Below are 63,174 nucleotides of genomic sequence, written 5' to 3' on the forward strand. Positions count from 1 at the left end.
AACACATATATACATATATACATACATTCACCTATGTATATATTCATTATATATATGCATGCACGTATATCCGTGTATATATACATGTATATGTATCTGTACATACATATTTATACATATTCTCCATCTCCCAGAAGTTTTGTCATAGACTAACTCTCCATTGAGGGTTTATCTAGGAGCTGTCAATTCTAATCCATTGGTCAGACTCTCCTTATTCCTGTAACATGCCATTTTGATAACTATAGCTTTATAGAATATAAATATATTCAGATAGTCGCTATATTCACACACATACATACCAAATATTGGTCCTTTATCTGATGTATTGTATAAAAACATCTCTTCATTTCATTATGGTTTTTAATTTTATCTCAAGTTTCTTTTGCTAACCTTTTTAATTTATGCATTTCCATTTCTTTATTTTTGTTTCTGTTTTCGATGCCAATGGAATCACATCACAAAAGGCATCACTGAGGTGAAAATCCTGGAAGCATTTTGCCTATATTTTCCTCAATGTATTTTATGGATTCTTATAAACATCAACACCTAAAAAACCTAATCCCAAGGTTTAAGAATCTAACTTTTGATAGAGAAGGGAGCACCAAATAAAGGGTGTTTGGAGGATCCTCCCAGGAGGGGAGATACATGTTGAAAGTAGACTATGGACTGAACATGATTGCCACTCAATGCCTCTTTTGCAGACCACAAGACCCAAAAGGAGAGATAGAACAAAAGGGAATGCCCTGCCACAGAAGAAGGGTGGGATGGGGGGATGGGTGTTGGAGGGATACTGAGATCCGTGGTGATGGAAAATGGGCACTGGTGGAGGGATGGGTGCTTGATCATTGTATAATCGAAACCCAAGCACAAAAATTTGTAAATCTACAACTGTGCCTCATGGTGTTTCACTAATAAAAATTAAAAAAAAAGAATATAACTTTTAGTTAGATTTTTGTATATAACATGAGACACAGTTTCAGTTTCAAACGGTTTGCATTTAGTTATCCAGTTTCCCTACACCGTTTGTTGAAGAAGCTTTCTTTGCTTTACTTCATGTACCCAGATCCTCTGTTATGTTTTGTTTTGTTTGTTTTGGGGCCACACCGAATGGTTCTCAGAACAAGGTTTTGGGCTTAGGTATTATTCCTGGCAGGGCTCAGGGTGCTGTGGATCAAACCCAAATTGGGGTTGCCCACATGCAAAATAATTGACTTACTCACTGTAATATCGCTTTAGCCCCCAGCTCCTTCGTCATAGATTAAGTGTCTGTACATCAAAGGGTTTATTTCTGGGCTTTCAATTCTAATCCAATGGTTAGACTATCTTTATTTTGGTAGCATGCTGCTTTGATAAATACAGCTTTACAGTGTAATTTAAAGTTGGGAAATGTGGTGCTTCTCAACTTATTTTTCAGCATGGCTTTGACTATTTTGGTTCTTTTATGATTCCGAACAAATTTTATAGTTATTGATTGCTCTAAGTCTTTGAATAATGACACTGGAATTTTGATGCGATTGCATTGGATCTGTATAAGGAGCTAGTCATTTTGACAATGTTGCTTCTTTCAACTAATAAATATGGAATGTTTTTTATTTCTTATTTTCTATTTACTTCATAAGTTATATAGTTTACAAGGTATAGATATTTCACATCCTTTTTAAAGGTTTTTTCCCCCAGCTATCTGGTATTTTGGGACACTATTTTAATGGAGTAGTTATTTTGATCTTCTCTTCTAGTTGATTATTTGCATATATATGACTAATTTTTCTACATTGCTTTTGTAACCTACAACTTTGTGGTATAGATTTATTGTTTCTCAGAACTTTTTATTGTAGACTAGAGTCTTTGGTGACATTTAGAAACATTTCTGATATGAAGAAATGTGTCACCATTTTTCAAGAGAATTTTGGTTACTTTTGTCTATTGGTTTGTTTCTTCAGAAGATCATTCATAATGTTTTTTCAGAGTTTCTTTAGAAGCTGTTCTGTTTTCAGCTGTTGTTTTTCTGAGAATGTTTTTAACCTCTCAAAATCCAAATGACAGCTTAGAGGGGTATAGGAAGTTTTGAAGTTTCTTTTGGTTGAAGTTTCTTTATATTCAGTACCTAGGATGTGCTATTCAATTTATTTCTTACTTGTAGAGCTTCATTTGAGAGAGATGATGTGAATTTTGGGCTGATGCAATAGCACAGTGAGTAGAGCACGTCTTGCACGTGGCTGACCCGGGTTCCATTCCTCCACCCCTCTCGGAGAGCCTGGAAGGCTACCTAGAGTATCTTGCCCACAGCAAAGCCTGGCAAACTACCAGTAACGTATTCGATATGCCAAACACAGTAACAAGTCTCACAATGAAGATGTTAGTGGGCCCGCTAAAGCAAATCGATGAACAACGGGAAGACAGTGACAGTGACAGTGATATGAATTTTATGCTATTTTCTTGTATAGGCAAGAGAAGCTTTCCTCATCTCTAAGCAATTTGTTTTTCCTTGTTGGTTCTTTCCATTTTTATTATGAGGTGGCTTGTTGCTCTGTTTAGGTGTTTTATTTGACATACTGATCCTCCTGAATCTGTGCACTAATGTTCCTTCTCACATAGGGCAATCTCTGAGTTATTATCTCTCCCAACAGTTATTCTTCCCTTTTCCCTTTTTTTCCTCCCAATATCCCTAAGATTTTGAGAATAGTCCTCTTGCTGTTGTTCATTAAATATCCTTTTTTTTCTCAAAATACGCTTTCTATTGCCTTTTTTTTTTATTTTGATGATACCTTCTGTTTCATCTTTGAGCTCAGTGACTGGGTTTTTGGTTAACTCCATTCTGCTGCTGTGACCTGCTACTGTATTTTCTTAGCTTTCTCAATTCTAATTTAATAATTATTAAAATATACATAATTATTTATAATTATTTATTTATAACACATATAAATTATTTATAGTGATAGCACAATGGTAGGGCATTTGCCTTGTGCACGGCTAGCCCGGCTGAGCTTGGTTGGATTCCTCCACCCCTCTTGGAGAGCCCAGCAAGCTACCAAGAGTATTTCGCCCACACAGCAAGACCAGGCAAGCTACATGTGACGTATTCGATATGCCAAACACAGTAACACATCTCACAATGGAGACGTTACTGGGCAAGCTTGAGCAAATCGATGAACAATGGGAGGACAGATGCAGTGAAATATGATTTTATATGTACTTAAATATAAATTTATATTTATATAAATTTCTCATCAATTTTTTTCATGATAAGTGAATCTTTCATCCAATTATTCCTACATTTCAGAATTTGTTTCAAGAACACTTGTTCTGAGGTATTCTTCAATCACTATCAAGAGTTTTAGTAAACTTTAGGACTTAACTGGATTTCTGTCCTTATCTGTGGAAGCTACTAAATCCTTATTTTTCTTTAGTCCTGGGGTTTCAAGGATGATGACTGTGGACTTTTGAATTCCAAATGGTTTGAGCAGCAATCTGATGTTCTATTCACTATATCTGGATGTTATTTGATATTAGATTTCTCACTACTATGACTGCCTTGTCCTCGTGAGCAGGATGGGTGGATGAAGGTAGGTGCAGGACTAAGAGCATCAGAACAAAGAAGAACCTATGGTTCAAGCAGGAGGTATGAATGTGTGAGAAATGGAGTTGGAGGCTACAAAGCTTATCTTACAAATGGCAATTAAAGGATAAAACACAAAACAATTCATGCATTTCTTAAAAAGCTAAGAAATGAGCATCCCTATGACCCCAAAATTCCAGTTTTTACACCTATCCCAAGGCCCCGAATGCACTATTTTGAAAAGACATTTGTGCCCCTATGATAATTGTAGCATTATTCATAATAGCCAAGATCTAGAAACAACCCAAGATTTCAAGATCAGATGACTGGATAAAGATATTATGGGATACCTGCACAATGGAATACAACTCAGCTATAAGAAAAAAAAAATAAAATCATACAATTTGCAGTTATGTGGATAGAACTACAGGTCATAATGATAAGTGATGTCAATCAGAAGGAGACAGACAGATATAGAATGATCACTGTTGACTTATATTCCGTATATATAATCTTATATACACATAACCCCATAATATACATATATGGGATAAAAATAAACTTAGTAAGGGAGCAACACAGTAAGTAAATAAGGAACCAAAGATAACAGTACTGAAGAAGAGTTGGTCTACATAACTGAAAATACTTGATGCATGGGAAATGGGAGAGGTCCTTGGAGCATCTGTGACAGGAAGTAGGCATTCTGGTGGTACTGGAATGATGTATGCATGAAACTATTGCAAACAGTTATATAAATGACAGTACCTCAATAAAAATGAGAGGAAATAAGTAAAATATATGAACTTCAATAATTTGAATTTTTGCTAGAGATATTGAGGTATGAAGTGTCTAATTCTCTAAGAAATCCTATGTCTGCTTAACATTAATAACTAGTTATTGCTTTGAATCAATTTCCCTGGTAACTTCATCAGTTAAAACTTTTAACTATAATGCAAAAAAATATTCTGACTTTGCTGGTTAGAGACTTCATTGACAAAAGAAATTCGTTTGGTATAATGATAGAAAATTTTGCCTATCTAGTTATTTGTCATATATTTTATTTGTACCTTAAAGAAGTTAGCTCATGCTCCAAAAATATTTGCTTTCCTTTACTGTAAAATTTTTCACTTTCTCATTATTAGTGTACTATGGGAAGACTTTTATTTCAAATATAAAAGCACATAGACATATCTTGAGTCAGATTCCCCAATTGTGGAAATCAGAATCAAGAATAATCAAGAAATGTTAGACACTAATTAACTCTTCCAGATCAATCTTCTGTTCCTTTTGGTAAATTGCTACTTAGGTTCCTTGGGTTCAGGACAGAAGCTGACTCACCCAAATTTGTCAGCTGGAGAAAGGGTGAGTAAGGACATGTCACTAATCAAGAGGCAAATGGGAACATTCTAACTCTTTTCCCTGTTGCAAGAGTGATGAGGTCATACTTTCCCTGCTGAGTCTGTGAAGAAAGAAGATTATTTATTTGATTTTTTTTTTGGTAAAGGTCAAGGAATAGTCTCCCAAAAGAGGAGTGTTCTCACAAAGATACCAGAATCTGAAACACTGGTGATATCATTTCCCAAGTCACAAATAGACTTGGTGTTCAGTATTAGGTTTACCAGAGGTCAAACCAAGGACATTCCATCGTGTCCTCACTTGTGGACTAATTTACAGCTACACTGTCAGTGTTTGAGAGTTGGTGGAAAGAAAATCCATCTTTAATTCCTAAATGATTCACTAAATCAAAACAAAGTTCAGAAATAAGGCAAGAGCCAGGTTCTTTGGACAGTTTCTCTTTGACTCTCTGATGAAGCTCACAGCAGCAAAAAAATCACTTGGACATTTGTGTCACTTTTAGGTCCCAGAATCAACCTTAGTTTATTCGTGGCTGTTTCTAGATATAGATGTATAATTAGGATGCCCCTAACTAACTGAGCCTTGGAATTTGTCAGTGCAGAGTGAAAAAGACTTTAAACCACTTTGTTTCATGGAGATTATTTGTTAAATGGCATTTTTGGAATCATTGAAAGATCCCTGTCAAATCAGAATGGGTTTGAGATTTCAAATACTGCCAGATTTGATTTAGGATAAAAGAATGAAAAATACATTTTTCCAGTGACATAAATTCCAAAAGTATCTGGGATGGAAGATTATCAAGTTGTCTGACTGTGTATATGTGAGTAAAGGAGCTGAAAATGGCTGGTACTTGTGCTCTGTTCATTTCTCTCAATTGCTTTATGCCTTAGGCTTGCCTTATCCAATTGTAGCTAATTGGAATGACCTAACATTTCTGTGGCAGTTGCTTTTGTTGCAGATTAATTCTCCCAGAGACCATACCATACAAGGAAATGTATAAATGTATAAATCTATAAATATCACAATGTCTTAAAGATACACCACTTAAAAAAGAAAGGCTATTCAGATACAGTGCAGCTCTTCTATGGGAACTGATTACCCTCTTCAGCAATGTATATACAAATTGACTGAAAATTCAAGTTAATTTCTAGATTTTTGTTAACTGTCAACGAGTGATATGTAGAGGGTGTGAACAAGGTTGAAATTTGTTAAAAATTCTCTACTCTAGAGACCTGTGTAAGAGAGAAACACCAGATATTAGGATTGAAAAGAACATTGACAATTTGGGGGGTTCATTGCTGATTTTCACAGATGAAAAATCATATGCAGAGTCATGACTTACCAAAGACTACACTATGAATTGGCTAAGTGGGAATTAGAATTCAAGTCTAAACGCCCAATGTTGTATTTTATTCGTTGTATGGCAGTTTTCACTGCCCAGTAGGAATAATAGGTATAAAGTGTGCATCATTGATGCTGATGATGCTTCACTTGCTGTGTACTGAGGGATTATTAGCTGTGAAATTTTATATAAGTATATGTAAATTGTTAAATTATATACAATTCCATATATGATTACATATGACAGCTAGGATAGACCCAGGTTCACTTTACCATTCAGGAAGCCAGGAGGAGTAAGGAGACAATTTGGCCATACAAGATAGACACAATAAGGCTTCTTTCAATATTTTGTTAAGATTTTTGTTTAATAAGAGCTGAAGAACAAGTAACTCCCCTGGATAAAAAGCAAAAGGCTAAACAATGTTTTCCCTCAAGAAGTTATTATTGTATTTTATCCACTTCCTTGTCATCTAATTGAGTAACTAAAATGTGAACACACTACTAATAAAAGAATGAAAACTGAAATAATATCTCAAAAAAGAGATGTTCATTTAAGTATAGTGGTTTACTAAATGAATAATCTGCCTTCCCCAATGGTACAGGGTGGGAGAAACTGGGTTGATCTGTGTACAGTTTTGCATTGGAGGTATTTGGCCTGGACTTTCTTGTATGGTATGAGTTTCTATATAACATCCTCTATTTTTAACCTTAATATTACCAAGGAGTTGAGAGTCAGCTGTCACAGACTAATTGCTTTGTGAGAGTATCCAGTACAAACAAAAGAAAACACATGTTCAATAAAGGGATAGGAGGGTTTCTGAGGAAGAAGTTTTCATATCCAACTATGTAATTCTATGACTGATATGTAATCATATGTAATTTAACAAGAAACGTATAATTATATAAAATTTCATAGCATTTCAAAATCCCTCGCTACACAGCAAAACCTAAACAATCATTCTTCATTTACTAAGCCCTGACTAACCAGAAGGGAAAAGTCCTTTGATTAATGTGTTTTATTTCTATACCGGATTATTATTCATGTTCTCCTAGATGATTCTAACCCTTCCAGATAATTTTCCACGTTTGTAAAAAATAGACATTGTTTGTAACACTTATAATAAACAGAACTCTTTGGAACTTTTGCACTTTTCTATTAGAAAAATTAAGAATTCTATGAATTCTCTATTCTATGAATTCTCTATGAATTGAGAGAATTCGCAATAACCTTCCCAAATTTACATAAATTCCCTTATTTGTCCTTCCATTTAATAGTATTTATGAGCACCAGCCATATGTCAGCTTAACACTATGTTAGGTACAGAGGATTAAACAAAAATCAGTAGAATGCATACTTAAGTGAAGGATAAAATTAAAGAAGCTGTGAAGATACTAAATCTGTTCAGTGTCTCTGACTTAGGAAGTAAGGAACCTATGTAGAAAAGGTGATTTCAAAGCTGATGCAGAGTAAATAAGAGCCAGTCAAACAGGATAGACAGAGGGGAGAGACTTCTGATGTGGCGGAACTAAATGTGAAAAAGCCAGGAGGCTGATGAGTGGTGTGTTACCAAAGCTCCAATGTTTTAGAGGTCTGAGCAAAAGATGAAGCCAAGGCAACCAGTAGGGTGCTTTGTAAGGCTTTGTTAGGATGCTACAAGATTTGACTCCATCAAAAGGGCAATAAGCAGCAAATGAAGAGTTTTGAGTTCTTGTGCATGACAGACAAGTCAAAGGGGATGCCATTTAACACTCATTGGGAAATTTTTAATCTCTCTCAGCATTTTAAAGAAATGATTACACCCTAGTGAAGCCATAAGAAGAAAGTGGGAAAAGACGAGGTTTTTCTCATTTTACAGGTGAGGAAACTTGACACTCATGGAGATTACAGGGCTTTCCAAGGTCACTGGGAACCAAAAGTAGAAGCTGAACAATCAGCAAAGTTCCATGTAGGAGAAAGTGATAAGGGCATAATGAATTTATTACACAAGTAGAACTGGGCTCAGATATAGTATAAAAGGCCCTCCCGTTGTTCATCTATTTGCTCGAGCGGGCCCAGTAACGTTTCCATTGGAGATTTTGTTGTTACTGTGTTTGGCATATCGAATACATCACGGGTGGCTTGCCAGGCTCTGCCGTGTGGGCGAGATACTCTCGGTAGCTTGCCTGGCTCTCCGAGAGGGGCAGAGGAATCGAACTTGGGTTGGCCATGTTGGCTGTGTGCAAGGCAAACGCCCTACCACTGTGCTATCGCTCCAGATACAGATACAGATACAGGGGCTGAGCGATAGCCTTACTAATTAACTAATTAAACGCCAAAAGGGCGTTTGCCTTGCACGCTGATTTTAATTATAGGAGTATAGTTTTGTAAACCATGAGGTACTTTATCAAAGTCCTTCAGTTTTCTAAAAAAGTGATTTATACTCACATAACATATACAATGTTAGAAACTGAAATCCACAGACTACTGGAGCATTTCAAACCTGGCACCAAGGAAAATTAAGTCATACAAATATGGAAAGGAGAATTTGAGAGTCATTACCTCATCTAAGAAATAACTCAGAAATTAAGATTTATTGTGTTTATTTTGGGCATATTTCTTATAATTAAAGTGATTTTTAAAAGTCATTTGGGATGAGTGAAGAAAACTATTTCTGAACCCTGATATTAGTCTGTGACTCTTCTTCCTCCTTTGCATGCCTTACATATACAAATGGATTTCCTAAATATACCCAATAGCACCCTATGCCCTGGAGATAAGATTCACGGTCACGGTCACGGTCCTCCCGTTGTTCATCGATTTGCTCGAGCGGGCCCAGTAACGTCTCCATTGTGATACTTGTTACTGTGTTTGGCATATTGAATACGTCACGGGGGGGTTTGCCAGGTCTTGCCGTGCGGGCGAGATACTCTCGGTAGCTTGCCAGGCTCTCTGAGAGGGAGAAGATAAGATTAACGATAAAAATCATTGAACTTTAAGTAAACAGATTACTCTCTACAGGATTGTTCAGCCTCTTCTGATCAATTGAAACCTTGACAGAACAATAACTGAGGTCTTTTAATCAGGATGGAACTGCTCAGCCTTGAAGTTGAGGTTAAGAACTGTGATTGGGGAGGTGAGCGTTTTGGAGGAAGAAACCTTAGGCGGAGGGATCACAGCACTCTCATGGTGGGCAGGGGTAGCAGTAATGCAAGTCTAAACCAGTAAGAAATTGGGGCTAAAATAATAGGACAGTGGGTTGGGCATTTGCCTTGCATGCTGCCTATCCAGGTTCAATCCCTGGCATCCCATATGGTCCCCCAAGCACCAGCAGAAGTAATTTCTGAATGTAGAGCCAGGAGATAGCCGAGTATGAACAAAATAGCCAAATAAATAAATAAGAATAAAAAAAGAAATTGTCTATCCTGATGGACTTTGGTGTTGAGCTTCAATATTGCCTCCTCCCTATGTCTCTTTCCTATGCCAGTCTACTAAGGAGATCTTGCATTTGCCGACCTTCAAATAATATGGGACACTTCCTAAAAATAATCGAAATATATTCTATTGTGCGAGTTTTAAGTGTGGGGGTGTGCAACGTGTGCATTTAGTGGCTGAGAACCTCCTCCCCAACAGATGAACAAAGAGACGGGGGTGGGGGAGGGCAATAGACTCAGGATAAAATGACCCATTTAACGTAGAGCTGTTAGCATACATATAGAACATCTGAATGGGTGTGAGGTATAGTGTATAAAACCTGCCATAGTCTCACACTGCCCCTCATTCCCGCCACCTCCTGTCTCTCCTGCTCATTTCTCCGTGCTCCATCTCTCAGCCTAGGCTCTCTTTTATCTCCACGTGCCTGCTCCTGTATTCTTCTTCTACATCCTTCTCTCTCTGCCCCTCTCTAGTCTCCCCGTGGTCCATCTTGCTGCCCTGCTCTCTCTCTCTCTTCCTCTCTCTTCCTTCCTACAGCTCTCTTGTCTCCCCAACACCCCAGCACTCTGGGCAGACACTGCACACAGTCAGCTAGCAAATTCAACTTAAGAAAGCCCTTCCTTAGAGCCCACCAGGTTCAAAGGAAACACCACCCAAGAGGTATTCCAAAAGTCCTTCCTCTGACTGCCCAAGGGCAAAATACCTGTTACAGTGTTTTTCTCCTTTCCTCAGTCCAATAACTCTATCAACATCTTAATACTAGTTATTTTTGTATGGACACATTAAGAGATACATTGAGGCTTGTAGAGCAGCTTTCCTGGGAACATTTTGCCACAGACTCAAACAACAGTGTTCAGGTCAGACTAATCATTCCTAACCCTAGCAGGGTCTGAATCTAGTTATTACTTTTCGGGTCATGATAGCATTTGTCTATCACCAAGCTCTTAACTTATAGTTAAGCATTATGGCACTTTGGCCAGGCCTGTCTCAATGCCAGGGTAGCACGTAGCTTAACACTTGCCCTGGTTCCATCCAGTCCCTCGTCGGGACCCTGCTTTGGGGGCACTAGGAAGTAAGGGCAGCTGAGGCTTAGGTGAGAGAACAGATGCCCAGAAGAAAAATATCACTGAGTCATGTTACAAAAGCATAGCATATACTGTCTTCTTGTGTCCATACAAAAAGGACATTGCTCTGAATAAACTATGCAAAGGACTTAGGGAAAAGGGAAAAACAATATTTACAAGTCAACAGAGCACAAATAAAGAAGTAACAAACAAACAAAGAGGAACAAGAACACTGTGATAGGAGCAAAGCAATAAACCTAAACTACCTGAGGCTATGCAGGAAGGACAAAAACAGTGTTATCCTACAGTATAGGATGGCACATAGGTGTGATTGAGCATTTTCAGAGATAAAGCACTTCAGCAGAGGCAATTCTCTTGGTGGATTAACTCACGAAGTTGCTGTGTCTCCCAGGCACATCTGTATTGCTTTTCTCTTTCCCTTCAGTTGTACATATCAAACAATTATGTTTACTTCTTATTTATTGGGGCTGGAGAGATATTCTTGCCTTGTGCACAGTGTAGCACTGTAGCACTGTCCTCCCATTGTTCATCAATTTGCTTGAGCAGGCCCAGGAACGTCTCCATTGTGAGACTTGTTGTTACTGTGTTGGCATATCGAATACTTCACGGGTAGCTTGCCAGACTTTTCCGAGCAGGCAAGGTACCCTTGGTAGCTTGCTGGGCTCTTGGAGAGGGGGCAGAAGAATCAAACCCTGCTCTGCCAAGCCGGTCTCTCGCAAGGCAAACACCCTACTGCTGTGCTATTGCAGTTATTTGGATAAATACAGTAAGAGATATAGATTCTAAAACTTAGTTCTCTGGGCTCTGAGGGCAGCAGGGCTTTTACCATAAATCCCAGACTAAATCCTCAGGTCACTTCTGCTTGTCCTTCCCCATGAGGGTCCTGTCTCTTAAGAGACAGGACCATGCCTTTATGCCTTCCAGACTGACCCATTTCGATGCTGAGGTAGCTTTGCTTCTTGCCCCAGGTCCATCCCAGTCCCATGGCAGGACCTCCCTTTGTGGGGTGTTAGGAACTACAGTAACAAAAGCCTGAGTCAAATCATTATGACAGATGCCCAGGAGTAGATATATTTCAAAGTCAATCAACTCTTAAATACTAGGCACACAACATTAATGGCCTGTTTAAGCAAAGAACATTGCTCTATAGTAAAATAGGAAAAGGCTACAGGGGAAATAGAAAATCAGGTAATTCACTACAAATACAAAGTCCAGGTTTTTTTTTTTTAATGTAGGAGTACTGCTATTTATTCAGCCTGAGTACTAATTAGCTGATTAAATTGTGCATGAACTCCACCTTACTTTTTTTTTCATTTTTTATAATTTTATTTATTGAATCACCATGAGAGCAGTTACAAAGCTTTCGGGTCTAAGTCTCGGTCATACAATGAAACACCTGTCCCTTCACCAGTGCCCATTCTCCACCACCAAAAACCCCAGTATATCCCCATCCCACACCCTCCCCCTACCTGTGGGGCAGATATTTTCCACATTACTCTCTCTCTCCTTTGATCACATTCAATATTTCGACACCAGATCCACCATAATTATTTGAGATTTTACCCCAACACTCAGATCTGCTGAAAAGGCAACAGTAGAAATTTGTATTCTATTGCTGGTTATGAATAACATATGATGTCGTGTGGCTGCAGTAGGGCCATGTGATTTTGAAATTCTGCAATTTTAACACCTAAATCTGGAGGGATTTCTGCCAAAAGCCACTGGGTTTCGAGATTTGCTCCTGAGTCTCTGGGATCATGGCCGTTGAGCTGCTTAATCAGGAGCCAGAGAGGCCATTAGTGGGTGATGACTGGTGTCTCGTTGGGACAGGGAGACCAGGACCTGCTCCACCTCCATCCTGTGAGGCCTATCAAGTTTCATCACTGTGGGCCCAAGCCTGATTGTCCAATGGCCTCTGGAGGATGATGGCCACTGAGCCGCCAGGGGGAAGCAGGCGGAGGGACAGCATCCTTTCCCCCTGGAGTGGCCCAGCGACAGTAACCTACTGCGGGGTCTGGACACTTTTCTGCCAAAAGCCGCTGGGTTTCGAGATTTGTTTCTGAATCTCTGAGATCATGGCCATTAAGCAGCTTGATCAGGAGCCAGAGAGGCGGTTCATGGGCAAAGACTTGAGGTCTCGTTGGGGTGGGTAGGACAAGCCCGGCTCTACCCCCATACCTTGAGGCCCAACAAGTTTCGTCACTGCAGGTCCAAGCCTGGCTGTCCAATGGTCTCTGGAGGATGACGACCACCGAGCTGCCAGGGGGAAGCAGGCGGAGGGACAACACCCTTTCCCCCCTGGGGTAGCCCGGCGACAGTAACCTACTGCGGGGTCCGGACGCTTTTCTGCCAAAAGCCGCTGGGTTTCGAGATTTGTTTCCGAGTCTCTGGGATCGTGGCCGTTAAGCAGTTCAATCAGGAACCAGAGAGGCCGTGCCTCCAGTTATATAGCTGAGCTGGAGGTGGTTTGTGGGTGTGTTTCCCACATACTTAACTTTTGGCCATTTACTTTCTTGGTAAACTTTGCCCCAAGTTTTTGGGGTCTGAACAAAGGCACAGCAGCAATTTTGGGGTATCTGGAAGTCTGAAGGCGCCATGAGGCTGCTGATGCACTTGCCTCACAGGTACAGATTGACCTGCTGGCTGCACCATACCCCCAAAGTCCAGGGTTTTACCAGAAGATTTTGGCTTATATGTAACCAAGACTGGCTTAGGGAACTATGATAATGAAAACATAAAGGAGAGGTTTAAGATAAACTCCAAGAGTTATGGGTGCTCGAAAGAGGACTGCTTCTCTGGGGGAAGGAAAAGGGGGCAATTCATTGATAAAGCCTTAAGCACTTAGGGTTAATATCCAACACTACGGTTCTATTTCTCTGGGAAACTCTGATTTAGTGAACTACGAGCTCCCACATAGTGAAATTAATTTTTTGAGTAATTATTATAATTATGAAAAATGACTATATTACATAGCATTCCTATTTTAAATTATAATTTCTAAAAGCAAAGTTTCTGTTTGAATTATAGTATTTTATAGTCTTTTATCTACTGCTTATCCTCCAACTTACTCAATTCCAACCATACTAGTGTCCATATTTTTCAAATGTTTCTCATCCTTATATTTCAAATGTGTCTCAAAGGCATTGCATTTGCTCTTTCTCATGCCCTTGTTTCCTGCAAAACTTGCTCCCTTGCTTTCTTTGGATTTTTATTAAAATCCCTCATTAAAGAGGTTTTTCCTACCCTCCACTCATAAATTTACAAGCCTGCTCTTAAAAACTGACTGGGTATTAGCTAAATACAGATACACAGAAGGCCAATTGCTGCTTTAGACTTTATTTTCAGAGATTAAAAAATGACAGGAAGATGGAGTGATCATGAGATTTTCTCCCTAATAACCAAAAAAAGAAGTAATTGTGACAAATTGAAGATTTGTATCAAATAACTGCATTTCCAGTCCTCAATCTTATTTCATAGTTGTCATTTTAGGGTTTGAAGGGCACTAAAATTATAATAATTGGTTTATATACTTAATATTATAATAATTGGTTTATACTTAAACACTTTTTTTGTTTGTTTTGGGGCCACACCCGGTGATGCTAAGGGGTTACTTCTAACCGTACTGATCCAGCAATCACTGAACTCAGGGAAGTGCTTGGGGACCACATGCGATGCTGGGGATTGAACCTGAGTTCATATGCATGCAAGTGCCCTGCCTGCTGTACTATCTCTCCAGCCCTATACTTACACACATTTTATTTCTTGTCAAAGAGTTCTTTTATATAAGGCTACTAGTTTTTGATTAGAAAAGAGAAATATAAATATATTAAAATATAAAATTATAAATATTAAACCTATAAATTTACATTATACTGTTTTATATATACTATGTTGTAAAACATTAATATATATTATAATAAATTATATTAATATTATACTATCTGGAAATAATACTGAGGTTTTAAACATACTTCTATACCTGTATAATGTATATTTTAAAACAAATTTTGTATTGTCTTCATTTATCTTTTTATTTATTTATTTATTCTTTTTGGGTCACACCCGGCAATGCACAGGGGTTACTCCTGGCTCATGCACTCAGGAATGACTCCTGGTGGTGCTTGGGGGACCATATGGGATGCTGGGAATCGAACCCAGGTCGGCTGCATGCAAGGTAAATGCCCTCCTCACTGTGCTATCGCTCCAGTCCCCATTTATCTTTTTAAAAATTAAAATATTTTCCTATGCTCATTTAAATTCTTTGTAAGTATATTTTTCTTTCTGGCTACAAAAAATAATATTCAATAGCATGATTGAACCATAATTTATAGTCATGCATTTTGAGATATTGCCATTTTTACCATAATTACTAAAACTAAAGCAAAAGTATTTGCTCATAAACATATGATATGAGCTCCATTAAATATTTTATTTTTTTATTTTTTCCCTTAAATATTTTAATACCAGCTTTGTCTTCAGACTTTTAGCTAAATCTACAAATATTTAAATTGCTGTCCAAAAGAAGAAAAATTATAATCTCCTCAGTCTGATGCTGTAAAAATGTTGGCTACATTTCCTGCCATTTATATCCATTTTTCTTTTTCTTTTTAAAGCTTTAGTAGATAGTCCAAGTGTTCCTTCTCATGACTGAATCTCAGAAACAAAAGTTTAAACTCCTTAGAGGCCTTCTGTTCAATTTCCCCATACTGCTGATGATACTGATGGAAAAGACAAGATGGGGCACAGTAGTGATGGGTTCTCTTAGAGTTGCCAAATCCATTCACTGATAATAATGTAGCACTGTAGCACTGTCCTCCCCTTGTTCATCAATGCTTGAGCGGCCGAGTAATGTTTCCATTGTGAGACTTGTTATTACTGTGTTTGGCATGTCAAATACATCGGGGAGCTTGCCAGGCTTTGCCATGCAGGCGAGATACTCTCGGTAGCTTGCTGTACTCTCCGAGAGGTATGGAGGAATCGAACCCGGGTTGGCCGGATTGGCCGCGTGCAAGGCAAAGGCCCTACCCGCTGTGCTATTGCTCCAGCTCACTGATAATAATAACAATAATAAAACTACTTTATGTGAGTTTCAGATAAGAGATGATCATTTTAATCTATGTTCCAAATGTTTAGTGGTTAAGGAAAAATAAAAGTAAGTTCTGTCTGTATCTGTATTTCTCTAAGCAAAGTTAAACACACTTCAAACCTAGGTTTTTTTGCCACCTCAAACAACAATTCATTGCCCAAAACTGCACAGGGCCCACATGTCACTTCTTTATTCTCTAGTCCTTTACCCCAGTTCTGGGTCTCTATTCCCCAAATTCCTAGAGGTTCTACAGAAAGCATGCATTCATAACATGGGTCAAGGGACACCCAATTTCCGTGTTTTCCCATATCTGATATGACAAAGTAGCTTCCAGTATTTGTTCTATCTAATTCGCTCTTGAGGGTGTAGTGGAGGTGCTTTTCAGCTCCTGAGGGTGTAATCCAGAAAGTGTTGCCGGGGCAGGGGCTCTAGACAGGAGAAGCAACAGTTTCCCCAGGTAACCCTGTGGCCAAGAGAAAAGGTACCACTCTTGAGAGTAGCAGTTGTAGCAGTAGAGTTTTCAAGGAGATGATGTCTATGTGTGCTCATAAATTCACATAAGTGGGGTTTTCTCATCTCATCTCTGTGTGCATTGCATCTCTCTTTTTTTTAAAGACATTTTATTGGATCACTGTAAGATACATTTACAATCTTGCAGTTTTGGGCAATGAATTGTTGTTTGAGGTGGCAAAATGATTACATTTCACATAATACTTGAGCATCCATCCTTCCACCAGTGCACATTTTCCACCCTCATTTTTCCCAGTGTCCCCTCTTCCACCCCCAACCCACCCCCACTCACTGTCTCTGTGGCAGACACCATCCTTCTTACTCTCTAATTTGAGAGCATTATGGTTTGCAATCCAGATACCAAGAGGCCATTGTGTTTGGTCTTTGGTCTACTTTCAGCATATATCTCCTAACCCGGGTGATCCTTCCAATTTACTTAGTGGTTCCTTCTCTATCCCAACTGCCTTTTCCCCCAGCATGTGGGGCTGTCTTTCAAACCATGGTATGACCCTCCTGGCCCTTATCTCTACTGTCTTTAGGTGTTAGTCTCATATTATGCTACTTTAGCATTGCATCTCTTGTATTCTGTGCAGACTCTGTTGCAGCAGCAGAGTTTTCAAGGAGATGATATCTGTGTGTGCTCATAAATTCACATAAGAGGGGTTTTCTCATCTCCTCATCTCTGAGTGCATTGCATCTCTTGTATTCTGTGCAGACTTAGAGCTTTTTTCTGGGTCACTGCACAGAGTCCATTTTAAAGGGTTATGGCAATGCCAAACATTTGTAATAGCTATTTTCAGAACAATTACTGAGCACTGTAAGTAATGGATTTAAACACACTACAATACATTTGTAATTTAACAAAGCCCTCAGTAAAATAAACCAAATCATCAAGTTATGCATTAGAAGGAACCAGATAATGTTCTTTTGCCTGATGTACATTTGTGAACAACTGGTACCTTAATTTCTAGGGATACATAAATTCCACAATCTGGAATGGGCATGTTTATATTGCAACAGTGTTACTGACAATTTGGAAGACATTAAATATGGAAGAGTATAATGATGAAAATAAACTCATTTGTTTACCAATTATTCACATTACAGATAACATTCTGGATTGCTTCTTTCCTGATAATTTATTTTTGAGAGGAGTTAGGGTGGACCATACCCAGTAGTCTCAGGGCTTACTCCTGGCTCAGTGCTCTGAGATCACTTCTGAGGTGCTCAAGAGACCGTATATGGTGCCAGTGATCAAATTTGGGTTGGCTGCATGCAAAGCAAATATCTAAACCCCTGTACTAATCTCTCCACCAATTCTGATCATTTTTATGTAGTTTTAATTTTATTTTATACAGTTGTGATCACATTATACAAGTAATATCCGATGCTTCTTCTTCACATTATTTGTAGATATATCATTCCATCTTATCAGTTAAAATGTGTCTGATTGCAAATGAGTTAACATGGAATCTTTCTAATCTTATATGCCCTGAGGCAGGATTACCACTAAGATTGTGATTCACAGGTTCCAACAATTATAGCAATACCTTATTGAACGTGGTAGATAGACTCTAAGAAACTGCTACTTTAAATGAAATGATGTATAATGAAAGCAAGTCCTTGAATAAAGATAGCTGGAATTTTTTTTTTCTTCATCTACATCTGTGCTAAATGCTGTCCTCTAACAAAGGGCCCTTTGTTTCTCTTCTGCATTTCCAAGAAGTTGTTTGAGGGAGAATTTGAGGCAGGCTGGACTATGCTGGATCAAAAATGACAAAAACCCAGGATGGATTTCCTAGAAATGCTGCTTTGGTCCAGCCCCTGAGGTTGCAGTAGAGACTGAAGCAAACAAAAGACACAGAACAGATTGTGGGGAATCATCTGACTAACATGACCGGCCTTTTTCTTGACTGCAAAAGAAACTGGGAACACATTATGTAATGTGGAAAAAAGTGAACTCTGGCTTCCTATAAAGAATCATAAGGTAGGTGATTCCCCACAGGAAATGGCTTAGATGCTGTATAACTAAGATGAACAACAGTACATTATAGCTATGCAATTTCATAATACTTCTAAAAAATAGAACAAAAATAATGCATGTAAGAGCTTAATAATACCTGGCATGTAGGAAGACAGCACAGTAAAACTGATTTAGAAGGATAAGGAGTAGAACTTCTTAAAGATTACAAATTAGCCTTCCATCTGGATATGTTAAGAAAAGGCAGTAGCGTCCCAGGGTAAGGGAGTCAAATCCAGACTCTTTTGGAAATAAAAAACACAAGGCACAGAGAGAGGAGCAGGCTTAAACAACCAAGACACAAATCCAAAAACTCATACTGTGGAAAAGTATACAGGATGAGCCATCAGCTTCTTTAACAAAATGACACAAGGGAAAAAAATTAAGATGAGAGCGATACTTGATATGAAAGAGATATAACATATTTAAACCAAACACAATCTATGAATGTACTAATACTTACTCAAGCAAGATTTAAGAAATAAAAACTTAATGACCCAATAAGGAAAATTTGGACACTGACACTATAATTGGTAAATTAAAGTGATGTTTTAGGTGTGGTAGTGATATTGAGGGTATAAAATCTTCCTAATATTTTAGAAATGTATAATCAATTATTTTTTAGTGAATAGATATGGTATCTGATAATTTTCTTTGGAAAATTCAATGGGGTTTAGGAGCAGAAAAACATGAGAGGTGAATGAGAGAAGGTTAGTCATGAGTTGGTAATTGTTGAAGGTGGGTTTGAGTTCATGAGCCTTATTATTCTATTCTCTTTAGATTTTTACATACTTGACATTTACAAAGCAACCATTTAGAAACAATACCTTTTTGGTATAAAAACAAGTCTAAAATATATCTCGTAAGAGGAATTCAAGACCAAGAGAAGGTATATGTTTACTCATTTGCATATGCCAACTTCAGTCATATAGAAACTCTGAACTGCCATGGTGTCAGCAACTGACTTTACGCTTTTAAAAAGTTTCTTCATAAATTGTCTCACTTCATCTTCATAGCACACGAGTATCCTGCAGCACAGAATTTTTTTTTTTTTTTGCTTTTCTGTCCCACCTGGCGATGCATTGGGGTTACTCCTGGCTCCTCAGGAAGTACTCCTGGTGGTGCTCAGGGGACCATATGGGATGCTGGGAATTGAACCCAGGTCAGCTGTGTGCAAGGCAAATGCCGTACCCGCTGTGCTATCGCTAAATATAAATAAAAGGTCCTAGTTTTGCTTTATGCATGTTTGGAGTTTTGTACTTCTTTGGTAAAGATAAGCAGTATTCTTACTACCAAGTCTTGGGTCTGTGGGAAAGTTGGGTAGGTGCCTCTGTGGTTGTGCCCACTTCTGTATGTGTGTTTAAGAGGTTTGTTCTAATTACAGAAAACTAAACTGACATTTATTTATTTATTTATTGCTTTTTGGGTCACACCTGGCAATGTCCAGGAGCTACTCCTGGTTCATGCACTCAGAAATTACTCCTGGCGGTATTTGGGGGACCATACGGGATGCTGGAAATCGAACCTGGGTTGGCCGAATGCAAGGTAAACACCCTACCCGCTATGCTATCACTCCAGCCCCCAAACTGACATTTATAGTGCCCAATTTACCTTCACCAATAAACTTAATATTCTGCTATTTTTTCCATCTGCACTCCCTGTCTATCCCTTCCACATTGATCAATCAAGGATCAAAAGGAGTTTGATCTTGTAAAGCTGTCTGTTAGCCATGAAATCCATCTTCGGGCAATTACAAGAAGAAAATAGGGCTTAGAGTAATTCTGGGTCTTCCAGATATCTATGTCAGAAGCTTCTAATGGGGTAGTCTTTGGAGCTCCAGGATCTTCCCTTTCAGGGTTTTTTGCTTAAGTTCCTAATTGTAAGAACAAGTTTGCCTCCTTGCTGAAGGTTCACTCCTCAACACCTAGGTCATTCTGTAACAGGTCATCTAGCTCACTTCCTCTTTTCATTCTCACCCATTCACATGATGGCAGTTCAACTCAAGCTCCAAAATCTCTTCTCTGACAACTCTAGCCTTCATTTCCATTTTTATTCTTTTTTTTTTTTTTTGGCGTTTGGGGTCACACCTGGCTCTGCACAGGGGTTACTCCTGGCTCTGCACAGGAATTACTCCTGGTGGTGTTCAGGGGAACATATGGGGTGCTGGGAATCGAAACCAGGTTGGCAGCATGTAAGGCAAACACCCTACCCACTGTACTATTGCTCCAGCACCATCTATCTCTATTCTTTCCATATAATGATTTGGTTTTTAACTGGGATTTTAAATTTTATTTTATTACTTTTGTGGGAGTTGATCACATCACGGTTCTTGGGGACTACTCCCGTCTTTGTGCTTGCACTCACTCTTGAAGGTACTTGGGGAACCAGGCAGTGCCAGGGATCATATCTGCATGAAAGCATGCACTCCAACCTGTTGTACTTTCTTTTCAGCCCTAAGAAAAAAAATTGTTGTAAAATATAGCACAAAATAGTTCATTTTAACATTTTTAAAGTTCAGTGGCATCAGATAAACTAACAATGTTGTATAAACATCATTATCTATCTCAAGCAGGAGAAAAAAGAACAGCATTTTTTTCTTTTTTGGTCATACCTGGAAATTCCCAGGGGTCACTCCTGGCTCTGCACTCAGGAATTATCCCTGGCAGTGCTCAGGGGACCATATGGGATGCCGGGAATCGAACCTGGGTTGGCCAAGTGCAAGGTAATCCAGCAATAGCACCTGCTGTGCTATTGCTCCAGCTCTGAAAAAAAATGTTTAAAAATGCACTTACTTATTCAGTATTTTGCTACAAATTATTACTTCAAAATTTCAACTTGATTTTTGGTCCCACATGATGTTAGGAACTGATGAAGACAATTGACCACCGAAAGGCATTAAGGCACTTTAGGTTTCTGGAAACACTAAAGAAAATACCTTCCAAATGAAGTTAATTATTAATAAGATTTCCATTTCATTTTCAGTCAGCAGAAACTTTATCAAATCCAGCAAAATAAGCTAAAACCATCCCCTTAACTAATATGTAGGAATGGGCATGTGGGCAGTGAGGAGTGTCATGATTCCTGAGGGGTGAATCTGGCTAATTAAAACCAACAGAACTTCACCTAGGCTACACTTTGAAAATAATTTGGGGGATGATATATTTTGAACAAACTAAAAAGCAATTACCTGCTCCGTCAGGTAATTTATAGGAAAAAACAATGAAGCTTGAATAAACATGAGCTTCTTCCTAAGTCAGAGAGAGACACTCTCTGATGTAGACATAGCTATGTTCACTGAGAGAAGTTTGGGTGCAGTGATTCAACTTCAGTAGGAGTCCAGTGGCAGTGCCTGCCAGGTACCCAAAGTGACTTGGGACTTAGATTGTATCTCCCTGATCCACTAGCCCACAAATCTTTATGCTAACTGGTCCAAGAGGACATAATTATTGTATGACTACAATAATCATGGGCTGTAGCGATAGCACAGCGGGTAGGGCATTTGCCTTGCACTCAGCCAACATGGCCGACCCAAGTTCGAGTCCTCCACCCCTCTCGGAGAGCCCGGCAAGCTACCGAGAGTATCTCGCCCGCACGGTGAAGCCTGGCAAGCTACCCATGATGTATTCCATATGCCAAACACAGTAACAACAAGTCTCACCATGGAGATGTTACTGGGTCCACTCGAGCAAAATCGGTGAACAATGGGAGGACCATGACCGTGACCATACAATGGTAGGGCGTTTGCCTTGCACGCAGCCAACATGGCCGACCATACAATAATCATTCTGAAAAGCTCTCTGGAGAAGAATGAGATCAGATTCCATTAAAGTTCTCCACTTTCTCTGCATTCATACTATTGTAAGAGCTACTTTAGAGCACGTGGGCTGGAGCGATAGCACAGCAGGTAGGGCTTGCATGCAGCTGACCCAGGGGCCCGGGTTCGATTCCTCTGCCCCTCTTGGAGAGCCCAGCAAGCTACCGAGAGTATCTCGCCCACACGGCAAAGCCTGGCAAGCTACCTGTGACATATGCCAAACACAGTAATAACAAGTCTCACAATGGAGATGTTACTGGACCCGCTCGAACAAATCGATGAACAATGGGAGAACAGTGCAGTGCTACTTCAGAGCGTGCACACACAGACACACATACACGCACATATATCTGTACCTTTTAGTTATATATCCTTTGTTCTTATTTCCTGTCCTTATTATCCCATTACATTCTATATTAGCTACTGTCTTTCTCCAGTGGAATATAAAATTTTGTCAGGGCCTACACTGATTCCTATACTGCTGTACCTCAAGAACAAAGTACAGTTCCTGGCACACAGTGGAGAGAACAATGTGCTACTTGCTGGACTTTAAAAAAATAAATAAAAACCAGAAAAGATTCTTTAGAACCTTGCCTTGTGAGAAATTCGTATTTAGATTGCAGAATACAAAGCAGAGGTAAATAGATTATTTCACTTGTCTGCTTGGTGGGGGTGTGGCGACTAAAATGGAAGGCTGAGAAAGATTTTTTGAAGAATGAGGATAGCCTTCCCATTCTTGCATCCCAGAGTAATGCAAATTGAGCCTGTCTTAGAGGTAGAAGTAACTGGGGAGAGAAGGGGAAAGAAGCTTCTTAGGTGTCTCTGTCCCCATGTCTCTCGACTTGAGTCAAACTGGCTGGTTTCTAACTAAAAATCAGAGGTGTGAAATGGAGGATAAAGAGGACAGATGAAAGTCTTAGGGTTTTGTGTTGTGGACCTAATTTGGGGGTGCTTTTTGGAGCCTAAATGTGGGGATCCACTATTTCAATGTCGGGGCAGGGGAAGGAAGGGAAAGGTGAGGGAGTAAAAGGTGCTGATTTTCCTGAAAGAAAAATTTAGGAACCATTTTCACAACGGCAATGAATGCTGGCCTGGAAAAACAACACCCTCTTCCCAGTTTTTTCTCTTTCATGTTTTTTCATACCCCAGTAGTCATATCCTCTTTGTTCTGTTCTTAGTTTTTCATCCAATCTTCATGTCAGACCTTTGGTGTCCAATCAGTGAAATATCACTGGATACCAGGGGTGTATGAACGTGTGTGTTTGTGTTTGTGTGATGTGATGGTATAATCATCCCTACTTCTGCAATCAGTATACTATCAGGACTTCAGGTAGAGACTGTGTTAAACAGACTTTAAATTATCAGCATTGCCATATTATTTGTTCAGGAAAAAGTCCTATATTCAGAGCAATGGCTTGTAATGAACTATAAAACTATGCATTTGCCATCTTAGCCCACTTAGATTGCTGTAACAACAACAACAACAACAAAACCAGAAACTGGTGGGGTGGGGCGGAGCAATAGTACAGTGGGCAAAGTGATTATCTTGCAACTGACCTGATTCCTGGCATCCAATATTGTCCCCTGAGCACCATCAGGACTAATTCCTGAACGCAGTCAGGAGTAACCTCTGGGACCCAAACCTCAAACCAAACCAAACCAAACCAAAAACACATAGACTGGGAAATTAGGTTGTTGAAAAACAATAAAAATTTATCTCACATTTCTGGAGGCCATTAGTTTGAGATTAGGTGCTGGTAAGTTCTGATGAAGGCTTCAGTACAGCTGTAAACTTTTTTTTTTTTTACTGGCATCAATTCTGTTCACAAGGCGTCTCCTTTCATGAGCTATTTCCTCCTAAACATCAAGATGGTAGATAGGAGGAGCAAAAATATTCAACCTAAAACATTTAACCTGACAAAATGCTAAGTATTATTCTTTTTTTTTGTTGGGGAGGAATGGAGGAGAGGGGAGGTAGGTGCATCCTGAGTTGCTCAGTGCTTCCAGGCTCTGCACTTAGGGATCACTCCTGGCAGGGTGTGTACCATATGGGGAGCTGGGGATCAAACCCAAGTCAGCTGCAGGAAGATGAGGATCCTCCTGATATATTATCTCTCCAGAATTTCTTAACTTCGATTCTTAAATTCTGCTTTTACCTTTAACTATATAATGACCAGAATTCTTGTTTCCATGGGCAAGAGTGGGAAAAGTTCCAAAGACCTAGAACTCAAGTTTTAAACTAGGACAGTCATGGCAAAGCGGATATAAAAACATTTCCCAAATCCCCAAAACATGGTTTTTGATTAAGAACAAAAAGTCTTTTTAGGATTTTGGAGATTTGGGAAATGCTGAGACTCTAGACATATAGTGACAAATTTATTTAATAAAGAATGGTACTATTAAAAGGTTGTCTTGTATTCATGTTGCAGGAAGACTGAAATCACCTGTTACTGAGGTAATTATCATTAAAACATCTATGTAATTATCACACAAAGAAATGGCTTTAATGGAAAAGAATATCCAATTAGGTCAGATTTCTCTATTTGTTCTGAGTTCAGTTCTCTATACCTAAAGTTTATATGTTCCTGATGCCAGAATTCTGGACTCTTAATCAAAGTTATCCAACTTCTGGTGATTCCTAAAAACATAAACTCCTTTCAATGATGAAAAATCATAATTTAAAAATAAATGTTTCTGAGCGATAGCACAGCAGGTAGGGCGTTTGCCTTACAAGCGGCCAACATGGCCGACCTGAGTTCATTCCTCTGCCCCTCTCGGAGAGCCCGGCAAGTTACCGAGAGTATCTCGCCCACACGGCAGAGCCTGGCAAGCTACCCGCGATGCATTCGATATGCCAAACACAGTAACAACAAGTCTCATGATGGAGATGGTACTGGGCCTAAAGTCATGTATACAGTGACTGTGAGATTCCTTTGGAAACTCCTTCGATGGTGGGGCAGAGTGGGGGAAAATTCCTTGACTCCATTAGCCGCTGGATTCCAGATTCCAACTTGCATGAGGGCGAAGGATAAATCTAAGTGAAAGGTCTACATTACAGTGATGCAATGTTATAAATATTGCAAAAAACGGTGGTGATAGCTACAACTGTGCAAATCTGCCCCCTTTCCCTGACTCCCCCCAGATGATTCCTTTCTAAACATCAACAAACAGTGGCTAAGGGGAGCCCCAGAGGTCCTGTTTGGGGGGGGGAACCTATTAAGTTGAGCACTCACTGAAAATTGCTTTCTTAGCCAGGATGGCGAATGATTGATCACAAGTCAAACTGCACACATGTTAGACTGAAAGAGTGCACAGGTAAATCTGGCCCAAGGCTATTGACACTTCATTTCACTGGTTGCAACACTTGAAGAGGTTCGTGTGTGTGTGTGTGTGTGTGTGTGTGTGTGTGTGTGTAGCGGGACGGGGAGGATTTGGGCGGGAGGCGGGTAAAAGTGGAGAAGATAAAAGTGGAGAAGATATTTAACTTGTTGTAGGTAGGGATCCTTTAGCAGGATCCTGTTGTTTTGGCTTACACTCATGACATGGAGATGGGAAAAAACAAAACAAAACAAAACCAACAACCTGGCTTCCATGTACATAACTGAAGACGGAAAGCTGCTTAAACCAGAAGTTCTCAAGCCCCCGCACAAGAGAAATTGTTGGAGCGTTTAAAACAATAAAATAATCTTGAGTCAGATTCTCAAGACTCTCCCAAGCACCATCAATCTTTTCAAATTTCTGGATGAGTTCAGAAATAGCGAGTTTAGCCAATCATTCTCGTCTGCAACTATAACCGACAATATCAGGCCTCTAGATCAAAACGGCAATAAAATCTGCACTTCGGACAAAGAGTCTTCCCGGAACCCCAACCTTCAACACAAACTTCCCTCAGTCTGGGGGAATTTCAGTTCTAAAATCCAGCGGCATGCCGAATCCAAAAAGAACGACGGCGCTAACGTGGGGAAATTCTGGCTTAGTCGCAGGCATTTTCACGTGCATCCTCTCTCAAACGTCCCACGGAAGTTCAGCACCGATGCTTAAGTGCCGGGATGGTCGAAAGGTCTGAACGTTCCAGGGTACCGCTAGGCAGAGCGGCGGACGAGCGCCCAGAGCGCCTGCGCGCACAGAGACCGCGGAGGCCAGCGCGTCCCGGGACCTCCGGCGCGAACTAATGCGCACGCGCAGTCGCGAAGGCGGAGCTTCCGGTCGCCGGAGGCTGGGCGGAACCTCAGTCGGGCATTCGCTCACCCGCTCCCGGGCCGTGAATCCCCCGACATCCCTGCTCACGGTTATGGCGCGACACGTGTTCCTGACTGGGCCCCCAGGTAATCTGGGGGTCCTCCAGATTGGCTGAGGGGTGAGCGTGGAGGGTGCGCCGAGTTGAGGCGGCCGGCCCGGATCTGGGCTCTGGCTCTGGCTGCCAACTCCGACTTTATGAATTTGATAGGAGCATAGTTTCCTTTCTTAGAAGCGGTGATTTTTTTTTTGCGGGGGGGGGGGGGTGGGGGATGGGTGTCGGTCCAGCGGATAAAAGCGCGCTTGCTGTGCATGCAGCTGATCCGGCTTCGATGCTGGGCATACATCACATATATTATAGTTGTAACGTTATATACATTACAGTTGCATACATTACAGTGATGCAACATTATAAATATTGCAGAAACGGTGGTGATAGCTACAGTTGTGCATATCTGACCTTCCCCCTCCCGGCCCCCCAGATGATTCCTTTCTAAACATCAACAGACAGTGGCTAAGGGGAACGCATGTATATGTATGTAATGTATATAACGTGGTCATCCCGAGCAAGGTCAAGTGTGGCCCCCAAACTAGAAACCAATCACGGTCACCGATCATCCTGTTGTTCGTTGGTTGTCTCAAGCAGGCCCCAGTAACGGCTCCTTTGTCCTAGCCTTGAGATTTTTAAAGTGCCATATTCAAGGCCCTTTCAGGGTTAGGAGAATGAGACCCATCATTGTTACTGGTATTTGGCATATTGGGTACGCCATGGGGAGTTTGCCAGACTCTGCCTTGTGGCCAGGTTACATTCGGTAGCCTGCCAGGTTGTCCTAAGTAAGAAAGAGATAAGATGTAGCACGGCCACAAATGCGACTGCGCGAATAGCTCGTGATTTTATAAAGTAGACAATTGATATTGAAGCTAGCCATGGTTAAAAAAAAAAAAGGACAAAGTTGTAATGTGGATTATTTAAATTGAAGTATTAAATAGCAGGACGCCTTGTTGTACTCCTCAGTAGCCGTAGTAACTACCATAGATTTGAAATTATGATGTGTTCACACAGTAATTCAGAATATCTGGCATGACTGTGGTGGACAATGAAGGTTTCTAAGTTCTTTTGTCCTGCCAAAGCTGTGCCTCCTGATCCATGCATCTAGGGGAAGGGCGTGTGGAATTTTCACTTGGGGAACTGTGAAATTAAATATGTCACTTTGCCTGACCACCTCTACCCCGACTCCAGGTTTAGCCTGAATTTCTACGAACGTCGTGGGACAAGGTTGCAGTCTGGGAGGCCTTATGGGGTCCCTCTCTGACCTGATGCCTGTTTCCACTCACCTCATGCCCTTATCATCGGACACCCCCGACTCTGGCCTGTTGGCATTCTCCTGAAGTGGGGTCAAATAAGACTAAAGCCAAGCTACCTTTCAAACCAAGACTTAAGAGACTTGACAGAAAAGTCACAAAGGTGGTAGCCACACAGGATAGGCTAAGGAAGTGCAGAAAGTGATTTTTTTTAACTCTTTTGTAACAGCAGGGTATTGTACAAGTTAGTTATGAGTTCAGATACTAAAGGTATCTGAACCCCTCCAGGGTCTAGGATTTTTTCATTTTGTCCTAATGATTATATTTATCCTTAAGTAGCAAAGGTTGCACTTCATATTGCAAACTTAGGGATTTATTTTTAACCAAGCCTTGAGGGAGAGTGAGGTGGAGGGTGGTTTGAGAATTTTTAATATCTGGAAGTACTCCCTAATATTGCAAAGGAATATTGTCTTCTGACAATAATTTGTCAGTCTTTGAAATGTGGAATATAGTTTTCTCAGCAGTCTTATCCCAGGATATCTATTTGTTTTACAACAGACATGACCTATTTTTCGGATTATATCTTCTCCAAATCCTGTAGGTGGGTGGGGACAGTAGCTGACCAGAATGTCACTGATTCTTATGTTTCCTTAGTTTTATGTGCATGAAGTTGAGAAGACTCAATCCCACAGGGGAATTCTTTTATGCCCGTCTTCAGAATGATCTACCTTCTCTTCCTACCTTCTGAAAGCTGTTATACTGGTATTTTGACTAGTTTAATAGACAGCACTGTATTGCAACTATGTAAAAGTTAATCTTTTAGTAATCTTTTATCAAGTGGTAATCTTTTTTCTCTAGACATGATGTCTCCCTTTTGAAAAAAAAGTTGGCTTAATTTTTTTACTAACTCAGTCCCAAACTCTGACTACTTTAGATTTAGAGATTTAGAAAAGTCTGAATCTCTTATGAATGCAGATTATTGGATCATATATTGCTTGCTACAGTTGTTTCTGTAATCAGTGCCCCACCCATGTCTCCTTGGCACTTAAGCATCCCCCCCCCATGTGACAGATAAATACTTCACTAAAAAAAAATACTCTGTATGTTTTCTGCTTAATCTGCTTTTTTCTCCATATATTATTTGCTCATGTTTTGCTCAGTTTTCCAGGCTAATAGGTAAACATTTTGCTCTTTAATGCATTGTACTCTGTGTATTTATGTGCCTTGTCATACAGAGTACCATGATTTACTATTCCCTAACTGATTAACATTTAGGGCTTTAAAAAATTTTTTTAAATTGTTTTGCTATTGTAAAGAATGTTGAAGTAAATGGTTGTAATTCACATCTCTTTCTTCTGTTGTCAGATTCTTTACTGAAGGTGAATTCCTAGTCAGTTCTGAAGGAAGGTCTTCAGAGAAATATCCACCAATGCCACTTGACCACATTTAACACATTTTTCAGTAACTTTCTTAAAGCAGGAGTTACTGGAGGAAAGATTAGAACCTGAGGCAGGTTTCATAGTATTCAATCTGAGAGCCAGATAACAGGATCTATTTACATTGCTGTTCTTACCCCCTAAGATCAGGTGCAATGGTGTGAATTTTGGAGGAAGATTGCTAAGAGTATTATCGTATTTTATTTAAAGTACTCTTAGAAAAGGTTCTTGGGAATTGTGATTACTTCATATGGACAGCCATATTTCAGTTCTACTAGAAGTTTTCCTGTTTTTGGATAATCTTGATGCCATAGTCTTAAGTCTGTATGGCAACATGACATACAAGCAAAGTCAGGTCGCAAATAAAGAGCCCTCTTAAAAATGTATGGTTTTTATTAGAATTCTTCACCTATTTGTGCCTCTTTTTTTCATTTGCCTCTGAGAGTGGTTGTAAGGATTTAACTTAGGAAATGGCTGTAGTATGTTGTAATAATGTCTGACTCTGTAACATTTGTGATTGCTACTGTTAGCTAGCACCTTGTTGCTAAGATCTCATCAGTCAGCAAGCTAGACTGGGGACAAAAAAAAAAAAAAGGAGGTTGAGGTGGAAGATGAGCTTGTGGAGATTGTAATTAGGAAAGTGTTGGATAATGCCAAATCAGTTCTTAGGGACACTGGAGACTCAAGGGGTTGCCAGTCTGCTAAAATTGCTCTTATGAAAAAAAAAAAAAGCTTAAAATTTCCATTTCTACCCTCAAGCAATGCCAGATATGGCCTTATTGGCCCCTTAGCTCCATTGGCAGAGTACCTTACAGGCTGTGGTTACTGGGAATGGTCTGGGCCCCACGGCACACTCACTGCTGGGTATGGCCCCCAAAAGGTAAAAGAATAAAACCACCATTTCTAGTGGTATTGGTGACATTTAAGACATTATTTTGGAAGGCAAAGTTAATAACAGACTGAAGGGATTTTCCCATTGTTAATTGCACACTGTTTTGAAAGTTGAAATTCTTATTTCAGGCGCTTAGCCTTTGACCCAAGCATATCTAGTTTTGCTTTCTAGGTGTAGAATGTTCTCCTTACACAAGGAGAATAAGTCTAGGAGAAAATAAAAGTTTGTCCTAAGAGATACAAATTACATACTGGGAGAACTAGTTGGTTCTAGATTAAGTATGCGACAAAACTAGTAATGTTTCATAATTTCACAAATCACAAATCATCCTGTTATTCGTCTATTGCCTCGAGCAGACCCCAGTAACGTCTCCTTCATCCTAGCCCTGAGATTATACTCAAGGCTCTTTAGGAGAATGAGACCCATCTTTGTTACTGATATTTGGCATATTGGGCACTCCAAGGGGAGTTTGCCAGACTCTGCCGTGTGGGCAGGCTACATTCGGTAGCCTGCCAGTTTGTCCAAAGTAGGAATGAGATAATAAGATGTCATAATAAGATGTCGCACGGCCGCATTCGCGACCATGCGGTTCCGGGAGCTGGTTTTTATAGTCTCTGAGTCTTGGCTGCTGATGGGATTACACGGCGCCAGAGGGCCAGTTGGTGGGTGTGACCCCCGCCTACTGGAATTTGGAGGATCTGGGTGGAGGATGCTCGACTCCAATTCGAGTAGGCTTGGAGGTCTCGGCCCCGGAACCCGCGTGGCTTTGTCCCTCTGCCAGTACCTTCATGTGTGCGGAGAGTGGTCTCAGCATGGTGGTGGCTGGTCCTGGAGGTCTTTGGCTGCCGGAGCCCTGGTCGGGGCGGGGAGGAAAGCTCAACCCGCTCCCCTCCAAGGGGCCCCGGGAAGGAACACCCAGGCGCGGGGGCAGAAGACTGCACTGTTCTCGTCCGGAATCTGGATTTTATAGTCTCTGAGTCTTGGCCGCTGATGGGATTACACGGCGCCAGGGGGCCAGTTGGTGGGTGTGACCCCCGCCTACTGGAATTTGGAGGATCTGGGTGGAGGATGCTCGGCCCCAATCCGAGTAGGCTTGGAGATCTTGGCCCCGGAACCCGCGTGGCTTTGTCCCTCTGCTGGTACCTTCAGGTGTGCGGAGAGTGGTCTCAGCATGGTAGTTTCTGGTCCTGGAGGTCTTCGACTGCCGGAGCCCTGGTCGGGGTGGGGAGGAAAGCTCAACCCGCTCCCCTCCAATTTTCCAAGTTTCATAATTTAAAAGTAAATTTTAAGATGCCATTCATATTTTTATTATGCTTATTTGTGTTTGAAATCAAGTTTTGACACCTGGAGCAATCAAAAGTAAAGTAAACTTTGTGTTAATAAAATCCATTGTAGCCATTTGTTCGTCCATTGCGAATCAGTAAGTATTGCTAAACATGCTCTGTCAAGGAAGTGGCATTTGATGAGATCTTTATTTATTTTTAATTTTTTTTTTAGGAGTTGGAAAAACAACATTGATCCAGAAAGCCATTGAAGTCTTAATAGCATGTGATATGCCTGTTGATGGATTTTATACAGAAGAAGTCAGACAGGGAGAAAGAAGAATTGGATTTGATGTTGTCACCTTATCTGGCATGAGAGGGCCTTTGTCCAGAGTTGGGTACTGATATTTTGTTCCTATGATGTTTTATTCTCTCTGGAGAAGAGATTGACCCAGTTATCTCTTCTATCTTGAAAGAACCTTGGGTTTTTACAGATTGCTTAGACAAAGAAAAATTGAGATTAAAATCATCATGTGAAAAAAGCATAAAAATATATGTTTACCAAATACTTATATTCACTGAGTAATAAACACATCTCGCTTTGTACTTTATTTTTTGCGGGGTCACACCCGGCAATGCACAGGGGTCACTCCTGGCTTTGCACTCAGGAATTACTCCTGGCGGTGCTCAGGGGACCATATGGGATGCTGGGATTCTAACCTGGGTCGGCCACGTGCAAGGCAAATGCCTTATCTGCTGTGCTGTCATTCCAGCCCCTCACTTTGTACTTTTTTTTTTTTTTTTTTTTTCCCCTTTATTTTATTTTATTTTTTTTTAAAGTTGTAGGTTTACAATTTTTTGTGCTTTGGTTTCAATTATACAATGATCAGATACCCATCCCTCCACCAGTGCCCATTTTCCACCACCATGGATAATATCCCTCCCACCCCCATCCCCCCATCCCCCCGTCTCTGTGGCAGGGCAATCCCCTGTGTTCTCTCTCTCCTTTTGGGTGTTGTGGTCTGCAAAAGAGGCATTGAGTGGCAAACATGTTCAAGCGAAATGAGTCAGAAAGAGAGGGATAGACATAGAAAGATTGCATTCATCTGGGGGATATAAAGTAGCAAAGTATGAGATTAATACCCAAGAATAGCTGAGATCAGCACCAGGAGGATTACTCCATAACTTAGAGGCCAGTCTGGTATCCTAGAGGAAAGGGCTATTCACTTTGTACTTTGTAGTCCTCACTTTTACCACTTTTCAGAGAGGTGATATGGTAACTACGTGGAGCTTCGGGTTGGTCCTGCAAAGGTTATTGTCCTTGTCTAGAGAAAATATGGAATCGGCAGCTTTGAATGCAAGCCACTCTTTTTTAGATGATTTTTTAAAAAATAAATTTTATGTATTTTTAAGGCACAATGAGGTACAAAGTTATTTATGATTGAGTTTTAGGCATTTAGTGTTTCAATGCCAATTCTATCATCATTGTTAACTTTCCTCCTTGAGTGTCCTCATTTTCCCTCCAAGCCCTGCCTGTCTTTATTTAAAAGTCCTGCTATACACTTGAAACTTTTTTTTTTTTTAATTTTAGACACTGTTTTACTTTAATTTTGTTGTTAGGGCTTCATGCCAGATACATTTCAGCTTGACACCCTCCCCCGTGTGACCACCTCCCTCCATCTTTGTCTCTGTGTCGCCTCTCCCATCCTGTTCCATAATTTATGCTCTTATCTCTGTGGTCTGCATCCTATTGAAGGCCTTTCTCAATTTCTGTTGCAGTTGGACAATTGTTATTTCTCTACTAAAAAAAGACTTTGTATTATTAATCATTAGGGAGATACAAATCAAAACAATGAGATACCATCTCACACTCACATTGAAAAGAACTAAAACAACCAGTACTAGCATGGATTTGGGGAAAAGGAGACCCTCATTCATTGCTGGTGAGAATGTAGACTGGTCCAGCCCATTTGGAATACAATACAGAGACTTCACAAAAAAACTAGGAATTGACCTTCCATATGACCCATCAATTTTACTCCTTGGCATTTACCCCAGGAACCCAGAAAACCCTTACTTAGAAAAGACATTTGCACTCTTGTGTTCATCTAGAAGAGAGTATCATGTTGAGTGAAGTTAGAAGAATGATACAGAATGATCTTTCTCATATGTGGAATATAACCCAAACCGTGTGTGTTTGTATTTTTAAGGTGATTAACAACATATGTGGTAGATTGGAGTCTCAGTGGAACTGCTAAAAAAATCTGTAAAAGAATCTTTGAACCCAAAATCCTGTCTTTTTATACAGGTCAGAGCCTGCACCTGGAAAAAGTGAATGCAGAGTTGGGCAGTATGTGGTGGATCTGACTTCCTTCGAGGAGTTGGCACTACCAGTATTAAGGAATGTGAGTGCAGTTTCTGCTTCTGCTTCTTGAGCCCATGTATTCTTTTTTTTTTAGTTGAATGACTGTGAGCATTACAGAGCTGTTCATAAATGGGTTTCAGTCATACAATATTCAAACATCCATCCCTCCCCAGTTTCCCTCCCTCCCCCCTCCCCCAATACCTTCCTTCACCCCAGCCTGCCATGATTTTTCATAGAGATACTGAAAGGTATCATGTATATCCCTTTAACTACTTTCAACACTCAGGTTTTTTTTTTCTTTTTGGGTCACACCCGGCCATACACAGGGGTTACTCCTGGCTCATGCACTCAGGAATTATTCCTGGCAGTGCTCAGGGGACCATATGGGATGCTGGGAATCAAACCCGGGTCGGCTGCGTGCAAGGCAAATGCCCTACCCACTGTACTATCGCTCCAGTCCCAATACTCAGTTTTTGTCCAGTGATTATTTCCAACTATTGTTGTCATACTGGACCCGCTTCTATTTTAACTACCCTCTCCTCTCCTACCCCCCCCCCCCAACACACACACACACACACACACACACATATTTGTGGTCATTTCTAACCAATGACCAGTCCTCCTGGCCTCTGTTTTCCCTTGCATTGGATATTAGTCTCATACTATATATATTTCTCACAAATGAATGCAGTCAATCTGTACCTTCCCTCTCCTTCTGACTCATTTCACTTAGCATGATAATCTCTATGTCTATCCATTTATAGGCAAATTTCATGACTTCGTCTTTCCTAACAGCTGCATAATATTCCTTTGTGTAAATGTCCATAGGTTCTTTATCCAGTCGTCTGTTCTTGGGCACTCAGATTGTTTCCATATTCTGGCTATTGTGAACAGTGCTGCAATGAACATAGGGTTGCATGTGGTGTTTCTGCTGTGTATTTTTGCAGCACAGGAATACATTCCCAGAATTTCTGGATCGTATAGAAGCTCACTTTCTAGTTTTTTTGAGGATGTCTGTATGTTCAAAAATAAAATGCGGCGTTCTTTTCACATGCATTCGGTGACCATGAACCTCTTCCCCGCCCCAGCCTGCAGCCCCTGCCAACAGAAGCATGAAGGAGGCAATAGGGCCACCAAGCTAGTTTGTGATCAGTTGCCATTTATTCCAATCTCCATCCCGCTGTTGTTTTTTTTTTTGGGGGGGGGGTCACACCCGGCGATGCACAGGGGTTACTTCTGGCTCTGCACTCAGGAATTACCCATGGCAGTGCTGGGGACCGTATGGGATGCTGGGAATCGAACCTGGGTCAACCGTGTGCAGGGTAAACACCCTACCCGCTATGCTATTGCTCCAGCCCTGTCCCGCTGTTTTTTCTATTCTCCCTCCCTGCCTATTACAATCTCACTGAGTGCCCCATTCCAGTCTCACATTGCCCCTCATTCCTGTCTCCTACTTTCCCTGTGCCATCTCCCTGTGGCAAGTCTCACAGCCTTAATCTGGAGCCCAACCTCCAAGGTTGGGGGTAGAAAGTACACCCAGGTAAGATAGCACAGTCAACATATGAAAGCCCATCCTTCCAGGGAAACTCTTCTAAGACAAAGATCTCTTCCTGCTAGGAGATCCACTCTAGGGCAGGAATTTTATCTAAGGGCCTAAGGGTATACTTCTCTTTTCTTTAGTCCATAATCATTTGAACAGTCACCTTAAATTTACTTCTTAATAATCTTTCTAATCATTTTGTATGGACACATGATTCGAAAGAGATAAATTACGCTCTTATATATGGTGGCTTTCCTGGGAACATCTCACTATAGATCTTAGACTACAATCCTCAGACCATTAGTCCTTCCTAACTCCAGCAGGGCCCTCAACCAGTCACTTCTCTTTGGGTCATGACAGAATTTGTCCATGACTGGGCTCTTAGTTTTATGGCACTTGGCCTGTCCCGTTTTGATGCCAGGGTAGCTTACTGCTTGCCCTGGGTCCATCCAGTCCTTTCAACGGGACCCTGCTTTTGGGATGTTAGTAACTAAGAGCAACTGAGGCTTAAGTCAGGTAAATATGATAGATGCTCAGGAGTAAAGATTATTCAGAGTCAATTAACTCCCAAGTTACAAAAGCATAGCATTAACTATCTTCTTCTGTCTATACAAAAAGGACATTGCTTTAAAGTAAACTATGCAAAGGACACAAAGGAAAAAGAAGCAATATTTTATTTACATATTGCTTTTCTCCTGTTAGTTATGGCTAATGACTATTGGCCTAATGTGGTTGGGTAGCCGAGAATTCAGTATAGAATTGGATCAAGATGCTGGTCCAATGTACTGTGGAAGGGAAAATTAACTGGTGGCTTTGTGAGCAGCCACACACAGGAAGCTCTGCCACCCACAGGTCTACCTGAAGTGGGAGGGGGGGGGCACACTTTAGCACTGATTCTGGAGTCACGGTTTGAGTTCCATTGCCAGATCCGTGCTTCTAAAAATGAAGTTTTCCCTTCTCGCATAGGCACCTATTGTTGCAGAGGGAGCCTCTTTGCATTGGCTGCTGGCTTATGCCCCACTGCAGCTCCAAGCCCATCTGTTCCTAATGCATTTTAAGAATTGCTGACCTGAGGAACTGAGTGGCCTTTGATCTTAGAGGACAGTTTTAAATTGTTCAATTTTGAGTCTTAAAGTGAGTCTTAAGGCTCTGCACAAAAGTTGTTGTAGCCCTGTGAATACATTCCTTGTCACTATATAAATTCAACACATACAAATTTTATATATTAGGAGAACTTGATGACCAGATACTGAGATCCCTTTTAAAGATCATTTTTTATATCATCTTTTCCTTGTTTTTATTTTAGCCCTCTATTAACAGAATATCAAATGAATATTTAGTGAGGGAAAATATAATTGAATCAATGGTAAGCAACTAATATTATATCAACATAGATCTGCTAATTTTTAAAGATTTTATTGAGTTATTACTTCACGTACTTTACACTTTCTTCACATTAACTCACATATCATACAGTTCAGCCACTTAAATTGTTCCACTTAATTTGTTCTAATATATTGACTCACAAGTCAGGCAGAGCCTCGCAAGCTCCCCATGGTGTATTTGATAAGCTAGAAACAGTAACAACAAGTCTCAAATGGAGACATTACTGGTGCCTGCTCGAGCAAATGAACAACGGGAGGACAGTGCTACAATGCTAATGTATGACAAGACTATGAAAACCATTGTCACAGTCTAATTTGAGAACATTGTTATCCCCCCAAAGAAAACCTATAGTGGGCTGGAGAAGTAGTACTGGAGATGAGTCTTGCTTGCAACTCACTCTGATTCCATCTCTGCGCTTCCTGTGGTCCCTTGAGCACCTAGGAATGATCCTGTGCAGAAACCTAGAAGTAAGCCCTGACCATTGCCCTCCCTGAAAAAATCAAAAGAAACAAACCGGTGCCTGTTAGTCATTATCCATTACTGCTGGGCAGCTGCTATCCTACTTTCTGTCTGTAGACTTGACACTTCTGGACATTTCCTTAAAAGGAAATCATAAAATATGTGGTCTTTTTTGACCAGATTACTTCACTCAGCATGTTTACAAGGTTTTTCCATATTATAGGATATATGAGTATTTCATTTTTATTTCTGAATTATATTCCAGTATAAGGATGTGCCTGTTTTATTTATCTTTTAGTTTCTGTACATTTGGATAAGTTTATGGTTTTTCAGCATTTATGAATATTGCTGCTCTGGATATTTGTGTACGACTTTGGGTGGTAGATACCTTTTAATTATTATGCTAGAATTGAATCCATGTAAGGAATGCACTCTTGCCACTAAGACTCATCCCTGGTTCCTGTGCATCTGCTTTTTATTCTCTTGGTTATGTATCAAGGAGTGAAAATTCAGCTTTTAAAACATTTTGATGAATTACCAGACCAATTTGCAAACCAACTGCACCATTTTCCATTGCTATTATCAATAGATACAGATTTCTGTTTCTCTACGTCCTTGCCAGTTTAGTGTCTATCAGTCTTTTTACTTCATTTTATTTTTGGTTTGGGGGCAAACCTGTCAGTGCTCAGGTCTTACTCCCTTCCGTGTGCTCAAGGGATCACTTTGGTGGTGCTTTAGGGGACCATATGGAGTGCTGGAGATGAAACCCTGGTTAACCACATATAAGGATAACTTTATCCACAAGTCCCCTGTCTGCCTTTAATTTTATACATTATAATTGGTGTGAAGCAGTATTAAATTGAGATTTTGATTTGTATTTCCCTAATGTTGAATAATATTGTCCACCCCTTGTACTTAATGGCTGTTTTTATGTCTTTGGAGTTTTTTATTTCCTCAGCCATTTTAAAATTCATTTTAACTCATTTTTTATTACTTAATCATAAGATTTTTTTTTATAAGGTCTTTGTGCCAATTTGTTGCCATATACCATTTTCATTTTGTTTTTGTTCTGGTTCCACACCCAGCAGAGCTCAGGGCTTATTCTTGGCTCTGTATTCAAGATTCACTTCTGGTTGAAAGGGACCATGTGGGGTGCCAGAGATCCAACCTGCATCAGCTGATGTAAGGCTGGTACCCAGTCTGCTGTCCTATCTCTCCAGCCTCTAATGTTATATTTTAAATATTTCTTTCCCACATTTTTTTTTGTTTGTTTTAAATATCCTTCTCAATAAACATGATTTTCATGACTTTGTTCTGTAATTGTCTTCGCTTTCGTGTGTCTTTGGAGTACAAGTGTTTTCAGTGTTAGATAAGATCAGTTTATTTTTATTTGTGCTTTTGGTGTTTTTGTTTTTGGTTGTGGTTTAGTGTTTCAGCAAGGCTTTGATTAGTGCAGTTTTTTTGTTTTTGTTTTGTTTTGGTGCCACATCTGGTAGTGTTAAGGCCTTACTCCTGCCTCTGTGTTCAGGGATCATTCCTTGGTAGGTTTGGCGGACCATAAGTGGTGCTCGGGATCAAAGTCGGCCATGTGCAGGAGAAGCCCCTACCGACTGTACTGTCACTTGGACGTCAGATTGGCACCATTTTTTTTAATTTTTTTATTTTATTTTATTAGTGAAGCACCATGAGGTACAGTTGTAGATTTACAAATCTTTGTGCTTGGGTTTCGGTCATACAATGATCAAATACCCATCCCTCCACCAGTGCCCATTTTCCACCACCATGGATAATATCCCCCCCACCCCCCACCCCCACCCTGCCTCTGTGGCAGGGCATTCCCTTTTGTTCTCTCTCTCCTTTTGGGTGTTGTGGTCTGCAAAAGAGGCATTGAATGGCAAACATGTTCAGTCCATAGTCTACTTTCAACATGCATTTCCCCTCCTGGGAGGATCCTCCAAACACCCTTTATTTGGTGCTCCCTTCTCTATCTGAACTGCCCTTTCCCCTAGAATAACCCAGCTGGCCTCTAAGCTATGGAGTAATCCTCCTGGTATTGATCTCAGCTATTCTTGGGTATTAATCTCATATTTTGTTGCTTTATATCCCCCAGATGAATGCAATCTTTCTATGTCTATCCCCCTCTTTCTGACTCATTTCGCTTAGCATGATACTTTCCATATTGTACCACTTGTATGTAAATTTCATGACTTCATCTTTTCTAAGAGCTACATAGTACTCCATTGTGTAGATGTACCAAAGTTTCTTTAACCAGTCATCTGTTCTTGGGCACTCAGGTTTCTTCCAGTTTCTGAGATTGGCACCATTTTATGAACATTTCCTATGTGTTCTTGTTCTTGTAGGTATGGTGTACTTTTAGTTGTACTTTTGTTATTGCATTTTTATGTGTGGTGTGTCATCTGCTTTGAATTAATCTTTGTATAGGAAATGATGTATAGAACCAAATTCATTCTTTTGCTTGTAATCTCTTATGTCAACATTTTGATAAGATGGTTTTTTCTCTACATAATTGTCTTGACACTCTTAGAGGTGCCACCTCACCCCGCACCAGGCTGACTTCATCTGGGGAAGCTTGGAAGGGGGCAGGTGAGGGGAAACTTGGAAGGGGGGCAGGTGAGTCCCTCCGCCTGCCCCCACAGAACCCCAACCGTTGTAAACTCCAGAACCCAATCACTGCCATGCCCCCAGCCAGTCTTCACAGGCTCAGTACGAGCCCCTCATGCACGAGAATAAATCCACCGAAAAACCCAGGTATGCACATTTTGTGACTAAAATCTCAGGCTCTCTCGGAGTCAGGAATGGGCCCCTTCCCACCATCTCAATGTGCTTTTGACTGCCTGCAGTCATGCCCACAGATCACCTCTGGACACCTCATAAACTCATTAACGACCATAATCCAGAGACTCACAAATCTTGAAAGAGAGCAACACGCAGCAGAGATGCCTCTGAACCCCCAAAACATCGGTCATGTGCAAGGCAAACAACCTCCCTGCTGTATTATCACTCTGACCCCTCATGGGAAGGCACAATCTCTTCAGCATCAGACAATGGGAGGGGTAGTAGACTTCTTGGAAAAGTAAAATAAATGACAAGATTATGTTGATACTTAGACTCCAGAACCCTGGAACAGGAGCAGGTGAAGAAGAAAGGTTAATAAGAAGGTATGCTACATAAGCCTTCTGGAAGTTTCTGTTGTCCCATAGCAAAATCCAGTTTCTTTCACATGGCCTGGAGGCCTTATGCTGTGTGACCTGCTGACATCTAGCTCATCTCATGAGTTTTCAGCCAGGCTAATGCAGACATATTCTCTACATGTTAAGGCCAATGCTAGCCTTAGCTGTTGTTCCCTGTCATTTTTGTAATTGCTGGTTTCCTCTTGCCTTTGCCTCTGAGCTCGCTCTTTATTTTACATTAAGGGCTCAGCTAAAAAATATGCTGTGGAGAAATTTGGCAATCATTCAAGGTTACTGGAAATTTTAGCTGTTAGCATGCCGTGGGCCATTTCTAGTTTCAGGGCACTGGTGGTATTTGCATTTTATTTTAATAGAAATAAGTGCCCACAGTCTACTTTGCTTCTTTCCTTTGTCTGTGCCTCCCTTTTCTTTCCTTTATTATTCCTTTTGGGAGCTTTCCTTCATTCCCTGTGCTGGCTACTTTTGTAGCTATTATATTGCATCAGATATTCGAAGCATTTGATATTTTATTTTCTTTTTCCATGAAATATATCTCTAAGTCTTTAAAAGACAAGTAACATCCTTTGGATGAAACTCTAGGTGCAAACCCTAGCTTTGAGAACTGGATCAATGCAGAGAATTGATTTTTACATTTGTTCAGAGCAGACTAAATCCTGGGGGAGCTGTGTGCACATGCATTCTTTATGTGTGTGTCTGCAGGATTATATAATAAAGCATATGTTGGCTAGAATAAGAGTCCAAGTTTCTTTTATTTTAATTTAAAAACAAAAAGAAGAAAAAGAGACTGACGCCAATTTTTATCTGTGATCCATACATTCTCATACCTAAAGTGCTATCATGTTTCCTTACTATAAACTAACTTAGAGTTTTGATAAATGACTTAAATGTTTGACTGAGGGAATAATTGGTTAAAATCAAAGATGAAAATCCATACCATATGAAATACTATGTATTGATTAAAATATTTAAAACTGATTATTTTATCTAGCATCTAATGGTGTAGATTTTTTTTTTTAAGTTTACAATTGTTTCCTAAGGCAAGATTTTAAAGTGGCTGAGTAGGTGAAGGGGTGTAAATTCTCGGATGTTTGCTGTGTACTGCTGGGGTGTTCCTATGAGACTTGGGTCACTTGTACTCTTCTGCCAATATGTTAATGAACATAAGCACCAGCTGTACTTTTGCTAACACTAAGCTCAGTACTGATTTTAGTCCTAAATAAACTGCTTTGCGTTTTGGACCTTACTAGAGAGGTTGTGTTTTTTACTTGTTTATTAGTTTTTTTTTAATCTACATTGCCTATTTATTTTTCTAATATTTTTCCATTTCATTTTTACCATATAAAAATGAAATCTAAGAAGATAAATAAACTTTATATAAATTACACATATACATATATATGTGTATGTAAACTCTGTTTTTCCAAGTTTGTCACTTTGGCGAACACTTTCCCTTTTAAAAAAAATACTGAGGAAGTATAACCTCAGTCACTTTGTGTGACTTTGTTGATCACTTTTTATTTAAAAAAAAATATTGAGGAAGTATAACCTCTTCTAAAAACATAAAATAATTTATTTTTACCTGTATGCTTCTCCATTTAAAAAAAACTAATCCATCTGAATTTATGTTAATTTTACTGTACAATGAGCCTTTCAATTATTTTCTTATAAATGCTTAATTAGCACTGCTAGTTAGAGCCCAACTCTCCCGCAACCCCCCACCATTAGCTATGTATGAATAGAATAGTTTGCCAAAACCACTTATTAATAACTCAATTTTATTACTTTATTATGCTTCATTAGATTTTTAAAATGTATATATGAATGTATATTTTAGGATTATTCTCTTTGATTGATCTGATTTTTGCATTGCTGCCAGTAATTACTTTGTATTATTAGAGTTTTAAAATATTCGCTGATGCGTATTAATTTTTCCAAATTATTGTGTATGGGGTTGTTACCAAACAGTGGGGGTAGTGTTGATGGTCATGTTAGTAGTTAACAGATATTGAATGCCAACTGTGTGCCAGGTGCTGATTCATTTAAACCCCAGCAATACTATGAATATATTTCTGTTTTTATGTGAGGAGATGGTGGCATAGAGCAGAATGTAACTTTCCTACAGACACAACTTTTAAGTATCATTTCTGGGATGAATTTTAGGAGGGAGCTAAGAAGAGAGTACACTGGATAGGGCACTTGTCTTGTATGTAGCCAAATTGGGTTCGATCCCTGGCATCCCGTATGGTACCCCAAGCACCACTAGGTAGTAATTGTATTTTTATAGAAATAAGTACCCACAGTCTACTTTGCTTCTTTCCTTTGTCTGTGCCTCCCTTTTCTTTCCTTTATTATTCTTTTTTTTGGAGCTTTCCTTCATTCCCTGTGCTGACTACTTTTGTAGCTATTATATTGCATCAAATATTAGAAAAAATATATAGTGCAGAGCCAGGAGTAACCCTTGAATATCACTGGGTGTGTCCCCAAAACAACAACAACAAAAGTTCAAAAATTCTCATAAGCAAGGAATGGAGGTATACAAAACTAATTGTTTTGTTTGGGGGGCTATAGTTGGCTGTACTCAGGACTTCCTCCTGATTATGTGCTCAGGAATCACTCCAGGTGGTGCTCTGAGGACAGTATAAGGTACTAGGGATTGAAGATGCATATACCTTACTCCTGTATTATTTCTCTGGACTAAACCAATTATTTTGATATAGAGAATACCATAATTTTTCAGATAATTTATTCTCCAAGGCTACAACCAAAGAATTTTCCTTTTTTTACTTTATAAAAAAAAGGTCATGTTTCTTAATCTTTTATATTTTTTTTGATACTACTGTAATTAGAATTTTTTTTTCAGTTTTCATTAGAATCCAGCTGACAGAGCAAGATAACACTGGAATTTTCCATAAGACGACTCAGGACTTTTTGACATTCACATCAAATGCTTTATTAAATTTTGATGCAGTGTAGGATTTAACCTTGTCTTGCTTCTCAATATATCATTTTTCTAACAAAGAAGTTGGTTATGTTTTAGGCAAAATACATGAAACAGAGTCACATTTTCTAGACTGAATGGTGTCCCTTTCCCCCCCCCCCCATTAACGACGTGTGGAAAGAGTTGTAAACTAAAACCAGAATGTTAAAATGAGTGTAGTTTGATCCTTATAGTTTCTTTTTTTGATCAAAATAAGACTTTCAATATGTATTTTTGATTTTGAGGATCTGCTTTTGGTTTTGAAGTAATAAGACCGTTTTGATTCTTTGAAGTTCATTTGAAGGTGAGAACACCAGGTCTCTAAGGAAGAGGTTATGTTCTTTTATCACTTGACCTGGAAGTGCCACTTCATATTTGAGGTCACTGGGCTTAATAGAAAGAATTCAGAAAACCCAAAGTATACACAGGATCCGTTCTTAAAAGGCTGACATCATAGTATTTTCTTTATTGTTGGCAACCATGATTTTTTTTCCCCTCCTCTTTCTAGTTCTGTGCTTCATGGTCAGGTATGTATATTGCAGAATCAGCCAGGGAAAAGAAATCAGCGGGTGTCAATAGTGAAGTTAATTTGAAAATTGTCAGTATTAAACATTAGTGCAATTAGTTAAAATAGAAAAAGGAACTTCAAATTCAGTGTTAGGTTGAGTCTGCAGTTCACTTTGCAGGCTTTGTGATGGCAGCTTTTATTGGTTGTCTTCCTGATGCTTCTGGTCAGCCTGTTGCCTCAAGGTTTCTCTTTGTTGGCTTTGGTGAGGCTCTAGGGATTTAAATGCTGAGCAGCCTTAGGTTCCACTATCTGCATTGTGATTATTCTTGCATTCTATTTCTAAGAAATGTGGAAAAATCACATGATTTTTTCGTAGAACTAGGGGGTATAAATTGTATAAACTGTTGCCTTTCTTCCTTTTATCCACCTGTCTCGTCCTGTTTCCAATACTTACTTCTGACCCTTCCCTCTCATTCACATCAGTCAAAATCCCTCATACAAATTTACAAGGAAAGTTTACATGTGAGGTTGATGATTTTCATGCATCTGATAGGGAGTGCTTTTTGTTGTTGTATTAACTCAAATTCAAAAACAAACTTCATTTGGATAGAATTGGGCCATTTGTTTTTATGTCTTGGCTATTGTGAATAATGCTGCTATCATTTTGAACTAATTTTTCAGAATTGTTTTATTGTTCTTTCCCTATTTGTGAGTTTGTAAGTATATGAATGTTATATAAACTGCGGGGGGCGGGGGCAGCTATTTGAGAATATTGCAGTCATCAGGGTATTTAACTTTTAAATGTTCAGTCATTTTTTTCCCTAGAAAGGATAAATTTTGCATGGAAAGAATTCTCAATTGACTTAACAGTGTTTTTTGCTAACATTTTCCCCCTTCAATCCTGGCTTAAGCATTAAATTTACGTATTGAATGAGTCCCATAGACTCCCTTTTAATTTGCAACATCTCCATAATCATTTGCTTTTTTTGTTGGAGGGCTGGTGTGTTTTAGTTTTTTCTGGTTCTGTGTTCAGGAGTGATCCCTGGGAATGCTCAGCCACAGGCAAAATTCCTTATTCCCTGTCTCTCCTGTCCCATAAGTATTCCTTTGCATTTTATAGTATTCACGATCACGACCACCCTGTTGTTCGTCGATTGCCTCGAGCAGGTGCCAGTAACGTCTTCTTCGTCCTAGCCCTGAGATTTTTTTTTTTTTAAAGTGCCATATTCAAGGCTTTTTCAGGGTTAGGAGAATGAGACCCATCATTGTTACTGGTATTTGGCATATTGGGTATACCACGGGGAGTTTGCCAGACTCTGCCGTGTGGGCATGTTACATTTGGTAGCCTGCCAGTTTGACCAAATTAGGAATGAGATGCTAAGATGTCGCGCGGCCGCATTTGCGGCCGCGCGCTTCCGGGAGCTGAGTGTGATAATCTCTGGATCCTGGCCGTTGTTGGAGTTACACGGCAGTTGGTGGGTGTAACTGTCTAGTTACTGGGAGGTCCAGTCCCAAACTGTGCAGGCTTGGAGATCTCAGCCCCGGGTCCCACACACCTGGGTTCCTCTGTCAGTTCTTTTATGCGTGAGGCTCATCCAAGTGTGTGGAGAGTGCTCCCAGCATGGCCTTGGCTGGGCCTCGGTGGTCTTCAGCTGTTGGGCCCTGGTGGAGACAGTCAGGCATAGGGTAGGAGACTCTTTCTTGTTCTCTCCCAGGAGCTGAGTGTGATGATCTCTGGATCCTGGCCGTTGTTGGAGTTACACGGCAGTTGGTGGGTGTAACTGTCTAGTTACTGGCAGGTCCAGTCCTAAACTGTGCAGGTTTGGAGATCTCAGCCCCGGGTCCCACACACCTGGGTTCCTCTGTCAGTTCTTTTATGCGTGAGGCTCATCCAAGTGTGCGGAGAGTGCTCCCAGCATGGCCTTGGCTGGGCCTCGATGGTCTTCAGTTGTTGGGCCCTGGTGGAGACAGTCAGGCATAGGGTAGGAGACTCTGCCTTGTTCTCTATAAATGTTATAATATTAACATTTCAAAAAAAAATGTAGTTTCATTTTATAGGCTATTCCTCTTTGGGTTTTTTGCTGCCATTTTCTCGTGATTATATTCAGCTGGAATGCTCTATAAATGGTTTAGCATCTTTCCTAAGTATCTCATCTGGAGGCATTTAGTATTTGATGATGTTAATTTTGATTATGTGACAAGGAGTTTTCCATTTTTTTCACTGCTTATTTATTTTTGAATTGGAAGATAACTTTCAAGCTATTCACATCCACCTCATTAAAATTTCTTCTTTTGATTATAATTTTAAACTATTATATCTTAAGATAAAAGTAATGTTCTCTTGGGGCTTCAACTGGAAAGAAAATTTAACTACTGCTTTTTAAAATGCTTTCTGTAACAAAGTAAACAATAATTAACAAACCTAAAATCACTGTACATTCAGAAGCTCAGCTGAAAAAGCCGTAGTGTTATAAATATTGAATCATTATGTTGCACACCTGAAATAAATATAATGGCATATGTCAGTTATACCTCAGTTTTCAAAAAAGTCATAATGGTTGATTTTTCCCCCCAAGCTGTTACTATTATTTTTTTACTTCTCTAATTATATCCAATTACCTCATTAGTTAGAAAAAAAATATCATTTTACTGTGACAAAACAATCAACCTTCTCTCCTCCAGGCAATTTATAATAAGATCAGGATAACAGACATGAAAGATAACAAACATGTTTTATTATTTGATGACAATTTTTACTAAGCAAGCAAAGAAAGTTACTGTAAACACTGGCAGCTGCTGAGGAAGTGGCAGGAGGAAGTACATTCTTTTCTGCCAGGTCTTAGCTCAGCTCTTGCGTCCTCCAAGTTGAGAACACAGACTTGCCTTCCGCTGTAGGCCATTCTGTATGCTTGATAAAAAGATATTGGTGATAGTCATTTTTCTGAGTCCAAATAGATTATCTCTCTTTAAGTAATCAGTTATGCCTCACAATGTAGAGCGATTATGGCTGTGCCGTTGTTGACTCCAAAACTAAAGCACTGTTGCTCCTTGTTGGAGAGAATAGTTTTTCATGGTTGGATGAATTTGTTTCAGTCCTTTCCTGGCTTGAAAATGAAATAGGTGGTATGGCACCCAAAGTATGGAAGAGAGCTTTGAAGTCAGGTCATCTTGAGTTTTACTCCTGGCTCTGTCACTTTGGAGAAAATGCCAGATTTCCTTTTTCATCTCTGAATAGGGATGCCGTAGTCTGCTGCATGAAGTTACTGGAACTGAAGTTACTAAAAGATTGAACACTTTGGGTTTGCTAGGACCTGTGTCCAAGGTGCTGCTGGGAAAGAGATAGAGGAGTGAGGAGAAAAGAGAGAGAAGAGAGACATCTATATGTCTTGAGGCCTACAAGCTCAAAATTCAAGACTAATAACCAAGGACAGTAGAAACAAGGGCCAGGAGGAGTGGTTGAGAGCTTGACAAATGGTGGGGGAAGGGAGAGGATTACATTGCAGTTAGGATATAGAAGAGAATACTGTGACAATGGTGTGATAGTGGTAGTTGGCAATCCTATTTCGAAAACAGCATGGGTGGAGAGAGAGGGGTGGGGAGGGGGGAGAGAGAGAGAGAGAGAGAGAGAGAGAGAGAGAGAGAGAGAGAGAGAGAGCGTGCCATAGAGACTGGCTGTGGGAGTAGGTGGCGGGAAGGAAATGGTGGACATAGGTGGTGGGAAATAAAGACTGGTGGAGGCACAGGGGTGTTGGAACATTGTATGACTAAAACCCAATCATGAACAACTTTGTAACTATGTCTCTCATGGTGATTCAATTAAAAAAAAATAAACTAAAAAAAAAAATTCAGACTAAGCCTTGGGTTTTTGATCCTGCAGACTGACTTTCTGCAACTGGATGATATTTCAGTTCCGGCTTATTTCTTTAAGCTTGAAAAAAATGTGAGGGGTGTATTTGGTACTCTGGTAAGGTGCTTATGTGGGTGAGATCCAGGAAATGGGTCAGAGTGGACCAGCAGGGCTTGGAGGTCTCTGGCATGCTCTGTGCCTAAATAGGGGTGGGCGGGCTGCCAGTGGTCTTTTCCCCTAGCAGTCTGCCTAGATTTTCCTCCTTGGGGTGGGATTCAGAAACACCACTGTCTGAGTGAGTGGAGCTTTACATTGTTAGCTAATAGTGTGAACGAGTTGTGGGCTTGCTTGACTGTGGCTGCTGTTTCTTACCATTTGCCTTTCTGGCTTTCCCAGAATTTTTATTATTTCAGGGATGAAGGTCTAATTATTTATCTGCTTCACTTCAGGCACGTGTTGCCCTTTCCCTCCCGTAACTGAGCATTTGCGCTGACCCAGATAGATGAGCACAAAGCCACTCTCAGATGATGCACATTAAGTTGACCTTGCAGCCAGGTTCGTGGGTCGAGTTGTCCATAGAGCACTTCCTTGCTGGGGTGAGGCACTGGCTTTGTTTGCTCTGAGGCTTCTGACCCCTGGCAGGTGTATCCCTGGCGACAATTGAGCACCACTCTAGGCCCTAAGAAAGCAATGCTAGGAATCACCCCTCCCCCCCATGTGAAAATTAGCCTTAATGCCTCCAGAAATATTTGTCATGCAAATAATTCAGGAAAGGCAAAGATCACATTAATTAGCGTTCTTAGGATCAGCGATTTGCCTGATTTGCCTGTATTAGGTTTACATTTTCTTTGCATTCCTCAAAGTAGGTATGAAGATTAAACAAAGGAGAAAAACAAAACCCTCACTCTCTTCATTTTTCAAGTACAAGGATATTTTCTTGTTGCTGTAAATCGATTTAATCTTTCTTGAAAGCAGACTAGCTGAGTGCAACTAAAGCTATAAAATTATTCATAGCTTCTCTTACCCCTGGCTGGTCAATTTAGAACTCTATCCCAAGGAAATATCTTCTCCCCCAGAACAAACAAGAACTAAAATAGGCTTTGCACAAAGATGTTTTTCTCACTTTTTCTGTCAGTGGAAATTTATAATCCACTAAAGATAACCCTAAGACAGGGTTTAGGTGACACAGAGGGAGGGCTGCTGTGTCTGCAGTGATTTCTAACTTTCAGGTCACCCTTACAGCTTCTTATTAGTCCCCCACAACTGGAAACTGGGGCAGTTTTCCAATGTTTTTCAAACCTGAGCTCTAGTGTTGTAAGTCCACTGGAGAGAATCCAGAACATTATAAACGAGTATTGTATAGCTACTGACATTTTTTTCCCTAGCTTAAATGTATATAAAAATAAAATAACTTTAGGCAAATTGATGGTTTTTTTGGTTTGTTTCTGTTTTTGTTTTTTTCTGTTTTTTAGTTTTGTGTATTGGGCCACACATGGTGATGCTCAGTGCTGACTCCTGGTTCTGCACTCAGATACCATTCCTGGCAGGCTCTGGGGACCATATGGGGTGCTGAGAATTGAACCTGGGTCGGCCACATGCAGGACAAATGCCCTGCTTGCCATACTCTTGCTCTGGCCCTATTGGGTTTATTTTTTTAAGCTTAATATGTTATTTAGAAAAACAATCTTAAGTGTTTATAGGCTTGTGAGTGAGCTTTGATATCTGTCCCTCAACAGAGCAAGAATGCTTCTACTTTTGATTTAAAATCCCAGACATTTTTAGTGAAAATAATTGTTTTTGAGACACCATGGTTTACAGTACTGTTTATGATAGTGTTTCATGCATACAAAGTACTACAACCACACCCCCCATCAGTGTCCACTTCCCTCTTCCCTCGCCATCATCTCAGTGTCCTTTCTAGCTGCCCGTTCCCTCCTCCCTCTGGTAACTCAGTTCTGTAGTACAATTCTCAGGCTGTTACCTTTGGCCATTTCTTTTCCTTTACTATGTTTATATACTACAACAGATGACTTGTCAACAGGTGACAAGAAACTGTGATACACACACACACACACACACACACACACACACATACACAGAGTAATACTAGGGCTTTAAGAAAAGATAAAACTCAGTCTTCTTTTTAAGATTCCTCTAGTTCCTAGATAATAAAAATGTTAAATTCTTTTTTTTGGGGGGGGGGAGGAGGGATTACACCTGGCATTGCACAGGGGTTACTCCTGGCTCATGCACTCAGGAATTCGTCTTGGCTATGCTCAGGGGACCTTATGGGATGCTGGGAATTGAACTCGAGTTGGCCACATGCAAGGCAAACGCCCTACCCGCTGTGCTATTGCTCCAGCCCCAAAATGTCAAATTCTTTACTGAGTGAATGAGGATTTTTCACTAAGCTAAGCTTTAAGATAAATATTTAATATGTGTGTGTGTATGTCCGAATAGCTGAAGAGTTTTCATTAATATTTGTGAGTTGTCATTAATGTAGAGACTCACAGGAAAAACAGTTGTAGAGCCATGTGATTTATATTTATTTTTATATTTACATTGTTCTCACATTCAGTTAAATACCAAAATGCACAACTATCTACACACATTCACTTATGTTTTCATTTCTGAATGGCTGCTTTCAAAACTTTCATTTTAATTTGTCACAATTTGTTGTTTGCTTTTAGATATTGATCAAGGGAAAGGTTATTTCTGCAGTCATTCATTGTCTCTGGCATCAGCCGAATATCTTACATAAACCTTGATTAAGAGTTCAGTTGGAATGGCTTGCTTCAGTGATATAAGCTGGTAAACAGGGTGATGATAGTTGCTTTACTTCTCCCAAATTTGACATTCACTTTTGACAAGAAAAAAAGGGAATAGTGATTAATTCCATGACACTCTTTTCCTCTCTCACCCTATCACTGGAGGATGGTATTAACTGTCTTCACTCAGCATTGGATCATTCCAGCCTTTGCAAAAGAATTGAACAGAAGCTTGTCCCTGCCCCTATCTTTTTCCCTAGGAGGGAGAGACTGGGTGTGTGTATTTATGTGTGTATAATGTGTGTATACACATGTATACATACACACACACACACATACACTCTGAAACTAATAGATAAAGTAAATCAGAAATATAAAAGTTGGATTATTTGGATCTCTGTAGGGTGATTACAAGGGGACTGTTCCTAGACTTTGGCTATAACCTTACATACAAAATAAGTTATGTAAGGTTAAGTGGGAAAATAAATAAAAAGATTATCACTGAACTATTAAGTTTGAAAAGCAGTGGTCTCATGCTTCCCTTCAGTCACTGCCTGAAATTTAGACCCCACAATCTCCTGTCTGTTCCAAAACATTACTAGTAGCCTTTCAAACACAACTTCTCCCGACGAGAATCTCTCAAAGTTAGGAGAAGTAGACAAAATTCCCACCTCTTTGAATACCATCCAAATTTTAGTATCTATTCTCAGCCTTGTCTGGCACTGGCTACCACCAACAAATTTACTGCTGTAGCTTTGGTATTTGAAATTTGAGCACAACTTGACTTAACTGTGCCATACTTTCCCACATTGTAGTTGGGTCATTACTAGAGGAATTTTGTAAATCATCTTTACATACAATTTTAATATAATTACATAGAAATATGTAATTTTTTTCATGTAAATTTTAGCTTTCTCTGTAGCGTTTATTATGTGTGCTATTGTGTCTATTACAGAAAAACTATTCAAAGTCACATCAGCTTTCTCTGAGAAGCCCCTTTAGGAGAGGACAATAGTTATTCATTATTTGCAGCTCTGTAGCATATGTCCCACAATTGAAAGCAATAAATATTATCTCACAATTTCCTGGATCAGGAATCAAAGAATGCCCTTACAGAATGGTTCAGGCTCAGTTTCTCTCTTGACATTGTAGTCAAGCATTTGACTGGAGACTGAGTCCCCTGAGGCCTGACTGAGAAGGACAGACTTGTGAGTGAGCTAAGGTTACTTGGAGACCTCGGTTCTCTGAATTTCAATGAGGCCACATAGACCTTATCAGCCTCAGCATAGCAGCAGTTTTCCCTTTATAGTAAGTGAGGGAGAGATTGAGGAAGATTGATATCAAGATGGAAAGAGTCATCTTCAAAATAATTTTGTTTTGTTTTATGTTTTAGGATTTCACCCAAGTTTGCTCAGGTCTTACTCCTGGCTGAGTGCTCAGGGATCACTTTTTTAGGGGGGTGGATTTGGGGTCAGACAGTGGTGTTCAGGGCTTATTCCTGGCTCTTCACTCAGGGGTCACGCCTAGTGGGGTTGGGGAACCATACAGGTGCCGGGGATTGAACCTGAGTCTGTCATGTGTGAAGAAAGTGCCTTGCCTTCTGTACTGTCTCTCCTGCCCTCAGGGATGCTTTCGCTAGGGCTTAGAGGACCAACCATATGGTGTGCTGGGAATCAGACCCAGGTTGGCTGTGTGCAAGGCCAGCTATTGCTGTGACCCGAAAATAAGTTTTAATTGAAGTGAAATTGGCTAGTATCATTATATATGTGTCAAGTGTGCAGTATATTACATGCAACTGTCTATATATCTTACATTCACCACTAAATTTCTGTTTTGTTTTTCACCATACAGTTGATTTCTTTTCACCATTTTATTTATCTACGACCATTTCCCTTGGTAACCATTGATTGCCCGTAGTGTCTATAAATTTTGTTGCTCATTAGGTTTGTTTATCTTTACATATAGGTTTATCTCTATATATAGGATTGGAGCGATAGCACAGTGGTAGGGCGTTCGCCTTACAAGCGGCCAACATGGCCGACCCGAGTTTGATTCTTCCGCCCCTTTCGGAGAGCCCGGCAAGCTACCGAGACTATTCGATATGCCAAACACAGTAACAACAAAGTCTCCAATGGAGACGTTACTGGGCCCGCTCGAGCAAATTGACGATCAACGGGAGGGCCTTTACCTTTTTACCTTTACATATAGGTGAAACTATCCCGTGTTTGTTTTTTCTTCATCTGACATATTTAATTTATCATAGTGTCTTTTAAGAGCTATCTGTTTTGCTCCAAATGGCAAAACTTGATTTTTAATAGCTAAATTGTATATTATTGTGTGTATATACACATCTTCTTTACATACATCTATGGATGAGCACTTAGGTTCTTTCCAACTTTTGGCTATTTTTGAATGAATATCTGTTGGGACTGATATACCTCTTTGAATTAGTATTTTCGTTTCTTTAGGTAGAAAACAAACTGGGTAACCAGATGGGATGACATTTCTATTTAAAAATTTTTAAGGACTATCTGCAGAAACAGATGTGTGTGTGTGTGTGTGTGTGTGTGTGTGTGTGTGTGTGTGTGTGTGTATTCGCGTGCGTGCATTTTAACCTAATGTCCAGAGTGATCTGCCCTATTTGAGTAGCTACACTGACCATCTATTGGTACTAATGGGAGAGGTTTGGGAAGAGTCATTAGAAAGGGAATCTTAGATTGGACAAAAAAAAGCCCTGTACTCTTTTTTTTTTTTTCAAACCAAGATTCCTTTTCTTCCAATTTTCTTTTGGTTTCCTTTTGGAAACCCCTGCCAACCCTCATAGTGCAGATTATAAAATACAAAAGCATGCCAGCAAATGTTATATCCTACAGGGAGTCTCATACAACTCAAAATGGAAAAAATAAAGTATAACTAGAATTTCCTAAGCTTACCTTTTCATCTCTTTATTCTGATACATTGTGGGCCTGCTTAGTTTCTGATTGTATCTACATACAAATGTTGGGTTTTTTTATTTTGTTTTGGTTTGGGGGGCACATCTTGCAGTCCTCAGGGCTTTTTCTTGGATCTGTGCTTGGGTATCACTCCTGGCGGTGCTTGGGGTACCATATGCAGTGTTGAGGATTGAACCAGCATCCTTTGAGTATGACAAGCACTCTAATCTCTGTATTACCTCTCAGGCTCCAAAGTTTGGTTATTTGATCTGTTTCTAGAGAAGTAAAAATTTCCAGGAAATCTGAGTAGTTCAGAAAGTTGAATTTTCTAGCTGCTGCCATCTTCTGAGCCCCTTCTAGAACAACTTTCCAATTGTTCTGTGTAGACCATAACATGGTTGCCTCACCCTGGTATGACCAATGTTGATGAGTGGGGACAGGGACACCCGAACCCTTTGTTTAATGACTTTAATGTCTTAATCGATGTCTTTGTCATCCTCAGGCAAGTTCCAGCAGTGGTACAGGACATGGGGTGTGTGTCATCGATGAAATTGGAAAAATGGAGCTCTTCAGTCAGCCTTTCATCCAGACTGTTCATCAGATACTGTCCACCCCGGGGACTGTAGTTCTTGGTACAATCCCAATACCGAAAGGAAAACCACTGGCTCTTGTGGAAGAAATCAGAAACAGAAACGATGTTAAAGTGTTCACTGTGAGTACAGCCAGTCTTTCATATCTGAAAATAGAACAGATGACCTAAAATGGCAGGTGGTCTATGAAATACCCATGCCTCTGAATTACTGGGTTTTTTTTTTCTTCCTTCTTATGATAGATTGTAGATAGCTGAGTTTGAGGGTTATTTTGCTTTATTTTGTTTATTAAGTATTTTAGGGATTTGGGGGGTGTTTCTTTCTTTTTTTTAACTCAGTAGAAACCCAACCTGTCAGTGGGGGAGCCATTCAGTTATCAGCAACCCTGGTTGACCTCCCACAAAGACCCCAGGACATTCTCAGCATCAGAATCATCTGAGCAAAATGTATCTCACGATGATTCATTAATATAAAAGTTTTTAAAAAAAGAAAATATTTATTTAACAAAAATGGCAGTGATGGTTAGCACTGTAGCACTGTCCTCCTGTTCAACAATTTGCTCAAGCAGGCACCAGTAACGTCTCCATTGTGAGACTTGTTGTTACTGTTTTTGGCATATCGGATGGGTAGCTTGCCAGGCTTTGCCATGCGGGTGGGATACTCTTGGTAGCTTGCTGGGCTCTCCGAGAGGGGCTGAGGAATTGAATCTGGATCAGCCATGTGCAAGGCAACCACCCTCACCGCTGTGCTATCACTCCAGCCCCAGTGATGGTTAAATATAAGAAATAAAAGATTTTTCCTTTTAGCAGACATTCTGCTTGTGGGAAGAAGAGATAAAGGCTGTGTTTTGAAGCCCTGCTCTGCAATGTTGTGGAGTAGCTCTGTCCAGTATAACTTTCTGTGTTATACAGTGATTAGGGTTCTTGCCTTGCACATGGCCGACCTGACAATCCCCAGCATCTCCCCTGAATACTTCCAGGAGTGATCCCAGACTGCAGAGAGTCAGGAGAAAGCAGGGTATTGTCCCATATCCAAAAGAAAAAAGAAAACAATCTCCAAAAAAACTATTGCAAATGTACAACACACAGAGGTGAGGTCAGTCTACCCATTCAAAGAAGCCAATCTTTGTTGTTTTTCTAAGGAAATACAGCATTGTCACTTGGAATTGTACATACTGTCCTTTCCCTACCTGCACATCAGGTTCCTGAGAACCCTACTGGCAAGATAATGCTCAACCTTCAAGAAAAAGAGTTTGAAGATTTGGATTTATGAATGGTCCTATTTTGGGGCTCAGTAAAATGAAATAAAGACAAAACGTTGCCTTTTTGTAATGCCTTAATATGATAATATATATAGTAATGAGTGGTAGTAAATAATTTTTTAATAATTCTTATTGAAACTTTTCTGGATCCTTCTCAGATGTTTTACGGACATGTATATGGTTTGATTTTATTTTTCTGTATGCTGTTTATATACAAAGAGGCATTTCCCTTCCCTTTACCCCCATCTGTGGCTATGTTATCTTTCCAGTGTTTCACAGCTTTTCTAAATTGATAATGTCTGACATTTAGGGTCTTCTGTGTCCCTAACTATTCTGTCATAGAATTTAAGAGAAATAGAACCGGCCAAGCTGGGTTCAATTCCTCTGCCCCTCTCGGAGAGCCCAGCAAGCTACCGAGAGTATCTCACCCGCACAGCAAAGCCTGGCAAGCTCCCCATGACATATTCGATATGCCACACACAGTAATAAGTCTCACAATGGAGACGTTACTGGGCCTGCTCGAGCAACTCGATGAACAACGAGAGGACAGTGCTACCGAATGAGGCCTTAGTAATGATCTGTAGGAAGTTATATTCCTTTCCTGTGTAAATTGCCGATTGTTACCTTGTGGATCTCTTTACCCCAATTTATAGTTAGCAACATGAGAATTGTCCAGTGTAAAATCTGGTGAAATGCTCAAGATTCAGCTATTGGGGCCAGAGCAATAACTGGGGGGAGGGCATCTGCCTTGCATGCAGCCTACCCACGTTTGATTCCCCGGCTCCCATATGGTCCCCCAAGCACCATCAGGAGTAATTCCTGAGTGCTGAGCCAGGAGTAACCCCTGACCATTGCTGGGTGTGACCCAAAAAGAAAAATAAAAAGATCCAGCTATCGCAGCTCCTTTCAATAGCTGGATGGAGAAATGTCTCCTCTGGGCTATTGATTTCTTCAGGAAATGATGCTATTCTTTGTTACTCTCCCTACACAGGAGAGGAGTCCATAGTTCATTCTTTTCACCGGGGAAAGTGTTCTCTTCTTTTCTCCCTTCCTTTCTCCCACTATATTACGTTTCTCTTTTACTCTTCACCCTCCTTTCTTTCCTCTACATTCCCTATTTCTCAGTTCAGCCTGTTATCCTGTACATTTATGGAAAAAGTGACAAAATGTTCAGAGCAGAGGAAGTAGTCTCAAGCACATCATTTTTGAATTCCCTTCTTCTTCAGGCACATGTCACCTGAAAGCTTGTGAAGGCAGAGATTGTCATTCTTAGTGAAATCAAGTTGTATAAAAGGAACTAATGGCTCAATATCTTGCTTCTCGACCTTGCCACACAAGACCACCCCAGTTAGCCTGCTGAGTTCCCTTCATTGGCGCCTTTCTGTCCCCTCTCCCTCCCATATATCTTGATTTCCTTGAATGCAGACACAGTCAGAAATGGAGCTCAGCAAACTTAAGATGACAGCAAGAACCTTGTCTGAGTGCCATTTCTCTCTAAGTTGAAAGTAGAGCTGATGGTTTTCATTTCAGTGGGCCCAGACATGCGCTAGCAATTATACAGTAAGTGGATAATGTCCACAGACAGTGTTAGGATGTCTGCTGCAGCCACTTGCTGCTTAGGTCACTGGTTTCAGTCTTCAAACTCTAAAGAAGATCTTCAGCGCCCAGTTGCACTCCCTGACTGAGCTAATTCCCTATATCTATCAAACAAAAGATATTCTCTGGCTCCGGCACCTTGCCCAGTTTCTGTCTCATACTCCATCTGCAAGCTGAATGCCTGAATATTGTATGGCCCAAACAGGAAGGTGCTGGTGATGGAGAGGAGGTAGCCTTCCTTTCCACAGAGGAACAGCATACCTTTCAAAGTCTGAATTCCTTTCCTGGCCTCTCTGAGGTTATGGTAGCAAAAAAAGAAAAAAAATCTTAAGTTTAAATAAATTCTTGTTGCTTTTGTTTCTGTAGTGGTAATGATTTCCATGAGAATGCACATGGAAATCAAGAGACCCAAGTTCTACTCTGTACTAGCTCCACAAGGGCCTCTGGGTTCTCAGAGAAATATATTCCTGTAATTCTTCATTCCTCAATTTCCCCATTTTTCAAATGAGTGACTGGTGTCAGAGACTCCTTGCAACATTCTTTTTTTGTTTTGTTTTGTGAGGGGGTATATCTGACTCTGCTCAGGCCTTGCTCCTGGCTTTGCATGAGGGATCACTCTTGACAGTGTTCAGGGGACCATATGGCAGTACTGGGGGAAAGGCCACATGCAGGGCAAGCACCCTACCTGTTGTACTATCTCTTTGGCCCCCTTGATTTTTAAGTTTATGTAGTGTTGAGATTACCGATCCTTGAAGTTACCTAGAATTCATGGCCACAGTGGTGGCCTTCCAGCCTTGTCAGTTTATACTCTGGGGACCCTGTTGTGCTCCGTTCTGTATCCCATAGTTCTTCCTAGAGGGCCTCGTGTGGAGTTTAGTGCCCTGCTGCTCTGGCAATTCAACACAATAAAGCCATTGGGTTGGAGCCTTTGGCCATTGCCACAGCTGCTTTCCTGGTTCAGATCGACCCATCTTGGAAATCCACTTGCACTTCCTAGGTGCTTCCTGTGCTGTGTTGGAGATTCTGCCAGCCCTGTCCTGTTTTCAGAGGGTTCTACGAGAGGAGTCCTCTGTGAGTCACAGACAGCCCTCAGCCACTGCTGGTTTTCAGCCTCTTCATTCCGGGTATAAGAGGATTGAAACAAAGAAAAAGAATGATGAAATTCCACACTTGCTTCTCCCCACAGGTCACCAAGGAAAACAGAAACCGTCTTCTGCAGGATATTGTGATGTGTGTGCAGAGCAGCAGGAAGTGAAAACAAGTTGCATCACTACCGTGGCTGCTCCTGAGGAGTCTGATCAGTGCCTTCCGCATCAAGGTTTTATGCCATGGGCTTCAGAAACCCTCCTGGGCTTTCCTGAAGAATGCCTGACAGCTGTTTTCCATAAAATGTTTAAAAAGACTAAATTAGCTCTAAGGCTGGATTGACTCTATATGATTAACAATCCATTGAGGTTTGTTTATGCTGAAATATTTCTTTTTATTTCCTCATGCAGTCTTGCATATGATTTGGGTAAATTTTGAAATTAAAAAAAGAATTGTTTTCAGAGTTTCAGATGGAATTTTCCCTCATTGAAGTTTATAATGTGTTCAAGTGAAGGGGAAGAATTCAGTAATCAATTTTTCACATCAAGAAAATTAAATTCCTCTCCAGGTGCAGCTGCAGGCACGTGCAACTTACGCTGATAATAAATAATGTGCTTTTTAAAAATTGTTATTTCAAAAGAAACCCATTGTAGGTCCTTTCTCCATCCATCTTGTATTGTTTATTTGCCTAATAATAAAGTTTTTTAAATGTGAAGTTTACAAAACTGAGGGTTTTTTTGGGAGTAGGGGGGATAAGCATTCTTCAGAAAAATTCACAGCATTTGGTATTCAGCAGACTCTGACACTTTGACCATGTTGAGAGCAACATTTTTTTTTTTTGGTTAATTTATTTATTTATTTATTTATTTGTTAGTGAAACACCATGAGGTACACTTGTAGATTTACAATTTTTTGTGCTTGGGTTTTGATTATACAATGATAAAATACCCATCCCTCCACCAGTGCCCATTTTCCACCACCATGGATAATATCCCTCCCACCCCCATCCCCCCCATCCCACCCTGCCTTTGTGGCAGGGCATTCCCTTTTGTTCTCTCTCTCCTTTTGGGTGTTGTGGTCTGCAAAAGAGGCATTGAGTGGCAAACATGTTCAGTCCATAGTCTACTTTCAACATGCATCTCCCCTCCTGGGAGGATCCTACAAATACCCTCCATTTGGTGCTCCCCTCTCTATCTGAGCTGCCCTTTCCCCTAGAATAACCCAGCTGGCCTCTAAGCTATGGAGTAATCCTCCTGGTGCTGATCTCAGCTACTCTTGGGTATTAATCTCATATTTTGTTACTTTATATCCCCCAGATGAATGCAATCTTTCTATGTCTATCCCTCTCTGACTCATTTCGCTTAGCATGATACTTTCCATGTTGTACCACTTGTATGTAAATTTCATGACTTCATCTTTTCTAAGAGCTACATAGTACTCCATTGTGTAGATGTACGAAAGTTTCTTTAACCAGTCATCTGTTCTTGGGCACTCAGGTTTCTTCCAGTTTCTGGCTACTGTAAAGAGTGCTGCAATGAACAAACAAGTGCAGATGTCACTTTGGCTACACATTTTTGCCTCTCTGGGATGTATTCCCAGGAGTGGTATTGCTGGGTCAAATGGGAGCTCAGTTTCTAATTTTTTGAGAATCGTCCATACTGTTTTCCAGAAGGGCTGAACCAGTGGACATTCCCACCAACAGTGAAGGAGTGTCCCTTTGTTGCCACATCCACGCCAGCATTGGTTGCTTTTGTTCTTTTGAATGTGGGCCAGTCTCTGAGGTGTGAGATGGTATCTCATTGTGGTTTTGATCTGCATCTCCCTGATGATTAATGATGTAGAGCGTTTTCTCATGTGCTTTTTTGCCATTCTGATTTCTTCTTTGAGAAAGTTTCTGTTCATTTCATTGTCCCATTTTTTGATGGGGTTGGATGTTTTCTTCTTGTGGAGTTCAACCAGTACTTTGTATATCCTTGATATCAACCCCTTGTCAGATGTATTTGGCGAATATCCTTTCCCATTCTGTAGACTAGAGCGACATAGTCTTAACATGTTTCTGTGCCTTGTTTTTCTTCTAGAAAAAAAAGGGAGAATGAGTAGAGCAAGGCAGTGCCACACCATGAAAGGAAGCATCATTAGTTAGTAGCCCCACAGTCTCTGAAGAGTGCCTGGGCTTTGGCTAGGTCTGTCAAGAATGATTGCTTGAAATGATAAAATCTGTTTTTTGCCCCATAGCAGGGCATTGTATAAAAGGCTACTGGAACTCCTGAATTCCTAAAGGGATAAAGCTGCTCTCCAGATGGTTGATTGTTACCGAAGTAATATATAGTATTCTTAGATAAATTTTGGTGAAAAACAACTTAGAGTAATTTTTTAGCAACCAGCCTTAATGCCCGCCTTCAAGGCATTAATACCAGTGCTGCTCTGTATGGGGCACAGGTTCTAGAATGTATGGAGTAAGGTGTCCTGTGAACTGGACACTGAATGCAGACAACAGTGCAAGGAGCCCTTGTGTCTCTATAACAAGACAGTTCTGTGGCCTCTGACAAATTTTTTTCCTCAGATTCCTCAACTTCCTATAGATTGGTATAAATTTGCCAAACCTTTGGAGGATCTCTGAATGGTCTAATAGATCATGATGGTGTAAAGGTCTAATAGGTCTTAAAAAGGTTGATGTGTCTTATTTGACGAAGAGGGCATCTCTGTTTCACTATCCCTGCATAGTTGTATGTTTTTATGGAGTCTGAACTCCTGCTCTTTCACAGATCTGGTGTGACTTCAGCTTCATTCCCTGGAACAGGGAGAGGAGCACCAGGCATAGGTGTGATCTGCGAGTTTGGCTCTAGGATAGCCAATGCTTCCAGAGCTAGAAGGGGTGTCCCACAATGCCCTGAGTAACAGACCCTAAACTAAATCCATTCTCCCTGACTACCATGGCCCTCAGGGACCCCCACTGAGCTCTCAGAACAGAGAAACGGGCTCCGGAAATGTTCTGCATCCCTTGAAAACAGGTCCAGCACCCATGCTAGGTAAGGTTGAAGTGGACCCCTCTCAAGGTGGAGCCTTTATAGCCACCCCCAGAAGTCACTCTGTCTGCAGGGTTCCTCATGCATTTGAAATTTGAGGGCACATTTCCCTCCTGCTCTTATTTAAGATGCATTTTGGAGGATGAGGAGGGGTTGGCTTCCCAGACAGTACTCATGAGCCCCTGGGGACCCTTCCACAATAACAGGACCTGTGTTTCAGGAGGAAGCCTGAAATGAGGTACTGCTTGAGTGAGCCCTGTGGAGCTTGGGATTACCTGGGCCACCCCTGCTTTTTTTTTTTTTTTTTTTTTGAGCACAGTGTTTTTAGTCGTGACTGTTGAATGGACTGGTTTTGTCTTAATTTTGTAGGAAAGTTAGTGAAGTTTATTCAGGAAGGATATAATAGCTATTATAAGGGCACTGGGAACTAAATCCATGTGTGTTTAAGGAGGGCCAAGGGTGTCGGTGTCAGAGTGCCCACTGTGTAGAGTAGATTGGTTTGGCCCATAACGAAAGGGTGCTGGGCTTCTGCCTCCTTTCTTTTGAATGGTGATAAACCAAGTATCTTGTGGTACCCACTGAATAACAATCCAAGTTACTGTAACTTTGAAAGCCATGTTCTCTTCTACTTCTATTGTGTCCTTGTACATCAGAGAACCCCAAATTTCAGGCTTAATGTCTAGCTGTGAGAACTTTCCAGAAAGTTGGAAGGCAATTTAGTGTTGATTATGACAGACCTTAAATAATTATTGTGCTATTTAGTTGAATTGAAGTACCATTAAGCATGAAGACATAAGGGGAAGCCCTGTATTTTACAAATTGACATTTAATAGCACAGCGGTAGGGCATTCGCCTTACACGCGGCCAACATGGCCGACCCGAGTTCGATTCCTCCGCCCCTCTCGGAGAGCCCGGCAAGCTACCGAGAGTATTCGATATGCCAGACACAGTAACAACAAAGTCTCCAATGGAGACGTTACTGGGCCCGCTCGAGCAAATCGACGATCAACGGGAGGGCCTTTACCTTTACCTTTTAAAAAGATAATGTTGTGTTCTGAGTGTGTCCTTGGCAGATTTATACATTAAAATCTAACTCACAGTGTGACATTTGAAGGAAATTTGGTGGTAAGACTGAGGCCTTATCAAGGGGATTGGTACCCCAGGGAGCCCCTGCCCATCCCCGTGTTGAGACACAGTGAGAGATACAGAGAGGAAACTCAGCAGATACTGCATCCATTGCTACCTTGATCTTGGACTTCCCAGCCTTCAGAACTTGTAGAATTAAGTGTGTGTTGTTTAATACCATGTACCCCTCTCCCCACAGCCATATCAGATAAGATGAATTCACCAAAAAGTAACCCAGGACCAAATATGTCTGGTCTGTAGAAACAGCATTCTATTCTATTGGAGTTTAAGGAGGAAGAGTTGTGAAATCCACTTGAAGGTGAGTCAATCACTGAACACAATCCAGGAGCAGGGAAGCAGGGAATGCCCTTAGGGTTGGCATCAATAACTGCAATAAGGGGCTTCGAGAGAAAGTAGGATAGTGATTGAGACAGATTGAAATCAGGAAAGTTCTTTTTAACTGAGTCTGAAGTGCTCTATCCATCCAATTCAAATGTCTTAAGAGATAGGAATTCAGGATGCTAGGAAGAATTCACTTTGAAAGCAGCAAAAATGGACATGCATTGCGTCTGGAGTTTAAGCTAAAATAATATGCTTGGATAGGACATACCAACCAACTTGGGAATGAATTTAGGAAGTCATTCTCTCTTTCCTGTGTGGAGAAAGAACCGTTTTATGCAATATGAGAAAAGCTATATCGTGACTATACTGCTGAATGAGAAGAAGCATGTGAAGGGAGATAGACAAGACTTTTAATTTCATGTAATATAATCTCAGGTTATCTGAGACAGGATGAGAGCTCATTAAAGTTACAAGTTCATCCTTGAGCCCTCAATTCATCAAGAGGGCAAGGAGTAATGGTAGTTCTTAAAAAGTAGAATGTGTGTTATGAATCTGGCCCCTATTTTCTCTCAGTTTATCTTGGTGTTCTTAGGAGGGTGCGCATATGTCTCTGAAGCATGATGACCTGGGACAAACAATGGAAGAAGTGTCAGAGCCTAGGAGAAAGCTGAGTAAATAGGCAATGACAGCACATATTTGGGGCCCAAAGAAGTCAGAACTTCCAGTGATATTTAGAAAACTGTTTGTCAGAAACAGATGGTTTCAACACAGTGCAAAATTTAGAATCAATATTTTGCATTAATCACATGATTTATATAAAATCAAGCACTAAGATTTTCATAGTA

The 63,174-nt window shown here is 40.4% G+C and overlaps 1 protein-coding gene across 1 annotated transcript; it reads left to right on the plus strand.

The window, feature by feature from the left end:
- Positions 1–26,412: 26,412 nt before the first annotated feature.
- On the plus strand, positions 26,413–58,551 carry NTPCR (nucleoside-triphosphatase, cancer-related). Its single transcript, XM_056113572.1, has 5 exons — positions 26,413–26,505; positions 31,544–31,706; positions 33,617–33,713; positions 53,806–54,015; positions 57,937–58,551. Exons 1-5 carry the CDS (start codon positions 26,472–26,474, stop codon positions 58,003–58,005), a joined length of 573 nt encoding a protein of 190 aa, XP_055969547.1. The 5' UTR covers positions 26,413–26,471; the 3' UTR covers positions 58,006–58,551.
- The last annotated feature ends 4,623 nt before the right edge of the window (positions 58,552–63,174 follow it).

The sequence above is a fragment of the Sorex fumeus genome, unplaced genomic scaffold, assembly GCF_029834395.1.
Source record: "Sorex fumeus unplaced genomic scaffold, SorFum_2.1 ptg000021l, whole genome shotgun sequence".
NCBI lineage: Eukaryota > Metazoa > Chordata > Mammalia > Eulipotyphla > Soricidae > Sorex > Sorex fumeus.

Excerpts from the sequence above, each read along its gene's own strand:
- NTPCR (XM_056113572.1), top strand. The coding sequence starts at position 26,472 with ATGGCGCGACACGTGTTCCTGACTGGGCCCCCAG. Across the intron at positions 26,506-31,543 it reads GTTCCTGACTGGGCCCCCAG|GAGTTGGAAAAACAACATTG; the intron begins GTAATCTGGGGG and ends TTTTTTTTTTAG. Across the intron at positions 33,714-53,805 it reads CACTACCAGTATTAAGGAAT|GCAAGTTCCAGCAGTGGTAC; the intron begins GTGAGTGCAGTT and ends TGTCATCCTCAG.